Raw genomic sequence first — 72,089 nt, 5'->3', positions numbered from 1 at the left:
ACTGTCATAAGAAGTTCATAAGAACATAAGTTTCTAAAATCACCCCTTCCTCGATCTGGAATTTTTACTCTCACTGTATCTCCAACAGAACATGGGGGAAACTTTGAATTAAATAAAGCTTTCATCTTTTTGCTTGATTTTCTAAATTTCTTTTTGCGTCTAGTCTGTTTGACTGTATATTCCTTTGGTACAAGCTCTACACACTTGCTCTGATTTTCTGAAGTTTCTGTATTACTAGCGTTTTCTCGATAATTATTGTTGCCATTTTCCATATTGCCAACTTCAGTAATATCTTCTTGCAAATTGTCTGGTTCTGGGTCACTATCCATAGACTGGTTTATATTTATTTCTTGTTGAGGCTGTTTACCTAAACCAAATTCCCATACCACTTTCTCGAACTCTTCTTCGGTTCGTAGATTTTCAATAGCCTTTTTTGGAAAAGCTGATGTGGATAGGCCGACATTAATATCATGCCCAAACATGGCGGCATAAGAAGCTTGTTTTATCCCGTCATGGTATGCTCTATTTTTCATTAACTGAACAAATCTTAGACCTTCTGACCATCGCGTGCAGTTTTCATCGTCCATCCACGTCATAAGCATGTTCTGTATATCTTGATTTGCTCTTTCTACGCTGCCCTGTGACTGAGTGTGACGTGGTTTCCCATGGACTATTTTAAGGCCACTCCACATCGTACATAACTCTTCAATGACATGGTTGGCGAACTCCCGGCTGTTGTCCGATTGTAGTATAGATGGGGCGCCGAAAATACAAAATATATCTACCAGGCTCTTAGCTACTTCCTCAGCTCTTTTTGACGTTAATGGACGTATTTGAACAAACTTAGTTAAGTGGTCCTGATACACCATAATAAATTTGTATTCTCTATCCGGATGGGATTGCATGACAACGGCTGTTCAATTCCGAAAAAATTATTGGTTTAACCACAAGTCCTTTTTTGGCAGATTTCAGTTTCTTTTGGCACCCTTCACACAAGCGCAGATATAACTTAATAACATCTTGAGTTATATTCTTGTACTTTTTTTTACATTCGCTTTCCATACGGTGCTTACCGCCATGTCCTATAGCTAAATGTGCATCATGCAAAATGTCAAACATTTCGTCGTTTGTAACGTAATATTTAATGCTAGATTCACCTGACGATACACGAACAATAAGCTTTTCAACGCCTCTAACAGAACATATGTCAAACCTCTTTAACCGCCGATATTGTAGCGTAGTCTTAGTTTTAGAGTTTTTTGCCAACTTGACTGATTCTAACATTTCTTGGTATTGTTCATTATTAAAATAAAAACTATTTGCACTTTTCGTAGACACCAACTCGTTAAAAACTTCATAAAAATGCTGTGCTAAACGCGCACGTCCACTCTCTTCGGTTGCCATTTTAGAACTGAACTGAACGTGGTGAAAGATGATGCAATAATAATTCCTACTTCCAACTTTAACCACGCAAAAGCGGATAGAACGCGGTTTACCCGGGTAAAAACCGAAACATGTGTAATTTCAATATTATTTCGGACTTTACCCATGTTTTCTGGGTATTGTGCAGTTTATCCGGGTAAACCTAAGTTTAACCGTTATTCTAACTTTACCCGTAACATATACAAAAATAAAGAAAACTATGAAATTAAAAAGCAAAGCAGCGATGAACACGACATTCGGCGTAAAACTTTTTGCAACCCTGTACAACGATACGCCGACCGGCCTCGATTGTAGGTGCAGGGCTTTCTTAATTTTTACGACCAAACGACCAATAAGAAACTGCGCACGTGCCGATAGCCACTGTTTATGTCGTGTCTATCTTGGAAATAAATATACCTTAGATGAGGCTAAACATAATATTTTAATTATTCTTTAAATCAGATTTTGTTATTACTTTAATAAAAATAATAAATAAGATTATTAAAACACTAATAAAAAAAAATTAAAAGCAGTTAAAAAACTAAAGAAATTGAATATTTTATTATATTAATATTGTTGTAAGATTTCAGTTTCATTAATTCATACAATTTTTAGAACAACCTGGAATTTCAAATTTTAAAACAGCATTTTATTGAGTGCTCTATAATTATTGCACCAGGAGAATTATATTAAGTATGTAAACAAATTATATTAGTTTTAGGCTCGTGAATAGGTAGTCTAAATCTTTTCAGTGCAATGTATAATTTACACTTTAAATATTTTTTAAATTCATGCATGATTCCGTTTAATATTTACATAATTTACATGAGCTTACGTATATCTATCACGGTATATTTAGGATATTCTAACTTCTTTTGTTTATTTATTTTAATGCCTTTATTCTTAAAAATTTGAAAAAATATTCAAATTAAATAAAAAATACACATATTTATCTTATTTTTAGCCTTATAATGAACTAGATTCGAAAAAATAACATCCTAATTATTGAAAATATAAAAAAACTAATTAAATAATTACACAATCCTTATTAAAATTTTTTAATATTTGGTAAGGATATTTAATTTATTTGAATATTTTTTTTGCATCTACATTGCCGCATTTAGCGATCCGTTATAAAATTAACTTTTTCCAATTTAGGTTTTTTAGGTATGTATTTTAACTCTTAAAGTATCTTATTCTTAAAGCGGCTTTTTCACATTTAAAAGTCAGATATAAAGCCCAAATATTAAAAAAAGTTTTATTGTCTATCCTCAAATTGGATTCAGAAAAAGATTTTAAATTTCACCCACGCTTAAAGAAAGTCTATATACGCAATTTCTTGAGAAATTTCATATAAAACTTTTAATATTACAGAGCCCATCACAAACAGAAAAAAGAGAGCAAATTTGTACTGAATACCATTTCTCCCGTATATATTCGCATGCCAGTGTTAGTATAATTTATTATTTAGAATCAGCAAAGTTTGCATTTCATTTTATATATACGAATATACTTTTTGTGAATATAAATTAGCCATTTTATATTCGAGACATCTAACTTCGTTTTATATTCTTTCTGTTTTATGGCACGTATTTTTAAATTTTTAAGTTTTTCATAACCTACTTTTGGTCTACTATATTCAGTAAATTATATAACTACCTAAATATAAGAATTTAAGTAAATAGATTGATAAAAAGTATGTATCTATTATAAGACGAATGTATTTACAATGTCCCATTTGTCTTTTAAAGATTTTTGTGTCTAAAATTAAATCCGAAATAATCTTTAAAAAATTAATTTTGCAATATTCTATGCCTACACTAGAGATAAAGAGGAAGGGAGCAGAAAAACAGACTAGAAACTATTATTACCGTCTTCCTCGGGAAACTTGGAGATAGGAACGAATCAAGAAAAAGACAACTTGGAAACTCTAACCAGACAATGGGCAGTGTGAATATAAACTTAGCTTTTGCTTTTAGTATGAAGTATAAGCTTTAGCTTTTACTAGATAGATTTAGTTTTTGCTAATAGCATTTGCTGAAGTTGAAGTGAATAACTTTTTGCTTTTACTTACTAGCAAAAGCTAGATATTTTAAGCATTTACTTAAAGTTTTTATTTGGTAAATCATCCAATGGTGTTATGTCGTACCTTTTATCGCCTAAAATAAGTCCATAGTTCTGTTGACGTTTTCTTATCATACCAAAGATATTTGGTCTACTTAAAATACGACTGTCATGCACCGAGCCAGGCCATTGAGCATCTACGGATGTAAAAATTTCTTTTGCGTCACAAGTTGCTTACACATTATTTTATAATACATCATCCTTTCCTATTGATATACTTGTCACCATGTAGCGATGGCGTTATTATTGATACATGACTGCAATCAATTGCACCAAAAGCACAGGGAAATCTATACAACTGTACCCATTCGTTGATTGCCTGCTCAGTCGAGTTTTTTGTAGAATATTTCATCCAAATTCCTGCCTTTTCAACTATTTTTGGTAAAACGTGAGATATCGTTTTACATATTGTTGTTCTATAAACTCCTTCTTTTTTGATCCTTATTTAAAATCCGGGATCACTTAGAAATTACAAAAATATTTGCATTTTTTGTGGACTCAATGCACCACCTCTAGTCTCCACTTTTGGCTCCAACAAATGGTTAGCTATCCACTCAACATTTTCTTCACTAAATCTATACAGACCGTGGTATTCTTCGGCACGACTTTCTTTTCTTTCGGAATAAAATTTTACTGATCTTATATTCATAAATACAGCCATTTCTACCAAACTGTTTAACAATTACTATATTTTTAAGCCGGGGTCTAACAAGCTTGCAAAAATGTAAGCTTTGCCTTAATATTCTTAGTAATTGCTTACTTTTATTCACACCATTTTTAGACAATGCTAAAAACTTTAGCTTTTTCTCATTGAATTTTTAGTAAAAGCTACTACTTATTTTTATGCATTGCAAAGTAAGCATTTGCTAGGAAAATGTAAGTTTTAATTTTTATTGAATTCTTATTCACACTGCCCAATGAGAACTTGAACAGCAATTTCTGGAAGTTCGTTCCTAAGGCTGTTTTATTTCAGTTTACTGAAAAATGCTCAATGATTTCGACTGCAAAATTCCAATTACTTCAGATACATAATATTAAGAATCTTAGTCTTTTTATGAAGTAGTATTATTGACCCTTAGCTTTTAGCATTGTATCCCTATCCCCCTATATCAATTTAAGGTGGTTTCCTTCACATCTGTTGTGATATAGAAAACGTTCTTTTAATGTCTATTTCCTTCAAAGAGAGATCTACATTCTAGCTATTTTTGACCTCCTCCCATCAAGGCTGCTCATAATAGAGAAAGTATTTTGGCATTTCATATTGCAAAAATTGCACAGTAAAGTAGTAGATAATAAAAAAGTAGTATACGCTAGTTATGTTTCTTATCGCGTGAAGCACGTTTTAAAAAACATAACTGGCGCAGTCGGGTAGGATTGGAGCAGTTTGTGTGATCCAGTTTTCACGTCATCGGGACGCCGTGGTCACTGCAATCGTGAGTTTCAACTCTTCAGCTCCAAACGAACGTCGAAGCTGTAAATCAACCCTGAAGTGGTCTACCACGGGAAGAAGAACAGTCGAGACACCATTTGGCAATCAAGGCGCAGAGAAGAGGTGGCTGACACGGAGATTCACCTTGAGTAGGAAAAGGTTGACATCTCTCCGTCGAGGGGTAAGTGTCCAATCCTCTCAGATCCTTTCCCTTTCTCCGGTTGAGCAAGTGGAAAGTAGTTTTAAGTTTATATTTTATTTATTTAATTGTCTAAAATACAAAGTGTATGACAATTTATGATTTTTGAATTTGAAAAATCTATTTTTGATTTATTTAATTGTCTTGAATACAAAGTGTATGACAATTTATGATTTTTAATTTGAAAGATTTAATATTAAAATAATAATATTATCAGATTTTATATATCTAGTCTTTTATTAGTTTTAGTATAAGATACTTTTATTCCGTTAAAAGTATAAAAGATACTTTTATTCCGTTAAAAGTATAAAAGATACTTTTATTCCGTTAAAAGTATAAAATACTTTTATTCAGTTAAAAGTATAAATTAATAACTAGCACAAATCAGTTTTAATAGGCGCGAAACTTTAAAATTGATGAGTGAACCACACATTATAGACGTATTAGCGGCTAGGTTGGCTGAAACTTTAAATTTAGAAGCTATTCAAGAAGAGTCAACACCAATAACGAATAATTCTAGCACAATGCCGAACATCACTGTAAATTACAACCTTTTAAAAATGTATGTAGACACCATTCTACCATACAATGGTGATACAAATACTTTAAATAGCTTTATCAGTGCAGCTGATTTTCTTTTTGAAACTTACAGTAATGATAGTGATCCTATTTTAAAACATTATTTATTAAGGACCATAAGAATGAAGCTCATAGAACGTGCTCAAATTTTAGTAGGTAGTCGCATGGAATTAACAGATTGGTTATCCATTAAAAATGCACTAATTACTTGCTTTAGCGATAAAAGAAATCTAGAATGCTTAGAACAAGATCTTTTTGTGGCTTCGCCCATACGAAGTGAACATCCACTCGAATTTGCTAAAAGATTACAAGTTATAAGGAGTAACTTAGCTCAAAAAATTAATAACTTTGAATCCCGCGAAATGGATGCAGCTACAAAATTAATACATTTACGTCAATATGATACCATTTGCTTAAGAACATTCATTAGAGGTTTAGCAAACCCTTTGCAAAGTATTATAAGACTGAAAAACCCTGACTGTATTGAAACAGCCATGACCATGATCACCGAAGAAGAAAACTTTCAATATACACAGAATTTATATAAACCTTATTCACAACAATTCTTACAAATACAAAAACAACCACAACATAAACATAATCAAAATCAAAATAATCATTCAAATCAATTAACAAATTCGCATAAACAACAAAACCATTCTTATAATCAACAACAATATTATAGACAAAATAACCCTCAAAATAATCAAAATTTCCAACAAAATTCTTCTTCAACATTTCCTAGAGGCCCTGTACCTATTCAACCAAGATACATACCTCAAAGACCCTTTCCAACAAACGAACAAGTATTTGGAAAACCCAAGAACGTGTTTAAACCAACAGGCCAAGTTCCAAAAAATAAACCTGAGCCCATGTCAACTCGTACAAGTTATACGATACCCAGAGACCCTTCTAATAGAAACTTTAGATCTCAAGAAATCTTCCAAATAGATAACTCGAATCATGAAGACTTCCAAAATCATGAATATGATGATCCTCGATATGATCCATCAGATTATCAGTCAGATTACCCTCATGAAAATGCTACTTGTTTAGGTTATAATGACCCAATTGAAAATTGCGATTTAGAAGAAAATCAAATATCTTGTGAAAATGAAAATTTTCATACAACCCCGATTTTCGATCCTCAAAAATGACCTACGAAATAAACACTCAAACAACCAATAATAGTTTACCTTATATGGAAATAAAAAATCCCCCTATGAAATTACTAATTGATACTGGATGTTACCCTTCCATTTTAAGACCCTCAATTGCTGAAAAATATTTCCCAGACAGAATTTATCAATTTTCCTCAAAATTAAAAACAGGTGTAGGAGAAAAAGAAACTCTCTTCAAAGCAGATTTACCAGCATTTAACGAATTCAAAACAAATGAACCAATTTCATTTATTTTGTATGATTTTCACGAATTTTATGATGGAATTTTAGGATTAAAAGAATTAACTCGATTTCATCTTAATATCGATCTGACTAATAAACAACTCATTAATCCAACTCGAAACCTTATATTACCCTTTAAATATCGTGAACCTGAGTCAAGTTTCAAGATAACGGTAAATGCACACGAAATCCTTAGTGCAAAAATTCCTGTCACCACGCAAGAATTTGTCGATGTTGTCATTCCTGAAGGTACTCTTGATAATTTATACGTGCCCGAAACGATATGCACCGCAGAAAACGGTTTTGCCCGCGTAGACATTTACAATAATACCGATGAAAACATATCCGTTGACTTAGACAAACCTTTTAATTGTTATCTTTTCCCCGAAATTATAAAAGAAAATTACGACTTTTTACATATAAACGAGTTTATCAATCAAAAAGAAAAATCTTCGTTGTACCATAAGTTATGTTTCTTATCGCGTGAAGCACGTTTTAAAAAACAGTTTTTATTTGACAATAAGTACAAGCAGCAAGTATGGTACAACGAAGATTAAGGCATAAGGCCGTTACATGATCTTATATAGACTTAAAGTAGCAAATACAGTGAAATATAATACAAAGCAACGTTAACATAAAAGTAAGCAAATAAATATATAGAGTGGTCAATGTTGTGGCCATAACTCCTCCCTCCTAAGATTGAAACAACAGGGATGTCATGTTTGTTTCAACATTCTTGGTGGCGTCTTCTTTCTGTTCTGGTTCTTCTGGAACTGTTCTTTTCTTGAAGAATAATTCGTATACTGCAAAGGCTATGCAGCACAGGATCAGTATGACTCCAAGGGTTGTGGCAAAACTCCATGTGGCTGGATGGATTTGGTCATCTTCTTCTGGAAGGGTTTTGATAACTCTTGCCTGGTCTTGAAGTGCTTTTATTAAGATCGGATCGATAGAGTCGAGCTGGATTGTTTCCATGGGTAATTGGAATTCAATGTTGGTAAAGGATATTTCTGGTAACTGGAAGGGTACATAATCCAGGATTGTTTCTTCATTCCAAAATTGGGATCCGAGGATTTCGATTCCACATTTGTATGGTATCTGGACCAAACTGGGTCTAGTTACGAAGAAAATTCTTCTTGAATCACAGAGCATTTGGATTTTTACTTTTGAGGAAGTTGGGATTATCAATACAAACTCATTGGTATAGTTTGTATAATAGGGGTAGACACATTGACTTTGAGGAGCTTGCAAGGTGAGTTCTCAGCTTTCTGGATCAGAGCTGTTGAGCAATCAGCTTTTGGTGGTCCTAAATTGTTCTGGCAAACGTATTGATCTTGGACGACAGGACAGGCTTCTTCTTGATATTGGTGCGAGTATGGCCCAAGTATAAGGTAAGGTAATTCCGGAACAATAATTGAATTGTTTATAGGGATGGTGAACAAGTGGTAAATATTAAAATTTTCTTTTATAAATAAAGGAAAATGTATGGCAAATATAATCTTGTCTTTTGAGAAATTTACTTGTAATCCGGCAATTTGATAGTAATAATTTAAATCTATAAATTTTATAACTTTTTCTTCACCATAAAGAGTTATTAAATTAGAAATTATCTGTTCTAATTCGCTAGCTGAAATTACTGCACTATGAAGCGTATTGAGCTTTGCAAACATTATTGCGTCTTCTAGGTTGTCTAAAAATGTTATGAAACTTTGACAATTTATTATTAATTGATTTATGGTATTTTGAAGTTTTAATAAAATTGAGAGATCATTAATAGTTTTATTCATATGTTTTTCGAATAAAGCAACATGTTTGTTCAAAGAGTTTTGATTTTTGCTTAGAATAGTGATAGTGCTATTGTAATTATTAATTAAGTCTTTTGTTAATGATATTTGCAAGTTAAGCTCCTTTTTATAAGAGTTTTGAGAAAGTTTAAGCTCATTTATTGCTTGTTCATATCTTTCTCCATCGTCTGCATCTAAGGTACCAAAAAGCCATTTCGATGCTTTTCCTAATATGTTAATTAAGCCACGTTTAGTTCTATTGTGAGGTTTAATATTGTTAAGCTTAACTCTAACTTCGTTAATGAAATATTTAGCATGAGTAAGCAGGTCAATAGTGTTAATATGGTGCATAAGCAGAGAGTTAATTATGTTAGTTTCATTGCATGCAGCTTCTAAAATTCTAAAAGCGTTTTCTATGTTTTCTAATTCTAATTGTAGAGGTTTTAATTCTATATAATGTATAAAAGTATGTTTATTTTCTATAACTCTGGCATTTCCTAAGTGAAATGGGAGTAGTGGAGTTTCGATAGGATTTATTAAAAGGTTACGGTCATTCGCTATCGCTGCTGTCATCTGTAGGATGATGGCGAGGCTCGTCAGGAGGTTCATTTTTCCTGGGGAGAAGAAAGTCTTTTTTAGGAAAGGTTTTAGGCTTTTGAATTAAAGCTTTATGAATGACTTTCTGTTTTTGTGTTATTACTTTGTTACCTATATCTTGTTTTACATAGTCAATTCTTTTACGGGGTTTGTCCTTGGTTCTTAAGGCTGTTTTGTCCGTTATATATATTTTCTTTCCAGGGTTTAGTTCGGGTGGTATTTCACGATTTTTATTTTGCTTTTCATTTAATCTGGTTTTTGTATTGACTGACTGATTATAAATTTGTTCATGAATTATTTTTAATCTTTCTTTTCGATCGTTAACATATTTATTGATAATAATTTCGTCTGTCAAATCAAAGGGATCTAAAGCATTTAAGCGTCCGTTTATTATGTCAAAGGGTTTTTGTTTTGTTACGCTGTGTACAGAACAATTGTATCCCATAATGGCATAAAGCATAAGTTGTTTTGTTGTCGCGTTTGGGTGTTTTAACTTTAAGACTCGAATGGAATCAATAAGGGTCGAATGTAAACGTTCTACAGGGCTATTACTATTAGAGTTGCCCGGTGTGGTATAGTGGATTTTGATATTATGGAGTTTACAAAAATCTATCATAAGAGATGTTTTAAACTCAGTACCATTGTCACAAGTGATTAGTTGGGGTATTCCATGATGACTAATGAATATCGATAGATTATCTAAAACAGTTATTGCATTATTGGTAGGTTCTAGTGGGTATGCTTGTGCATATCGTGAAAATACATCGATTACTGTTAAGAATTTAATATTAGATATCTGAAAAGTATCTATGTGGATTGATTCTAAAGGTTCCTTTGGAGTTGGGGTTAATGAAAACTTTAATTTTAAGGGATGGCGATCGTATTTTGCCTGTTGACAAATGTCACAATTATTAATATATTCAGTTAGATCATTTTTCATGTTAGGCCAATAATACATTTTCTTTAGAGACATTAAGCATTCATTAATACCTTTATGACATGATTTTTCATGGTGGTTTTCTATTAAGCTTCTTTGATGTTGAGTATCGACTATATCATTTAAAAAGGTGTTAGATATTACTAATTTATAAGAATTGTGTCTGAATGTATTCGATAAAATAGTAGCTATTTTATTTTCTAAATTATTGATTTCAGTTTGTTTAATAAATAAACAATGTACAACTTTGGGGTTTATGTATTCTTTAAAGAAGTAAATTATTTCATTTTCATAGTTTTCAGTTAAGGTTAAATGATATCGATTTTTATTTCCAAAATGAGTAGTTTTAAAAGCATGATATTTCTTTTTAAAGCCGTGAGTTATTAAGATTTGATTTGTATAGGTGTTAAAACAATTTTCTGTAAAAGGTATATTTAGAATTGGGTCTTCTGTTGCAGAGTGTGTGGTTTCTCCACTTGTTAATGGACCAGGGGGTCTTATTTGGATATTTTGTAAAATTTTGATTTTACTTTCTTTTTCTGGAGGATTAGGTTGTGTTAAAGATGAATCAAATACTTCAGTTAGTTGGTCTAACTCTTCTAATGTAACATTTTCGTTAGAAAGGTATTGATCTATGTCGTTAGAAATATCTCCAGGGCTGCCAATTGTTGAATCATTCTCTATCATATGGATTTCTATTCTAGATAGGGCATCGGCGTTGGTATTTATGGATCCTTTTTTATACTGTATTTCGTAATCATACTCTTCAAGTTTTAATCTCCATCTTACTAATCTGGAATTTGGTTCTTTTAAACTGAATAAATACTGCAGGGGTTTATGATCAGTGATTATTGTAAATTTTCTACCAAACAAGTAGGGTCTAAAGTGTTTTGTAGCCCAAACAATGGCTAATAATTCTTTTTCAATAGTTGAATAATTTGTTTCTGCTGGGTTTAAAGTTCTTGAAGCATAGGCGATGGGTAAATCTTGTCCTACTTTACCTTGGCTTAAAACTGCTCCAATAGCTATGTTAGATGCATCGGTTGTTAAAATAAATGGTTTCTCAAAATTTGGATATTGCAGAATTGGATTGTTACACAAAAGATTTTTACAAGTTTCAAATGCTTCTATATAGTCAGGTGTTAGTTTAATTGTTACGCCTTTTTTTAAGCATTGTGTAAAAGGTTTCGTCAGCTTTGCAAATCCGTTAATAAATCGTCGATAATATCCTAATAGTCCGAGAAATGATTTTATTTCTTTAGCTGTTTTAGGAATCGGGAATTTTTGTATGGCTTCGATCTTTTTTGGATTTGGCTTTACTCCTTCTTTGGTAATAACATGTCCTAAGAACTCTACTTCAGTTCTAAGAAATTCCGATTTATCAAGTTGTATTTTTAACATGGCATTTCTTAGCCTTTCAAAAACTGTTCTCAAATTTTTTATGTGTTCTTCCAGATTTGCAGAAAATATTATTATATCGTCCATATATACTAGGCAGAATTTAAGGCCTCGTAGTATATAATCCATTATCCTTTGGAAAGTTGCGGGTGCGTTCTTCAATCCGAATGGCATTCTCACATACTCGTAGTGTCCATTCTCTACAGTGAATGCTGTCTTTTCTATCGAGTTAGGTGCCATTTCAATTTGATGAAATCCTGAAGAAAGATCTATTGTTGAAAAATATGAACATCTTCCTAAGTTGTCTAATATATCTGTTATATTAGGAATCGGATATCTATCGTCGATGGTTTTGGAATTTATTCCTCTATAGTCATTGACTATTCTCCATTTCTGTTTTCCACTAGCGTCTAGCTTTTTGCTAACTATCCATATTGGACTGCTCCAGGGACTTTGACTTGGTCTGATTATTCCATCATTGAGCATCTTGTTTATCTGTCTTTGGACTTCTTCTTTATGGATGAACGGGTAGCGATAAGATTTGGAGTGTACGGGAATTTCATCGGTTGTCCTTATTTCATGTTTAATCTTATTTGTAAAAGTTAATTTTTTATTTTCTTTATGAAAAATATCAGCGAATTCTCGAATTAATTTGAATAGTTCTCTTCTTTCTTCGTCATTTAGATGAGCGTGTCTTATTTGAGATTTTATGTCGAAATTCTTTTTATAAAAATTATTAGAAAAATGGGATTTTTTTTTTTGATTGATAAACTCGTTTATATGTAAAAAGTCGTAATTTTCTTTTATAATTTCGGGGAAAAGATAACAATTAAAAGGTTTGTCTAAGTCAACGGATATGTTTTCATCGGTATTATTGTAAATGTCTACGCGGGCAAAACCGTTTTCTGCGGTGCATATCGTTTCGGGCACGTATAAATTATCAAGAGTACCTTCAGGAATGACAACATCGACAAATTCTTGCGTGGTGACAGGAATTTTTGCACTAAGGATTTCGTGTGCATTTACCGTTATCTTGAAACTTGACTCAGGTTCACGATATTTAAAGGGTAATATAAGGTTTCGAGTTGGATTAATGAGTTGTTTATTAGTCAGATCGATATTAAGATGAAATCGAGTTAATTCTTTTAATCCTAAAATTCCATCATAAAATTCGTGAAAATCATACAAAATAAATGAAATTGGTTCATTTGTTTTGAATTCGTTAAATGCTGGTAAATCTGCTTTGAAGAGAGTTTCTTTTTCTCCTACACCTGTTTTTAATTTTGAGGAAAATTGATAAATTCTGTCTGGGAAATATTTTTCAGCAATTGAGGGTCTTAAAATGGAAGGGTAACATCCAGTATCAATTAGTAATTTCATAGGGGGATTTTTTATTTCTATATAAGGTAAACTATTATTGGTTGTTTGAGTGTTTATTTCGTAGGTCATTTTTGAGGATCGAAAATCGGGGTTGTATGAAAATTTTCATTTTCACAAGATATTTGATTTTCTTCTAAATCGCAATTTTCAATTGGGTCATTATAACCTAAACAAGTAGCATTTTCATGAGGGTAATCTGACTGATAATCTGATGGATCATATCGAGGATCATCATATTCATGATTTTGGAAGTCTTCATGATTCGAGTTATCTATTTGGAAGATTTCTTGAGATCTAAAGTTTCTATTAGAAGGGTCTCTGGGTATCGTATAACTTGTACGAGTTGACATGGGCTCAGGTTTATTTTTTGGAACTTGGCCTGTTGGTTTAAACACGTTCTTGGGTTTTCCAAATACTTGTTCGTTTGTTGGAAGGGGTCTTTGAGGTATGTATCTTGGTTGAATAGGTACAGGGCCTCTAGGAAATGTTGAAGAAGAATTTTGTTGGAAATTTTGATTATTTTGAGGGTTATTTTGTCTATAATATTGTTGTTGATTATAAGAATGGTTTTGTTGTTTATGCGAATTTGTTAATTGATTTGAATGATTATTTTGATTTTGATTATGTTTATGTTGTGGTTGTTTTTGTAATTGTAAGAATTGTTGTGAATAAGGTTTATATAAATTCTGTGTATATTGAAAGTTTTCTTCTTCGGTGATCATGTTCATGGCTGTTTCAATACAGTCAGGGTTTTTCAGTCTTATAATACTTTGCAAAGGGTTTGCTAAACCTCTAATGAATGTTCTTAAGCAAATGGTATCATATTGACGTAAATGTATTAATTTTGTAGCTGCATCCATTTCGCGGGATTCAAAGTTATTAATTTTTTGAGCTAAGTTACTCCTTATAACTTGTAATCTTTTAGCAAATTCGAGTGGATGTTCACTTCGTATGGGCGAAGCCACAAAAAGATCTTGTTCTAAGCATTCTAGATTTCTTTTATCGCTAAAGCAAGTAATTAGTGCATTTTTAATGGATAACCAATCTGTTAATTCCATGCGACTACCTACTAAAATTTGAGCACGTTCTATGAGCTTCATTCTTATGGTCCTTAATAAATAATGTTTTAAAATAGGATCACTATCATTACTGTAAGTTTCAAAAAGAAAATCAGCTGCACTGATAAAGCTATTTAAAGTATTTGTATCACCATTGTATGGTAGAATGGTGTCTACATACATTTTTAAAAGGTTGTAATTTACAGTGATGTTCGGCATTGTGCTAGAATTATTCGTTATTGGTGTTGACTCTTCTTGAATAGTTTCTAAATTTAAAGTTTCAGCCAACCTAGCCGCTAATACGTCTATAATGTGTGGTTCACTCATCAATTTTAAAGTTTCGCGCCTATTAAAACTGATTTGTGCTAGTTATTAATTTATACTTTTAACTGAATAAAAGTATTTTATACTTTTAACGGAATAAAAGTATCTTTTATACTTTTAACGGAATAAAAGTATCTTTTATACTTTTAACGGAATAAAAGTATCTTATACTAAAACTAATAAAAGACTAGATATATAAAATCTGATAATATTATTATTTTAATATTAAATCTTTCAAATTAAAAATCATAAATTGTCATACACTTTGTATTCAAGACAATTAAATAAATCAAAAATAGATTTTTCAAATTCAAAAATCATAAATTGTCATACACTTTGTATTTTAGACAATTAAATAAATAAAATATAAACTTAAAACTACTTTCCACTTGCTCAACCGGAGAAAGGGAAAGGATCTGAGAGGATTGGGCACTTACCCCTCGACGGAGAGATGTCAACCTTTTCCTACTCAAGGTGAATCTCCGTGTCAGCCACCTCTTCTCTGCGCCTTGATTGCCAAATGGTGTCTCGACTGTTCTTCTTCCCGTGGTAGACCACTTCAGGGTTGATTTACAGCTTCGACGTTCGTTTGGAGCTGAAGAGTTGAAACTCACGATTGCAGTGACCACGGCGTCCCGATGACGTGAAAACTGGATCACACAAACTGCTCCAATCCTACCCGACTGCGCCAGTTATGTTTCTTATCGCGTGAAGCACGTTTTAAAAAACAGTTTTTATTTGACAATAAGTACAAGCAGCAAGTATGGTACAACGAAGATTAAGGCATAAGGCCGTTACATGATCTTATATAGACTTAAAGTAGCAAATACAGTGAAATATAATACAAAGCAACGTTAACATAAAAGTAAGCAAATAGAAAATATATAGAGTGGTCAATGTTGTGGCCATAACTCATACTTGCTGCTTGTACTTATTGTCAAATAAAAACTGTTTTTTAAAACGTGCTTCACGCGATAAGAAACATAACTCGCTCTAAATATGGCTTCTTTGTCATGCGCAGTTTGACTGCAATAATTTTTTTTATAAAAAAAATCTAAAAATCATTACATCATTTAATTTCATCTTGATACTGGAAATGTTAATTCAATGTCAATATTGGACTTAATTGGGATTCTAGAAGAATGGAGAATTACTTTGACTTAAATTGTTTCCTTCTGTCATATACAGGGTGTTCGTAGTTAGCAATCATATTTTACGAATTTCAAAGCTCCATTTCTCGCTTTTTTTAAATGGAACACCCTGTATATTTTTGATATATATTTACTGAATTTTATAAAGTATTTGTAAAATTCAGTAGTTAGTTTATTCTGTATAAACTCAGTCCTTATTCCGTATAAATGTAAATTTACATATTTCAAGTTGTAAATTTACCATTTATGTACTGTAAAATTCATTATAAATTTAAAAATAAAAAACGACCCTAAGGACGTTTTTGCCAAAAATGACAAAATATATATTGCATTGTTTAATAATCCAATTCATAAAATTTTAAATTGTGTTATGTATTATTTACCTATTATTACATAGCTGATTTATTGGCTTTTGTATTTCTCTTAGAATATTGAAATGTTAGAATTAGTAAACAACAACTTTGTTTGAGTTTAACATATACACGAGGACAAAAAGGGTGTTTTGTTTACAAACATATTTATCGATTCTCTGTTATCAAGTTTACACGCTTTTTCACACCGCAGGCAAAAGCTAATGTCATTTTGCGAAATGTTAGTTGTGTCCATGGAATTAACAATGCAATCAAGCGGCGTTGCAATGTTGTTGCCTTTTTCTCTAATATACGTTATCTACGTTTATTAAACTTTGAACGTTCACTTATTTATAGAGTATCTTATTATATTTTATGAAAAAGAAATGCTTCATATTTAATTAAACAGGAATAGTATTATTATGCGCCTGTCAAAATAAGTGACAAATTTTTATGATATTTTAAAGTGTGTTTTTTTGCCATTTCTACATAAGCATTTGACATCATTGCATCAGAGATGTTGAAAGCAAACAAACTGCCCATAGTTCCACGGCAATGCTAACTCTAGCCTTTAAATTTTCTAAGGTATTTCTTCTTGAACCATTGTAAATTTTTATTTGAAAAAACCCTTATAGTCACAGACCAAATAGACTAAAATACCGTAGTTAAAATATTGCAGTTTTATACTTTACTGTATTATTATAAATTTTTTAATGAAATTTAAATTACATATACAGGATGCCCGAGAAGTCGGCGATCAAAAAGGTAATTTAGAATTAAAATAATCATATATGTGGTTATCTAATTGTTATGTTATGTCTAGAAAGTTATTTCATTTTTTAATATAATTGTATACTGCAACAAAAATCTTTACTTTTTTATAAATATGTATTAATAAACAAAGAATATAGAAAATCTAGTATAAACACTAACACATAATAGATATTAACATATATGTCGATAAATATAAAAGTATAACAGTTTGATCAATCAGAATTTCACAAGATATTTAATTAGATCTTACCTATTTTATTAAACAAGGGGCTCTATAGTCAAATAAAAGTATGTTATACTGTAACAATATAAATACCTTTATATTGTACAAATTTTGAAAAAAATGCTCCAAGAAAAATGTAAATTAAAGAAAACTTAACTTTTAATGTTTACAATGTTAAAAAAAAAAAAAAACAAAAAATCATATATAAATGTATAATAATTATATATTTTTTTAAAAATTTTATAAGGATCCAGTTTAAGAGAATAGTGACAATCAAAGCAAGCAAATACACAAAGTCTAGAAAATTCAAAATGACAGGATTTACAATAAAATAACCTAAATGAGCTAAGTTGGGCCTTAAGTCAGGCCCTCAAATAAGATGGAGAAAACTAGGCCCGAAAAATAGGTGAAATTTTAAACTAAACATAAGTAGAACTCTAAGCAAACTAATTAACTAATCCACTTAAACTACAAACTAAGAACAAAATAGGAGAATAATTAGGCTATTTACATTTTTTAACAATATATCCTGTTGGTATAGGTAGGATATAGGTGTAATCAAGCCTTTGGTTGTGCTAAAATGGCATAATGCTACCTTAGTATCCAGTAAATAATTTAACTTGGATAAAGCGTTTGGTGTTCCTTTTTACCTTATCTAGTGAATTGCCGTATCATCGAAGGTCAGAATAATACTTAATCTCAGTAATGTTTCGAAAATCCGGGAGTGTTATATTTTCCACCTCCCATCTAGATTTTACGTCTTTGGGCATTTGTATTATGATATGATCTGTTTTATAAATACTAATATACTGGGTGTCCCAAAAGGTGCTGCTGAATTTAAGGTCTTTAAGAGCTGTTTTTCCCCTAAAAATTTCATCGAGTTTGTTAATTACTTAAAAGGCATAAATATACCAGAAAACGCAAGCTGAATTTCTTTAGATGTCAAGAACTTTTTTTCCAGTACACCGCCATTCGATTAGTTCACTACTGACTGCATTGAAATAATGATATCATTACTAGCAAATTCTAGGATACCCAAGTTGACCTCTTTAGACTTAATTTGCCTATTACAAACAGGTTGTAGACCAAATTTTCTTCGAATTTTTTAGTGGAATATATAAACCAAAAGTAGGCTTAGCAATGGGAGCGCCTTTCTCCTTTTTTAAGTTAATAGCTTATAGAAGATATGTGGATAAGATTTTTGTATTGTTTGGTGAAACAATGAAGACTATTTTTCTAGATTCTTGGATTTTACGAGTACTCTTTATGACAGATTTTTATTTATCAAGGAAAGAGAGTAAAATAACAGTTTGTCTTTCTTGGACCTTTTGTTTAGGAGAATTAATAACAAAACCGAATTTGACCTTTTTGATAATTCGAGCTCGCCACATATACATAAGTTTGCTTCTTTTACCTCTTTGTTATGTAAGTTATTCACCCTTACACTATCAAAAGAATTATTTTATAAAGAAATTACTATAATTAAACAGCGTGCAGTTAACAACGGCTTTCCACTTTCAGTATAAATAAACTTTCCTTTAAATTAATAAACAATATATATATAAATAAACAAATATAAGTTTTCATTCCACGATTTACATTCAAATTCGATAAAATCCAATAAATTCAGATCATTAACTTTTTTTGGTTCAGTACCTCTTTAACTTGCTATCTTTTTAAAAAATAATCTTACAATAGCCTTTAAGCAAATCTGGGGACACTCCTGGAAATGTGGTGAGTGCTCAGCTGTGTATGTTGGTCAGTCCAGGAGAAGAGTTTCTACTAGAGTGAAAGAACATCCTAGTTTTTTTAGCAGCTATAGGAACACCTATGCTGTAGGAACAAAATCAGCGTTTGCTAATTGTCTCTTGTCAACTGGTCACAATTTTTTGGTGTCGGATGATGTAACGGTTCAACATAAATATGTGAAAGACAAAAAACTGGATCTTCTAGAAAAGCTGGCGATTACAAAGAAAAGAGTATTCCAACCTTAATTTGTGTTAACGATGTCTTTTCTTTCTTTCTTGTTTTGGTTGGGATGGGTTGGGTTGGATTGGGGTATGGGCTTTTGCTTTGAGTCGATAATTAGCCAGCTCATTCGAGAAAAGCCATCGGGTATCTACTCTGTTCCCCGAATCGAAAATTTCACAATAATAAGGATTTCACAATGGAAAATTTATCCACCATCATACATACGAGGAATTGAAAGGGACAAAGTACTACCACGTTTTGACTGGGTAAAGGATGACGCGGAAGTGAAAGACGTCTTTAATTTTGAACTTAATCTCATCTTCAATAAACTCCAATAAACTTTAATTTTTAAGGTTCATATTTAATTTATTATACATTTCGTATAATATGTATAGCAACCAAATGTTCTCTCACAGATCAGTTTAGCGATAAGGTTTGTGAGGTATGAATCTAAAAAATCCTGGATCTGATCCCCGTTAAATTTTAAAAACTTTTTTATTTTGTGTTTTTCGTGTTTGTATTTATTTTTATTTCTTATACAGGAATATGAAGGTAATGCATCAGATTTTAATAATACTTGGTGTTTAATTATTTATATCTTAGTTTTTTTTTCTGAATTGTTGTCTAACCACACCTGCATGTTTTAATCTTTATTTTAGGTCTGCTGATGCTGTAAGGCGAAACGCGTAATCTAACTAATAGACGCTACATTTGTGCTACTTTGACTTTGAGTTAATTTTCCTCGTTACATATTAATAAAGTCTCTTTGAGAATAATGGATGAATTTTCTGAAACTTAAGAAAGTTGTTTAGGACAATATAGTTAACAATATTTGTATAGAAGCCAAAAATAAGCTGTTTTGGTTTAGAGCAGTTTTTCCTCTTTTATCTGTAAATAATTTATTATAAATTTCAGTAATGCAGAATATTAAGAAAAAGATAGGAATTTGTAAATATTCTTTTACCTCTCAATGCTTGTTTATCAATAATGCATACCTGAACTAATTTTATTAGCCATTTTAGTCGAAATACCAGTTTAGTTGTTTCACATTAGATTTGTCTACAACAAAGTTTTATATTTAAGTCTGAAAATGGTTGATTTTACATTTGAAGAATATGCTAATATGCTTTTTATTTATAGCAAGACAAGATGCACTACTAGGAAAGCTAAGCGGCTCTATGCTGAGCGCTTCCCTAATTACCAAGATCCTTCTCAAACAACATTTTCTTTAGTCCACCATCGATTACGGGAAACAGTTTTAAGCCATCAGGAGGTAAAGGATATCCACGAACAGCACCTTTGAGAAAGGTTTTCGGTAGAAATTGTGAACAATCTAGCATTAGCATAAAATTAAGGCAAATAAAATTAAATTAGCATTAAATGAATGCTGCCTACCAAAAAGTGTGGCAGCACCAATTTCATCCTTAACACCTTAAAAAATCCAGGCACTGGGTCTATGAGACCAGCCACGAGTAGATTTTTGTGTATGTTCTTGCAGCGTATTGCAATTAACGGATTTATATTTGACCGTTCTATTTACCGATGAGAACTATTTTACCATGAATGCCACTCTAATAGTGGCAACGACTATCTATGGTGGATGCTGAAAATCCTCACGCAGCATCGGTGAGAGCTCACTAATAGTAATTTGTGATTAACATGTGGGCCGATATTATTGCCGACTTCTTAATTGCTCCGTACTTACTTCCACCTCGGCTAAGTTAATGGTAACATCTACTTACATTTAATACAAGTCATACTTCCTTAGCTATTGGATGATGCTTACGTTCCCCTAGGTCTATGAGCTAGAATGTGGTTCCAATATGACTGTGCACACATTTTTCTCGAATTGCACAGGATCAGCTAAACCATTTCCTGAGAGATAGATTGGGAGAGAAAAAACTATCCGTTGAGCAGCGCGTCCAGACTTAACCCCATTGGAGTTTTTTCTATGAGGTTTCATGAAATCGTTGGTGAATAAAACTCCTGTAAACACCCAAAAACAATAACTAGGAAGAGTGATGCCCGGCTGTCGTCATATAGAGCAAGTGGCGTCCCTTTTTCAACGAGTACGCGACTTTATGAGGCAAAGAATCAAGGTATGTAACCGTGTTGGAGGTCGTCATTTTAAAACATTATTATAACTTTTACATTATTGTTATATTATAAGTAAAGTTCCAAGATATTGACGTTTTTTAGATTTAAAAGCTAAAAACTTTTCATAAAAGAAAAGCGACTCTGGAGACAAAAGGGCTCATTTTTGACTAGGGGTAAATATTGCTCACTATAATATCCGAAGCTTAGCACCACCATTTTGGAATACTCGGTATAGGTATTAATATATAATAAATATTATCATAAAAATAGCTAAAAATGTATTTTAAAAGTTTTTGTTTTATCGTTTATGATTATAGATTAACACATTTGAGGCTATGAGAATCAAAGTGGTCTAAGCCCGAAATACTTCAAATGAGAAAAACTATGAAGTTTTTGATATTTTCATATTTATTTAATAATAATATAAGTAAAACAGGGTATAATAGTTTTATTTAGCGTTTCGTAAAATATGAAACATAATATTTGTCACGTGTCAATTTTAATTTAATTATTTTGGTTGTTATTTTTTTAATTCTTGATAACAGATATTACGTATTCGGTTATTTAACTTCAATATTTCATTGGCTTATATTTTTTACAGTGTTGGTGTTAGTTGACGGTAACCTAATTTACTTTGTATTTTATTTAATTTATCGCAGTTTCCGTTGGTTTAGCAACAGGTTATCTCGAGTCGTTGTGAATGTAGCTTTATTTTGACATTTTTGTGAGTAACATATAACAGACATCTTTGACAGTATTTGGCATTGGTATTTTTTCGACCGCGTGGCAGGACTTACTTTTCTTCTGGTTTGCTCGGTGGTTGAATGCCTCGACGTTTTCGTAACCTGATTTTGAGGATTTTGGGGGCTTATCAGATTTCCACAGGGCTTTTATTTTGTTGCTTCTGAGTACCTTTATAGCCCGGTGGAAAACCGCCTTACGGGATTTTTTGGGCAACTATACCAGAGGTAAGTGTCCGTTTGTCAGCCTTTTTTTTGCAATACGTGCAGTTTTTTATTGTCACAGTCGTCCCTGATAGAAGGTGTAAGAAGCCCTTTGAGAAGGTTCCACTAATGCCACTTCTGCCAAACACCGATGCAGACTACTAGAAAAAACCCTGTAACCAACAGGTTGTCCTTTTTTAATTACTTTTTTTTACTCAATTAATATGGCACATGGTCACATTTTTATTCCAATCTTTTCATATTTTCATACTGGGGTTCGCACCAAATATTTTCATGTAAATTATATAAAATGGGATTTTATATTATAAGTATTGTAACTATCATTAAGGCGATTAAGGAGTGATTGATTGCATTTTTTTTTCCTGACTTAAGTTTTTTTTACCATTAAATGTATGTTTGATTCTACCGACCTCAGTGACCTAAGGTTAACTCTTTTTTTTTAAATTATTATTAAATTGTGTCATTAATAATTAGGCATATATAATTATTAGGTATTTTAGGTTATTTTATGTAAGTCTCCTAATAATATAATGTGTCAGAATTATATTTATAATAATTTTCATGAACGGTGCGATATTTTTGTTGACAGTTTAAGGTCCATTATAGAAAGTATAAAGTAAATAGGTGCTGCTGGGTTTTCCTAATATGTATATAGTCTGTTTAGCTACATAGAATGGTATGGTTTTTAGTTTCAATTTTTATACATACATGTTTTGTTTTTTTTCAGCTTTGCATATGCTGCAGTACCAACTTTAACATGTTTTAACATATTTTTATTGTTTTTTTTTTCTTTTTTAAAATCAAATTCTTTTAAGTAATAAACCTGTTGGAAATAAACGGCTTTTTTTTGTTGAAGAGTGAGTCCATCCACAAAACTCTGGCTCATTTTGCCGAGAGCCAGTGGCGCTCTTTACTTACCATATATTCCTCCTAGGCTGAGGCATAAATTTGTCACCACTGGGGCAACGTTCTTACCAACAAGCACCTGGTCACCTACGTACAAGGCGATTTGCAGTCGAGTTATAAAAGGAGGTAGATGCTTCAGGGACCTCGTCCAAGACTAAGTGTTGGCTAAGTTCAGGATCTTTCTTGATGGTATTTTTCAGATAGTCTAATGAAGCTAAGATATCAACCAGAAATTCGGTCTTCTCGGTTAGTATTTTTAGCAGATAGCCAAGACTCAGGAATTCTTTGTACAGGCTCAAGCAAATGTTCAAGTCTAAATTGGGTTGCTAAAGATTTCCTTACCTTGTATAGTGGGAATAACCTTATTTACCCCATCAACGAAAAACCGAATGTGAACCTTCTCATTATCAAACTTAAACGGGTAAGAAGGAATAGAAAGAGTGCCACTTTTTTTCAATTTTAAAAGGAGATGCAAGATAGCTTTTAATTGATATACAGTTTTAGTTTTATTAATCTTTACACAACGGAAAAAACATTCACCAATAAGCATCTCCTTACGAAGGTGCAAAATATCCTTTGATACCAAGAAAATCTGATAATCTTAAAAAAAAATCAAGCCACTATGTTGATATTTAAAAAAATTAAAATCAGGTAAGTCAAAATTATTAAGATAAATTTAATACATAATGAATTATCAAGCAACAGATAAAAGATAAAATCAAGTATTTAACGTGAATATAGTATCTAACCAAATTCTGAGTTTAGCGGGTATCGCAGTACAAAATTTATAGTTTAAAAGGTTAGTTTTTTTTAGCTTACCAAAAAAGTATCAAAATTACCTTAATCAATTTTACATCAAATAACATCTAAATAAAGTTCTAAAAGAGAAAAAAAATAGCAAAATTGACTCTACAACTTCGATGCCTTTTAAAGAAAAATTTAAAAAAAATACGATTTTAAAAACCAGGCCCAACGTTGGGCGCCAAGAAGTTTTCCACATTATTAAAAAAAAAAAAAAATTAAAATATAAATAAAAGGGTGCTTGTTAGCAAGTAATTTGCCCCAGTTATGACAAATTTGTGCCCTTTGCCGAGAAGGGGAATACGGTGGGTGAGAAGAGCCACTGGCTCAAGGCGGAATGAGACAGAGTTCCCTGGATAGTCCTAGAACTCACTGACCAACAATAACACAATTTAATAATAATGTTATTTATTATATAGTTTAACTAATGTTACAATTTATTTAAAAAAAAAACTAATACTAGTTACTACAGTTACCACAGTTGGCTGCAGGGTCTTACAGCAACTTGTAGGTGTGGTTGGACGTTTGATAAAATACAAGGGAAAAATAGTTAGAGATTCTATCACAGTACATTATAAAAAAAACCTAAAACCAGTAAGAAAAAAAATACAATCAATCACCCCTTAGTTCCCTTAATGATAGTTACAAATATGAAAAGATATAAAGAAAAATGTGACCATGTGCCATGTTAATTAAGTACAAAAAAGTAATTAGAAAAGAACAAACGGTCTTTACCTGTAACCGTTTTTTCATAGCAGTCTGCACCGGTGTTTGGCAGTTGTGGCTATAGTGGAACCTTCTCAAGGGGCTCCTGACACCTACTCTGGTATAGTTGCCTTATAAATCCGGCAAGGCGGTTATCCATAGAGTATAAAGGTACACAGAAGTAACCGAATAAAAGCCCTGCGGAAATGTAGTGAGCCTCCATCAGCCCAAAATCGAGTTAACAAAAAGTCGAGGCACTTAATCACCGGTGAGAATAGGATGAGGTAACCAGAAGAAGTCTGAAGAAGTCCTGTCACGCGGTCGAAGAAATGCCAATGTCAAACACTGTCAAAGATACCTGTCATGTCTGTCTCACAGAAATATCAAAATAAAGCTGCGTTCACAATAACGTGAGATAAACTGTTGCTAAACCAACGGAATATAACACTGCGATAAATGAAATAGAATTCAAAGAAAATTAAGTGACAGTCAACCAACACTTACACTGTAAGAAATATAAACCAATGAAATAATGAAGTTAAATGACCCAAGACTTAATATCTATTATCAAGAATTAAAATAATTAACAACCAAAATAATTAAATCAAAATTAAAACTTGACTCAATTTTCTCAAAAAAATGTGTTAGGCTACTTTTTTTATTTTTAGAAGGTCTATGTGAGTAAGGCCGCGATAACAAATTAGTATTTTGTTAAAGAGACTTGGTTTAACTGATTTTAGAAATGAAAATTAGGTAGCGTTACTAAACCAAGAGCTTTCATTAAGAATTTGCTGGAAATGTACCTAGATTGTACATGAAATTTACACATTAATTAAAATAAATGGACTAATATTTTTATTCCTGCATATCATCTCCATCGCTACATATTTACATTACTGCCAATCTTCTGTTGGTAATATTGCTTTCTAATTGTTAGAAACAAAGTTTTTTGATTTCATATGGATATTAATAAATGCTTTTTTAGCGGTTAAAACTATACGGCACCAATCTTTATGAATGTAAATTTCTTTGTAGTATTTTTTTTTTCAATGAGCCCAAAGTCTTGGTCCAGACATGATACTTGTGACCACTAACAAGAAATGTATAGTCAATTTCTCCTGCAATAAAAGAAGGAAAAGAAACCGTAGAAGAACATAAAAGGCAAAATTTAATACTCCGTTTTTGACCACCGCACTGATCGGAATACAGTATCACTCCTTTTGCTATCATATAGTTTTTGATAAAGTACATTATGCACGATATAAATTGCTAAAGATCTGTTGATGCTGTAATCTTGTGCCACATAAACATGCATGCTTGTAAACGCTAAGATGTAAACATCCGGAACTTGTATACTTCACAATACTTACACAACTAAAGTTTATAGTAGCAGATACCTGTTAATAAAACAGATGTTCGAAGGGTCGTCATTAGGTCGAATGCTATTTCCATGATATCATTCTGTTGATGTTTACGCATATCTGGATCACATTTCATACCATTTTTCTCATTATCAGCTTTTGCCTGAAGTTCACGTTTTAGATTAGGCTGACGCAATCATTTGTTGCCTTGAGCTAGATTTCAAACTTATGACATCTATTATAAGAATTAGACACGGAAGCAAGAAATTGTAGATTATACCTCTTGTGAAAAATAGTTCTAAAATATGATAAGAACTAGGAGACTGAGTGTTTTCTGTGTATAATTTATATTGTTTTGATAAGCTCAAACTAGATGCTAGATATGTTGGCTCAAAATTCTTTTTCCTTGATTTGTGTGATTGATATGATGAATGCAATTAATAAATTGTTTAACTCCTTTTTTTTCTGCAAAGCTTGGTTTGAGGGGATATCTTTTTCCTCTCCTATCTTTCGGTAAATTACCTCCAAGAGCTTTATTTTTAAGCGCTTAAGTAATACGACTGTCAGAAATTAAAATTACATTTTTGAAGAAAACATTTCATACTTTAACTTTAATTCATTTTACTAGTAGTAAATAGTATTAACGAGTTTTTTGTCATTTAGAAGGTGAATATTAAAAAGTCCAAGCAATCTGTATTAGCAAAAGCTAGCAGTTTGAATCAGGTGCAACTTCGGTAATAAATAAGGTTGAAAATTTTATAAATAAGATTTCGTCTCATAACGTGTTAAATCATAACAAAACCAATATTTCATTAAACATTGTCTTCAAATTCCTCCCCTTTTTTTTATTATTTTAAAAATATTAACCCTAAATATTAACCAAGCTAAAAAAATAAGAAAATTGTTCAAGAAGTTTATATTATTTATGTTTTAAAAAATATCAGTGTTCTTAACTACGCTTTTTTAGTTCATTTAAAAGGTGTTTAATATTTCCGCCTTCTTTTAAGCAAAAAAATATTAATTTAATTTATGATATGGCATTAAGGTAAAATAAAGCTTTAAGTAGGAGGTATTTTTCAAACATAATTTACATAGTTATATTAAAAACGACTCCTTCTTTCTTTCAGTATTAGCGATAAAAAAATACCTATAAGTTATATCATATTAAACTTATAATAATATTTTATTTAAATGTCAGTCAAGTAATAAAAAAAGGGGGACCAACATCGTCAAAATTTGTGGGTGCAGGATCCAGAAGGTAATATTTCATGAACAACAATTTCGCCCTTCGCAAGTAAAAAATAAATCAAAAATTGATACAAAAATGAAAATCTAATCCCGGAAAGGCAGTTTTGTTCCCACCTTTCGAAATTTATCATCCAAGTGTGGGTCCGTTAGATAGAATTTTGCCGGGGACATCGGGCCATTTATCACGACCCCTATCTAGACTTCATCTATCAATATTACAATAATATAAGTCATTTTCCTTAGAACAAAAGATGACAGGTCGGTTTGGATCAAACACAGATAAATTATTTTCAATCGCTCGCTATTAAATGAACGACCCGATTCTTTTGTATTAGTGTGAGGAGACAATTTTTTGAAGCGGACTCTGCGGTTATAAGAACTTTAGGTTTTATTAGTTTTTTATATTAAAATCTCAAGAGAAGTGTTATTAGTTTTCACTTCCTTTTAACTGTTGAATTAATAATAAAGAAAAAAATATATGAGGCAAATTAATGTTCTTACTATAATTTATTGCTAATATACAGGACGATAATTCGTCCCTATAAAGTTAAATAGGCGTATCTCAAAATACTTAGTTCTGAGGCTAGTGAATTAAAAAAAATAATAATAAGATTTAAAATTGTGGTAAATATTAAAGATGCCTATTTATATTTATATACTTCCTATATAAAGTAGAATATGTGCTTACAGAATTTTTATTATAAGTTACAGACCTTTAACCTTTATATGATAGGGTAAAATCATCCCTTAAAAGAGATATGCCGATTGGACGTATGCTAAAATTCTGTATCTTAATGAAAATACATACTTACGCCCTATAAAGAATACAAATAATATGCTTTAAACAACTTAAACTTTATTTATAATAAAAGGAAAAAATAAATAAAATGAAACTAATAAATAGAATACTCTTTTTTAGATATAACCAATTACATAAACTCTTAAGAACAAAAACTAAATTCAAGTTTTCATTCATTTCATTCATGAAAATCGTATTAGCTTGACAGTTAAAATTAAGTGAAGTTATATTTCGCGAAAAAGAAATGAATCAATTACATAAAAAACTTTAACTAAATTTATTTTGCACTACACAACTTAAACTATATTCTTAAAAAAAAAGAAAAGTAAGTGAATTCGTACTTTAGAAAACGGTGGTTTTTAGAAGCTACTAAATCTTTAAAATAGACCTAAACCAAAGAAAACGTTAGGTATAGTAAGAAGTTGCTAATGTGGTTAATTTTTAAATAAATCAGTATGTTCTTTGAGTTTTATTATTGACGTGGAGCTACTACATAAGGCCATCCAATCTTTATATTTTTCAGATCATATTTTTGGGCCAATAGGATGATTTAACATAAGTGGTAAAGTCGAAATTTTAAAGTAATATATCTTTTATGTTTTACCTACCTATTATTGATTTATAATGCCTTAGAAACGGAATATGTTATGGTAGCAATAATACCTGCTATGACACCTAGGGCATTATAAGCGGGCATTATGATAATGACTGGAAATGTTATTGCTTATCCAATTTTATTTCTCTTATAATATAGCTATTTATGTATCAAGGGCATTGTAAGGACGATAATGCCTGGAAGGTGGAAATAGTATCCCGAGGGCTAGGTAGGAGAACAAATAATAAAATTTCTTGAGAAGGCTCCTGATGATATCTACTTGGTACACAAAGTCATATTGGTAATGGGTGTTTTTGGAGGTTTAAGAGGAGATGAGGTGGTCAAAATGACCATTGATGATATTGAAGATAGAGGAACGGTCTTGGTTATAAAGGTACCAGAAACTAAAACTTCAACTTCAAAAAGTTTTACTATCATTGAAGAAGATTTAGGCGCTTATTTTCACCTTCCGGGCATTATCGTCCTTACAATGCCCTTGATACATAAATAGCTATATTCTTATTGCATGTGGCTTTTTTTAAAATAAATATTTTTGGTGCTATCTTTTTTTACCATTACTTACTATACTCAAATTGTTGGGTTTTATTTAATGAAACTGGCGGCATTTTGAAAATAATAATACTTTTATAACCTTATTCATAACAAGATTGAATATGTCATCCTTTTGGCTAGATTAAATTTTCGAGTACCAAGCATAAACTCTAGGCATTTTAGATTATTTTATGTAAATCCCGCTAAGAATAATATTTTGTTTAAAACGCCTATTAACCCATTTACGCCTACCGTCCTTTTAAAAGGATTTCAAAAAGAAACCTGTATTTTTCTGATTCAGCTGACGGTTTGAAGATGTCGCCAGTGTCACATTATATTTAGTTAACATCTTAAACAAGATCAATCGCGATCGTTAGGATTTTGTTAATTTTTGGATCGATAGTGACGAATAAAACACGCTGTGTTTCTAGTGATTTTGCAATGAGTGACTCAAGGTAAGATATGTTAAAACTCGTTTATTTTTTCGTTCTTGTTTTGATTGTTTTTAACAAATAACATAACATACTGACCTTTTTATATATTTGTGGTTATGTTTCACACTTCTTGATCAATCCAGGAGCGTTCAATTAAACGAGTCCTTTTAAAAGGACGGTAGGATTATATACTACTATGTGGTTTTTTATAGGTATAGGAAAAAGCCACTAACCATGGCAGAAATCTTAGAGGAATTGGAGAATGACTCTACGTCGAACATTCCTACAATAGGCATTACAATTTTTCTACCCGAAAATGCCAACAAAAACTGCGATACTGATGAAGATTCTGGGGCTGAAGACGATGTAGTACCAAATAATTTACCCGGAGTGCAACTAAGGGCCCCGGCGGTAATAAAATTTGACGTAGAAGATGAAGACGACTGGGACAATGATGACGATCTACCACTGTCCACTTTTGTTGAAAGGCGACCTAAACACATAAAGACGTTTGACTAAACTCTCAATAAAGATTTAGAGTTTACGTTTATGCAATGGCAATCAGTTCAAACTGTACAAAGCAATCGTTCCCCTGGAAATATTTTCAAGCTGTTCTTTGATAAGAACTTAGTAGAAGAAATTGTCAATTTTACCAATATTTATGCACAGCAAAAAAATCGCCCCGGTAACGTTACTGCAGATGAGATGTACTGCTTCATAGGGGTGTTACTTGTCAGTGGATATACATCTGTTCCAAGGCGACATATGTATTGGCAAAATTGCAACGATACCCAGAATAAACTTATATTAGCCGCTATTTCCAGAGATAGATTTCAATTCATAATGAGTAATCTTCATTGCAGTGATAATACTTTTCTTGATAAAAAAGACAAGTACTCTCAACTGCGTCCTCTTTTCAAGAGCCTATAAAAAATTTTTTGATTATGCCCCAGTTGAAGAGAATCACAGCCTTGATGAGGCCATGATATCGTATTTTGGGAGACATAGCTGTAAGCAATTTATTTGAGGCAAGCCTATAAGGTGGGGGTATAAATTTTGGGTAGATACCCTACACTTTGGATATATTGTTTATTTTGATCCCTACCAAGGTGCGTCGACAACAATTCCGGACAAATATAAACATCTAGGTTTGGGAGCGTCAGTTGTTCTCAGATGCAGATTTTTTACAGAAAATGCCTTACCAGCCGTTTCACATATTTTTTGACAATTTTTTCACATCTTTGTCACTTCTAAAGGAGCTAAAATTGAGGAACATCAAGGCAACTGGTACTATACGTGAAAACCGGATCCCACAATCTCCATTTAGCAATGCGGCAGTTCTGAAGAGAAAGACACAAGGTAGCTAGGACCTAGGGACACAGCTCCTCGAAACGTACAGGAAAACAACTAAGAGAGGACCTTCGAAATTTTCCAAAAACTGCATTCCAATTCTCACGTTACGATAGACTAGATTATTTAGTTACATATCACGAGAGTCAGCGGAAATGTGCTGTGTGCCACAAAAAAGCAAATTTTCTGTGCCAAAAATGTAAAGTTGGTCTTCACCCAAAAAACTGTTTTGTGGACTATCATACAAATTAGTTTTTAAGTTTAAGTTTTAGGTATTTTGCTATGCATTTTGTAAGATATATAAACATATTTTTAAGTAGATAGGTGATGCAGAGTCTTTTTAGTTTGTATATAGATAGTCGATTTAATTACATAGAATGTTAAGCATTTTTATTTTCCATTTTTCTACATATTTCGTTATTTTCTTTTTTCTTTCCTGCTTTGCATGTGCTGAAGTACAAACTTCAACATATTTTTATTGTTTCTTTTTTTTATTCTTTCCTGTAATTGGGTTACAACCTTTTAGAAATAAATGCTTTTTTCTTATTGAAAAGATCATTTGAAACTTGTTTAAAATTAATAAAATCATCGGACGTTAGCATATGGCCAATGTATGCATTATTCCTTCTAACAATTTTTGTAATTGGCGGGACCAACTGGGATGGTAAAAATAAATCGTTCGATCTTTTAAAAGCATTATTAATTGCACTATGAGCAGAATCACTTGCATTTTGACCATGAAATGGTTCAAAAAAGGAAATAGAAATAGTGTCATCATTTTTTAGACAAACTTACCACAAACAAAAATATTGATATTCCTATTGAATTTTTATTTTAAACACTACAGCCGCCTGAAAATAAGTTTATATTTGTAATACCGTTATCATCCATAAAATTTTGGTATTTAAATAAGCAAGTGGCAATTTCATTGGAACCTCGCTTATTTAAACCTTTATGCCACAAAAAACAATGGCACTCTTTAGTCTTAATGTTGTATATAGTCAAGTTATACCATGCTAATCTACGTCGATAAAATAAATTACTCTCATTAGTGATTGGTAAAAAAATCACTTGCTGAAGGTCGAACACAGCGCAATTTTCTAAAGGATAAGGATCACTTTTTTTGGGTTGTTACTTTTTGCAAACTTTTTCTTTTTCAAGTACATGCTACTAGTAGGTTTCTTCTAGTTCTATCTTTTTGGCAGGATCACCTTTTTGATATGTGAAACACAATCCGCACTGATCCTTTTTTGGATGATGGAAAGATAGGCGGAGTCCACGAAGAACATTAAGGTCGAGTGTATAACGAACTTGCTCAATATTGTCAATATATAAATCACGCATGGTTCAGTAAAGTAATAATTGTCATCGGGTGTAACTTAACATTATTTAATTTACTATAAGTCTAAGGACGCAATTTCAATATTTCGTTTACTTCAATATACGTCGACGTAAGTCGACTTTTGCCTGTTCGTCAAATCTTCAAATTTATTATTAGGAGTTACGCCTAGACCTATTTTGTTTATGTCAAAATCAAGAGATACGCCAGTATGTCATAATAAAATATTTAAAAAAAAAATAGTATGTTGGGCAGGCTTATCTCAAAATTCATATTTTTTGAGATATGCCTCTTCGACTTAATAGGGACGAATTACAGCAAAGATAATTTGAACATCATTCCTTTTTTTATTTTGTAAACGATATAGACCTATTTTAAATACGACCCAGAGAGAATAATATAATACAAAGAGGTAAAATATATTGGAATATTATAATTAATACAGGCAGACAGCGCACAATAGACCAGACATAATATTTACCCTTTGACCTATTTAACCTGGTCTAGTAGAATAATTCTTAACCCTTCCATTGAACAATTAAAGACCACCCTATTTGCTAATACTCCTAGCATAAACAAAAAAACAAGACCGACATAATCTCTCTTCTTCTTTTACTCTCGAGACGGTATGGTGACATCATGTCTCATTTGCTCAGATCGTAGTTCTATATCTTTCTTTATCTTGATCTGCATGAGACGCTTTCGACAGACCATGACTAATTATTACTTTTTCCCCCCACAATAAGTTTTTCCAGGCCATTCGTTTTTCTTGTAAAGTGTCCAAAATACCGTAAGTATGATTGGTTTATGCTGGTCTAAGAAGCATATATGCCAATAAGAATGTTCAAGGACAGGGAATAGATACATTTCTCAGTCACTTAAAAATCACCGATCTGTCTAACATTGGGAGGACTGCATTCTATTATCATAGTTTTCGTCTTCGGTAAAACTATGTTGTCTGCTGATTCTATCCAACTTTTTTTTAATTTCTGTTAGTTCCTCTTCCAAACGAGTTAGTATTAAGCTGTCATTTGCATCTTTGAGGCTATTAATTCTTTTTCATCTTATGTTTAATCTCCTTTGCCATACATATGAGAATGTACGAAGAACATACGACTACGTACATAATGAGAACTTTTTTCATTATGTACTCTCCGTATCAGTGGCGGCTCGTAGCTCGTGAGAAAAGCAGTGCACAAGTTTACCAAGCGTGAAAAAATTTTTTTTGTGAAAAGTATAAAAATATTAAAAATGTCTATGAGAAAGAACGATAAGAAAGAAAAACCACTGCTTTACTAACGAAACGATCAATAACTGGTTTATTATTGTACAATGCTATTGAGAAACACCTTTTCAGCTCATAATATCCCAACGCACTTGATCTTAACCAAGAATCAGCGTAAGATCGCCTATCGATCTTTGTTTAACTTGTGACTACATTTATTACTGCAAATTAATACCATTATTTTCGCGTGTAGACCTGAGTTCGTTAGACCTGAATATTTGGATGTCATATTAAATAAAAAAAATTACATTTAAAAACAAATCTTTGCATAAATTAAATAAAAAGGCTATGTGATGATATAATACTAGTGTAAACTGTGGCTACTACTTTACAGAATATTTTCCAATGTACCGCCCTATATTGTAACTTTACAGCAACTAAATTACATTGTACCGACCTGTGTTATTACCCCAAATATAAAATAACTTGTGCGTCCATGGAATTTCAAATTCGTTCAACTAAGCTAACTAAAAACTAATATTTAAAAAAAAAAAGTATATTAATTTATCAAAATACATAAATCTTAAAAACAAATTCCATACAACTACATAAATATATTAATAACAACTTATACACAATTAAACAGTCTTGTTTTTCTGTTCATGCTAAGAGTATTAGTAATTAGCGTGGTCTAAAATTTTTGAATGGAAGGGTTAAGAACTATTCTACTAGACCAGGTTAAATAGGTCAGGATTAATTTTCTTTTTTCTTTTTTAGGGTAAATATTATGTCTGGTCTATTGTGCGCGACTGTTCTGTCTGTATAAATGATAATATTTCAATATATTTTACCTCTCTATACTCAATTATATTCGAGGGGTATTTAAAATAGGTCTGTATCGTTTACCAAATAAAAAAAGGAATGATGTTTAAATTATCTTTGAGTAATTCGTCCCTATTACATCGAAGGAGCATATCTCAAAAAATACGAATTTTGAGATAAGCCTGCTAAATATACTATTTTTTTAATATTTTATTATGACATACTGGCGCACCTCTTGGTTTTCACATAAACAAAATAGGTCTGGGCATAACTCCTAATAATAAATTTGAAGATTTGACGAACAGGCGAAAGTCGACTTATGCCCCTTCGTCGTATATTGAAGTAAACGAAATATTAAAGTTTGAAATACGATGAACAGGCATATTTCGATTTACGTCCCTTAGACTTATAGTAAATTAAATAATGTCTATCAAAACTTTGGCAAAATAATGGAACATTCTCTAAAAAAATTACAAATGTAACAAGAAAAAATTATGGTCAATTATTGGTTACTTCAAAGTCCCTGTCGGCATCACTGTTATCGACTAATTAATTGGCTTCTGAATCGTCATACAATTTGCACTTAAAACAGGTCTTTGCTGTCTTTATTATAGGGTCCGCAAATCCATGCATAATATTTCTTTGTAGTCTTTCAACATTATTCTTGCAGATACCACATTGGGAATTGCTCTTTATTTCCCTCTTGCTCTTTTTAGTACGGAGTTGCTATATGCATGGCAAAATGATAGATAAAGAGGTTCTCGGTTCTTTTCAGAAATATTAGAGTCTATAATAGTGCAAGACGAATTACTTCCAGGTTCAACGTTTTGCCCTTCTACGTTTTTTCTTAACCTAAGTTCCACGGTGCTCTTTCAGTAAATCAACCAAGTTGTTGAGACTAAGACTCTTTCCGGTACTTTCACTGGTATTGTGCTCAAAATTTCAGGATTTGCAGGATGGAAACCAGTTGCTCCAAATCCTGATTTAAGATTCTCTGCTAAATTTTAACTGACCCTTTCCATATTCTGTCGAGTAATTTCGGCAATTGTTCTTTTGGAATAGAGCCTTAAAAACAAAACACCTTTCTAAATTAGCTGAGAATCTCTTTTCATTTTCTTGTAGTTGGTAGGGACGGAGTTATGGAGATATTAATAAAAAATATAAATTTAATAAAATATAAATTTTTGTATACAGGATGGAACAAAAATTAAAGATATGACGTCATCGGTCATTTTTTAAATGAAATGCTATATTTTTTATTGCATTTATGAGATATAGGCGAAATTCCAAGCAAGTGTTGTATAACACACCTTATTTCAATACTCAACTGTTTCCGAAATATTCATATTTAAATAACAAGAAAACAAATAAGTGGCTATTGATGAGGCTAGGGTACGGGTATCAAGTGCGCACGCAAAAAGAAGTAAGTGAACTGTTTAATGCCAAATACCCAAACCATCCTGTTTCTCAGTCAACAGTTAGTAGAATAGAGCACAATTTTATAACTTCAGGTCATGTTAGAGATTTGCCAAGATCAGGTCGTCCAAAAATTTTTGAAGAAACAAAATTAAACGTTCTGCTCTCCGTCGAAGAAAATCCAAACAATGCAGCTTCACAAATTTTAGTTGATAATAATATAGCGGGAACGTCAGTAAGACGCATCTTAAAAGCAAATGAATACCACCCTTATAAATTTAGACTAATACACGAATTAAATGAGGATGATCCTGATCGAAGAAACCAATTTTGTGAGCAAATGATGAACATTTGCAAAAATAACCGTCAGTTTGTGTTACGAGTTTTGTTTTCGGATGAAGCAACTTTTTATTTAAACGGTGTCGTAAGTCGGCAAAATTGTCGGTACTGGTCAGTGTCAAATCCACACTGGGCAACTGAGGCTCACACTTGTACCGTAAGTCTATTAATGTTTGGGCTGGTATCGTAAAAAGTAAAGTAATAGGGTCATACTTTTTCGAAGAAAACTTAACAGGACAACGCTATTTGAATTTTCTTCAAGAAGATCTTATCTCTGCTTTGGCTGCCCTATAGCCAGAGGAACAAGACCAGACAGTGTTCCCAGGAAAATCGATAGGACGAAGAGGGCCAATAGAGTGGTCGGCCAGATCACCAGACCTAAATTCCTGCGACTATTTTCTATGGGGGTACCTGAAGAGTAAAGTTTATATTGAGAAGCCAAACAACGTAGAAGATTTGAAAAATAGAAGTAGATATGAAATTAGACGTATATTAGAAATAATTGATAGTGCTTTACATGAGTTTGTAAACCGTCTTGCTTTCTGCTAAAAAGTAAATGGAGATCAGTTTGAACACTTGATACAATAATAAGAGTTTTCACAGTTTATAACATTTTATACTCCATTTTATCTTAATTTGCAAATAGACTTGCTTTCTGATACTTACTTGCTTTCCTGTTGGTTAAATGTAAATATTTCTGAAACAGTTGAATTTTGAGATAAGGTGTATTGTACAAAACTTGCTTGGAATTTGGCCTATATTTCATACATGCACTAAAAATTTAGCATTCCACTTAAAAAAATTACCAATGACGTCATTTTTTTTTGTTTTACCCTATATACAAAAATTTATGTGAATAATGCGCAACTTTAAATAAAAATCGACGGGTCCGAGCGTTTTCTCAAAAAATCATGTCTCTAATTTTTATCGAATTTATGCGGAACTTTAGGCGGTCACTGTATATATTTTTTGTCCCGGATCCTCATATACTCGACGTACTGTACATCGGATCGAATTGCTGGTCAAAAGTCTTTATTGGCATTTCCATAAACCATTAAGCTGAGGGTTGGGTTGGGTTGGGGATAGACTGAGGGTTGCAGGGATAGCTCCTGAATTTTTTTCACTCTTTTCGTGTTCCTTGGCACCACCACCTTCCTGGAGCCAGGATCATCAGTCACATTTGTTTCGTCAAAGTTATAAAAATTTGAGATTTCGATTTTTCTAATTGCTAAAGTAATATTATTAAAAAAATTTAAAATTTTATCACGATGCACTGATGCCTTGGATCTCTTTATTTTTGAAGCCATTCCGACGCTTAAGTGGTTCTTTTTTATAATTGATTATAAGAAATCAGGTTCTGGGAAGTTATTTGTTAATATTTAAATATGTTTTCTATGCTTATTTAAGAATTATTTTATTACATCACGATTATCAACCTTTCTGAGAGAAAATCCCCAATTTGCTCCAACATCCAATGTCTTTGAACTGAGAGGCTCTTCTTAATAACTTGAGACCTTTGGATGATTATCTGATTTTGAGGGTGTACCTAGAAGTATTCGACCTAATGTAGTCCGTTCTACTTTAATTAAAAGTTGTAACGTCTAATTTTCTCGACATACCTGCATTTAGTGCGTCTACCTCTTGGCGCAAAGTGTTCTCTGAGTAACGCCAGTAAGTTCTGGCTCCCGTTTTTTTTTCTAATTGCGAACCTTTTTTACCTTATATTTATCTGTAACAACAAAAAGCTGGTCATAAAAAAACAGAAAAGACATAACCTAAATTAAAAAAAAACCATAAAAATTTACGTCGTGGACAACTAGCCCCAATTTACGGTTGAATGAATAAACAATAAGTTTAATTTTGTACCAATAACCAGTCGTACAGAAACTACAAATCTCTAGATATTTAAGTAGTGAATTATAAATTAGCAAATATTTTAGAAGCAAATTTAAGTCAGGTAATAACATAATGATTTTATACGTTAAAGTTATTAAACAATTGTTATTACTTTTATACAAACTAGTAACCATTAGCATACAAACTAGGTTTATAAAACACAAATTTACAAACTAGGGTATGTTAAATTAATTTAAAACGATCATTAAATGATGGATGTTAATTATTAATATAAAATGGGATATAAATATTTATTTATAAAATAGCAAAATTAGTATATTTCGATTATTGTATTAATTATATTATAATACTTATTATGGATATACACCTAAGAAGTCTTGCATAAGTAGTTGATAATCATTACATAGTTGTATATCATTACAGTAGTTGATAATTTTTACATACAATTTATTGGTTTATGTAAGAATTAATTGTTTGATTATACCTTTTGCTTTTTTATAATAGGCAATATTTGATAAGTATGCAAACTCAAAATTGGGTGAGGTGACTAAAGTGCTAAGATTATTATTAAAAGTAATATTATAGTATCATTTTAATGACCTGCAATATATATATTTTCACTTTCTTTTTTTATAACGTCAATATAATTTTTAAATAAAGAGATATAATTTTTAACTTTCTTTAATTTAACTATTACTTATTTATAGATAAATTAGTAATAGTTGAATTTATAAAATAACAGCTATATACTAATTGAAATAAATTTTATTTGAAAAATACTGTTCCTTTATATCAAAATGTTTAATTTAAAAATAATTTTAATTGCATTTAGAATAGTTAATTATAAATATCAAGAAAATATGTAAAACTTTCATTAATTTAACAAAAAGCTACTCTATATGGGATATTTATGGTTGTTTATTGACTAACATACAGGGTATCCTATTCGCTATGTGTGACTATTGCTATTTTCAAAACTATAAGTTAAATTAGCAAAAAGTTGCCAATTTTGATGCTTATTCTAAGTCCTTTTACAGCCTTTCAAAATGTTTATTAGTTCCTAAGTTAAAAGGTGATTTATAAGAAACGCCAAATTTTATTTTAATTATTATTTCCAAAACTATTGATTTTAGAAACTTACTTTTAATTACAAAGGTTTATAATTTTTTGTGCTTTACAAAAGTTAACCTTTAATTTTCTTTTATGACGTTTGGTATCTTGGCAATTGGTATCAACTTCTGTTTATTAAATACGGACCTACCACCATACGGACCACAATTTATTTTAAAGGCATTTTTTATTTCCTTTAAAATGATATACTTTATTCATATGTTTCCAAATGTTTGAACCTAATAATAATCATCATCAGGAATTTTTCCTTAGTGCGGATTTGCCTTTTTTATAATAAAATTTTAAATATTTCTTCTTTTCTTCGTGATTTCAAATTTAAATATGTAAAGTACAAGATGTATTAAGTAGTGGTTGTTTGTGTTAAACCCATTGAACCATAATCTTAATATGTTAAAAAATGTAGTTTTAAATTATGGTACTTATTGATATTATCCGTTCAATTTAGTTGGCTGTGACAGTAGTTGAGGTCTGCGTTAATAATGTAATAAGAAACTTTGAATGTTGCCAACAAAACCTGTACATCGACATCGGCGTTGTACAAGGTTTCTAAATAATTTGAAGCCACATCGTTCAATTGGTAATAACGGCTCTAATAAATTGGCCCGCAAGATCCCCTGATATAACACCCATGGATTTTTCCATATGCGGTTTTATTAACCTTCCGGTACTAACGAGGACTTATGTGACATAAATACTAACCTCGGACTCCCACTCCGCATATCTTTTTTTCAATGAAAAATTATCAAAAATCGTGTATAACTATATTAGTCTTGGTGGAAATATATAAACACATCAAATATAAATATATTTACACATTTTGAAGGTAAATTATTGAAATCCAAAAGCCCAGAAAATCTTTAATAAAAAATAATAATTTTTAAATTACAGAATCGAAACATATTATTATCAAAAACAAAAACAGAACTTCTAACAAACTTTCAACATAAACAAAAGATGATTACTTTTAAAAAACCAAAAATAAAACTTTTAACCTAAACTCTGACTAAAATAATATCGTCAAGTAATTCCAAACAAATCGGTTTGTTACAGTATGCACAGCTAAATCTCACTGGTCTATTTTTCTTTCTATCACAATAAAAGCAGCGACGTTTTATGTTTGCGGTTTCTGGTTTGGGTAACTCTTCCTGCAGTGGTAAATGTAAAATTTCTCTAAGGCGAAGTCTAATGGTACGTGGTATCCGAATATTAGTAGCTCTTCGTCTTATGTGTCCGTCTAGTAACTGCATACCAAGATTCTCTAGAAATATTCTTCGAGGTGTATCATCCATATATTCTGAATTGCTCTTGAAAATAACGAAGGAGTTAATTCCAGCTATATTAATTTGCATAAAAAATATAACCATTGGCCAGCGACGAGTAGCTCTGGCGCTCATAGGCCGCACAGATCTTGTCCACTGTATCAACCCCACCTTTAGTTTGATTGTAATCAACTATTATTTGTGGTCTTCTAGTTTCTTGGTCTATTTTGTCTTCATTATGGTGCATAGTTGACAACATAGGCACATTTTTATTTTTATTGGGAATATACGATACTATGGTTGCTTTGTCTTGAAATGCAAACATGCTTGTCTGGTTGGGTCGTTTAGCAAGTTGGTCAAATTCCAGTGGAAGTTCTCTTTTATTCTTTTTAAAAGTACCAGGAATCGTGAGTTTATGATTTGATGAAAGGGCGTTAGCAACAGCCATGCTGGTAAAGAAATTGTCCATGGTAATGTTTCTGCTGCTTCCTGAGATGGGGTGACAAAGACGGGAAAGGAGGGAAACATTATCAGTTTGAACTTTATAAGCTCCAATCGGTTGTTGCCCAACATAAATTTCCATGTTCGCAATGTAAAACAATTTTGCGTCCACTAAAGAATACATTTTAATACCATATCGGTTAGGTTTATTGGGCATATATACTCGAAACCTGCATCTCCCTCGGAATGTCAGCAACATTTCATCCACTGTTGTGAGCTCGGAAACACAAAAATATTTAGATAAATTAGAATTGAATGAATCAAAGATCTCCCGGATCGGTGCTAATTTGTCATATTTTTGTCTCTCTATTCTAGTATTTTTATTATCAAAACGAATATACTGCAACAAAAATCTGAATCTTTCCCGAGACATTGTCAAACGAAATATTTCCATGGAGGTTCTATTTGTTCTAAATAAGACGGAGGCATTTACCCGACTATTTTTTGACATCGAACATATATAAAGCAATCCTATAAGCGCTTTCAACTCAATAATGTCTGTGGGCCTTGCAGATCGGTTGTTTGGATTTAAATTGGACATTACAATGTAGATATTTGTATTATCAACAATGACTTGCAACATTTTATTTGTGAAAAATAGACTCCAGATCTCTGCGGCAAATTTTAACCCTTTTGCATTTCCCTTTACCCCAGGGAGAAACTTGATAATATTTAGGGCGCTTGTCCGTGCCTGAGAATTTCCTGGGTGCTTTCTCCACTTGGTTTGGCCATCTTTTCCAATGTAATATGCAGCTTTTTTGTGCACCACTTCTTCCATTATTTCATCTGGAAGATCCAAAATGTTTTTTGGGTCATCAATATCTTGCTCATCATCCGTGTTATGATCTTGTTATGAGTCTCTTCATCATCATCCTGTAAACTCGAGTCGTCATCAAATGGCTTTTCATCAGTCGCAACCTCGTCAAAGAGTTGGCCAAGATATTGTTGTTCCCTTTCGTAATTCATATTAACCACTGTAATCGAATATTTAGGTTTATTAATTTGCAAAAAGCAAAAATTAACTAAAAATTGTTACCTTAAAAAATTAGCATAAACACTAACGTACGGAGTGAGATTCCGCATAAGAGCCTAACTCCAACACGAAGCACCCTACTCTGTTTACCACTTAACACTAAATTGGAGCCCCCAATCGCAACAGGTACTGAGCGGTACAGCCGCCTACTCGGAATTCTTCGGAAAATGCCGGCCAATTTTCGGCCATGCGGACCCGCAGTCCGCACGTTAGTACCAGAAGGTTAAGGACCAGGTTTATCAAACTACCTAAGTTTGGAAATAAGAGAAGCGTGTAATAAAATTTATCCGCAAATATTAAGGAAACATTCAAAGAAAAATTGTAACCGATGCGCAAAAATGCTTACAAAATTATGGTGGTTATTTCGAACGTTTAGATTAGTAACAATTTTTCATAATTTTACTTATTTAGTTATTTTATTATTTACTTATTTAATTATTTACATATTATTTAATAGCCTTTATTTATTTTAAATAATTTCTGGATTTATTCTTGTTCATTATTATATTCTTTATCAAGAATAAATTTATTATAAAGTTAGTTAGATCACTGTTGTAATATTTATTTTTTTTTTTAATATTACACTACTTCTTTTAATATTGATGTTTAACATTTAGTAGCAATAATGTTAATTAGCAGATGATTATTAAATAAATAAATTGATGACAGCTAAACAAATTTTACTAGTACATTCTTTAAAAGTTATTTAAAAAACCAAGTAATTTTGTGTCTAAAATGAAATTATTATTAATAATACTAATTTTACATCATCTTAGCGTTTATAAATATTTTTAAATAACAATCAAAAAGATGAATAATTTTTCCTATATTAATAAGTAATTAATTTACAATTTAAAAAAATCAGGCACGCATTAAGAAAATTCCTGACGACGGTTATTAATACGACGAAACGTATGTATGAAATACATCATTTTAAAGGGAATAAAAAATGCTTTTAAAATAAGTTATAAAAAATGCAGGTCCGTATTTTAAAAAAGAAGTCGATAGCCGTTGTCAAGATACCAAACATCAAAGAAAAGAATTAAAGGTGAACTTTTGTAAAAATAAGTTTTTAAAATCATAGTTTTAGAAATAATATTTATTTATAAATCACCCCTTAGTTCAGGAACTAATAAATATTTTGAAACGCTATAAAAAGATTTAGAATAAGCATCAAAATTAGCAACTTTTTCCTAATTTATTCGCCCTCGTATCTCCTATTATTTCGGAAAAAGCAATAGTCACATATGGCAAATAGGACACCCTGTATATGATCTTAAACTAAAATAATGAATAATATTGAATTTTAATATTTTTAAATTTAATTTTGAAATATTTCAACAAATGTCAAATTCGCTATATGTATTTACGCAAAATTTTATATCGAAATATTTTCGGGTATTCTTAAAAAAGGCACGCCAAATGCGGATATAAATATAATATGTAAAAAAAAATAAAATATCGCCATTGTTGCTTTTTAGATTTATATTTAATGGCAAGTGCTACCTTTTTCAGAAGTCGTGAGATATGTAGCTATTTTAAACACGATCACGCAGGAGCTGAATACAAAATGGAGCATTACCATAATTTGACGCGGTATGACATACGATCAAATTTTTGTAGCGTTCGCGATACAGAAATGGTTCTAAAGGTATTGTTACTGATATTAATATTTCGTTTGTGTGCGTTATTTATTCATAAAATATAGCGTACGTTTACGTTGGAATCTTTTCAAAGAGCATCACATATTAAGCTTAATAGTTTTTAGTTATACTTAGTTTTAGGAAAAATATATATCGACGTTGTAAAGGTAGTATAATTTCTTTCATTTTTTTTTTAAGAAATCAGTTTTCTTTACGATAAAGTGTTTTTACAAAATCTTTATGTTTTTATTAAATTACTTTTTACGCTTTTTTTTTGCAAGAAGGAAAAAAGGTCTTTGGTTCAAAGGTGTTTGATCAAAGTTCAAAGGTGCCTGATAATCAAATTTCTCTACTCGAAGTTTCAATCTGCTGAATCGTATTTTCGGTTATGTTTATTTAAGGAAAAGTTGGTTGTTAGCGACACGAATTTTATTCAGGAGAAATACTGTGGTAAAATAAATATTCTGAGGTTTGTTAATTTTATAAGACTTTTCTTCTGAGATTTACGTAAGTTTATTAAATTAAAGCAAAAATTAAGAAATAAATATACAGGGTTAGGAAAAATGACCCAAACGATCTGTTACTTAAAATATACAGAGGTTATAAAAACCGTTGTGTAAAAAAGATAGAGCTTTTAAAAATCTACATATCGATGTTAAATTTAAATAAACAGTGTCGCCGACAAGATTATACAGAATAGTTATATAGTTATATTATTTTTAATAGAATATCCTGCATATTTTTACTTATTTTGATTGTCGACAAAATTGTAAACATTTTTGATTAATGCAGTGCTAAACCTAAATTTACTAGTTTTCTAGAAATCGGCGTTTTAAATATAAAAGGATAACAATGCGATTTTCGAACAGTCATATTTACCTTAGCAACAAATAAAGCATGGCCATGTTTACTAATAAATAATCAATAGTTTGGCATTGGAAATTTTGACATAAATAAGAAAATAGCACAGCATTTTGTACTTACTGAAATAGAAAGAATTGATATTTTAATTTTAAGGTTTGACGATAAACGGAGATTACATCAGGATGATTCTTTACTTGGAACCTTTAATGTGGCACTCAATAAAACTCTATTTTTACTCTTTTTCCGAAAATGCTAAATCCGGGTCCAGACTATGTAACAAAATATCTTAATGACAAAGTTGTACAACAAATTTATTGTACAACTTTATTGTGTAACTTATTTTAATATAGCACAAGCATCCAGACTATATAACAAAATACAAAACAAAAAAGTGCGCATAATTTTCGCGCATTTAAGCTGGTAGTTGGTAGTATGTAAAAAGTCGTCAAACGTAATAAGTTTTTGGAGCATACAATTTGCAAATATATGGCATTATACTGTGAAAAAGTATAGGAGTATGTGTATCAGTTGAAGACACACACGAAATATTTTCTTTACAATAGATATTTACAGAGATCGCAGGAGTATAAAAAAACTTAACTAAAATTACAAGGCGGTTTACATTCAATATTATTACTGAGTTGAATCCGTAATTTGTATGATAGATAGATTAAGTCGTAGATAAGTAGGATTTTTTGAAGGTGCAGAAATTATGTAAGAAACTTTAAAGTTAAAATTGTTAAATAGATGTTATATAGACATTTTTAAGAACCATTTAAGATTTTAAAAGTGAAAGAAAAATTTTGCATTTTTCTTCAAGATTACAACAGTTTATTTAAATATCAAATTTTTTCCAACCATTTCATAAATCTACTCTAAACAAAATATATATTTATAATGAGAGTATTGTATACAAGGTGACCCAAAAGTAGATGTCCAAACAAAAGGAGGCGATAAAGGAAGTAATTTGTAACCAAAGCAACCGCATATAAAATATACAGACATGAAAAATTTTCTATTTTCTTGATCAGAGCTTTCAATAAATGGACCTAGTCTGACTATAAGAGCCATTTGTTTCATTTATATATTTTTGTTTTGTATTTTCAAAATTGTTATAATTAACTGGAACAATAAAATGATTTATTATTATTATTATTATTTTATATTAGTATCTAATTGTTAATGGTTTAAAAGTTATAACCATTGTTGTGTTCCTTATAAAAATAATGTCATGCATTATATACATTTATAGAAAGAATATCACGTATTTGCTTGATATTATCACGTATTGCCTTGAAGAGTTTACCTTTTCATAAATAATAATTGCACACATAGTTGCTGCTGTCACTACTTACAAAGGAAATAACATAATTTGTTATGATAATTCAATTCAATGTGTTTACAGATAGATTTTACATACAAATTTTTGCGTTTGAATTGATGCTGCTACAAAGTACATGTACGACCAGAAATGAACAGCTATCAGAAAAAGTTATCTCATGTAATACAGATTCTCATACGGTCAAATATTTAGTGATATGAAAAATCAACATAGTTTTTCAAATAATTTTTAAAATCAATATACCATTGATTCATCGCATGTGTAGTTAGTTGCTTCGTATTTTATCAACAACTTAGACTTGTCTTTGTACTTTTTGTCAGATTTCTCATACTTTAGGTTGTTTCTCTTTTTAAAGTTTGTGGTTTTTTCATTTCTCTGCTACTATTACACGTAAAGCTTCACAAAAGGTTTATACTTCCTGCGAGTATGCAGAAACGCACTATGTTTATGAGTTTTATGATGAAAAGGCTTATGCTGCTGCCCGAGAATATAATTCTTGCTCTAAATCGCTGTGCTGATCTTAGAGCGATCATAATTAATGTGGTCAGTCTCTCAGTCAATCAGTCTTACTTGAAAGGCAAAATTCCTGGTCAGCTACGGAAAGTAGGAAGGCCTAGGAATGATAACGATGATATTGTAACAGGGAATCCAACAACAAGTGCTCGTCATATATCAAGAAGTCCGAGACTTCCCAAGTGCACAGATCATCGAATTTGTCATTGCCATTATCATTTGCAACGTATTCAGGCACTTCTGGCCTCTGACTATGAAAAAAGGATTAGGTTTTATCGGAAACTGTTGCATCGTATTCAAGAAGTCCCTCCAGTTTTTTTTTTTAAATTTTGTGGAATGACGAAAGCATATTTAATATACACAATTTACATTATTGAAACTAGGTTAATCTTAAAATAGTTGTAAATGATCGTTTTTAGCATCAGTTTTCAGTCATCTATAAGTGGGGATCATTGAAGGTAGATTCATTGGATTATTAGAGCCAAAAAAGACTTATTGCCGAAGATTACGTATCGTACGTAATGTATCGTACATAAGACGTATCGGTAGCAATACGCCAAGACAGGTGGCTGCAATACGATGGAGTTCCTTCTCACTCTGCCCTCGTAAAGCAACATCTCTATTCAATGGCCGCCGCGCCCACCTGACCTGAACCCCATAGAATTTTCGGTGCATAAAACATAATTTCATCCGCCGTTGCCGAATGTTTATTAGGATGGCAGATGGTTTATATTTTAAACATTTACTGTTATGTTTAGCAGCAATAAAATCCATTTTTTACTTTAATTAGAATTAGTTGTGGAGTAAGTGAGTTTTATCCAAAAACGATTGGCTTAATAAAAATGTCAATCAAACAAGACTTGTATTATTTTTCTGAAAGTATTTCATCATATGAGAATCTTTATTAAGTAAGTAGCTTTTCCTGATAGTTGTTAAGTTTTTGTAGTAAATTTGTGTATGCCAGCGTCACTTGAAACGCAAATAATTTGTGTGATAAAATTAAACATGTTGCGAAATAATTATTTATTGTATTACTAAAAGGAACTATTATGCATCCAAATAAATTATGATATCGCTCCTATAAATTTTGTACATGATGCATGAAGAATTTTTGATTTTTATAAAAATCACAATCGGATAATATTATATACAGTTGTTTAAATTAATGTAAATGACCTCCTTTATCACTTTCTTTCGTTTGGACGTCCACGTTTCATGTATTGTAAAGTAATGAAGTTAAAGCATTTAGAATCTATTTTCTATTATAAAACCTGTTTGTTATTGACATGTGTAATTTTGTCACAATTTTTATTTGTATTATGATTATGATACTTAGTTATGAAGTTTAAGATCCTAAATCTTAAAAATATAATTATCCAATTTTTAATTCAATTTATTTTTTTTTATCTGTAAGAGATGATATATCCTCATTTTAATACCAAGACAAACGACAGTAAATTTAAAAATTTATCGTTTTAATATAAGGATAGCTTAAGCTTCTTAGCAGCCGCAAAATCTTTTTATTTAAAGACACCAATTAATTTACAGCAGGGACCATAAAAAGTCAGAATGATTTATCCCCCCTTAAAGGATTCTTCTTTAGGTATAAAATTACGTTCGCCACTGACTAGTATAAAATATGCTTGTTGTGAAGAAAATCGAAATCATAAAAAAATTAATAGTTACTTTATAAGAGTTGTCTACTAATTTTAATACATGACATTATAAAACATACATTCCTCGTATGACATTCTAGTTTTTCCTACTATCATACTAATTAGCATAGTTCTAGGTTTCCTCTCTCGATAGTAGATTTTTAAGAATATTATTGGTATATAGTATCCCAGTCCAGCAAAATTAAGATTTTAAAGTTTGGAATTTAAATCAATGATATCGAGGAAGAGCTCAAGATCCTTTTAGTTTGACGTTATTTATTTTTGATAGTTATTATATATGTTCAATTCAATATTGTAAAGATTTTTTTAAATATATTTTGTTAAAATTATACAATAAGATTAGTGATAAAGGCAAAAATCTTATATTATATAAGAGTTAAAATTATGATAGGCTTGTTTTATTGTACTCTTTGATCACCTATATTGTTAACCTTCGTCTTCCCGGGTGCATGCATTTCTTTTCTTGCATATTTGCCCAAAAAAAGCTTATTTTTTGTGAAGAATTTTATTTTCTGTTAATAAAAGCTTTGTAAATATTTACTGCCTTTTAAACCACATTTTTTTCTCGGTTTTTAAATAAATAAATAATATCTTTATTTAGCTACATTCAATAAAAACATAAATGAAAAATAAACTAAAAGTGTAAGTTGGCTATAACTGTAACAGGACACTCCGGTTTGTTTTTTCAAAAATAAAGTTGTTTGAATAGCCTGGGGTACATTTATACCCCACGTGGGAATGCACGCCTACTGGCTTGGCGGTGCTTTGTACTTCGATGCGCGCGCTGCTTCTAAAAATAGACCATTAGTTGATTAGAGTGATCGTTGCAGTGTGCGCAGACTTATCTACTGTTTTATTTATTTCAAAGCCATTGAAGTGTTTTGTTTTAGCAGATAGTTTTGCGAGTTTTGTGGTATTTTGCTTTTTTAAAATTTAATCAAAAATGTCAAAAGGCCTTAGTGATGCCGAATTTGAACGGCTATTATATGCAGATTCCGATGATGAAATAGGGGAATCTAACGTAATTTTGTCTGACGATGAGAAAAGTGACGGGGAATCGGAAATAAATGACGAGGAGTCGGATAATAAGACAATGGAATGAAAAATATCCACATAAATTGCAACGAACTTGGCAGCTTACCGATTCTACTGAAATCAAGGCGTACCTAGGAATCCTGCTGATCCAAGGAGCGCTTCAAGTAACCAAGGAGCCCCAAAAAATATTATGGTGTACAGATAAGAAATATGTCAGGCCTATTATTTCGGCAAGTATGTCACGTAATCGATTTCAGTTGCTTACAGCATTTATTCAATTTGACGACTAATCTACTAGACCTCAGCATAAGATAAACGATAAATTGGCGCCAATTAGAGAAGTTTTTGATTTGTTTGTTCAGAATTGTATCATGGCCTATTCACCTAGGTCACATGTTACTATAGATGAGCAACTTGTTTCCTTCAGAGGGAGATGTCCTTTTTGAGTTTACATAAAAAGTAAGCCCGATAAATATGGTCTTAAAATTTAAGCAATGGCGGATAGTAAAAATTCGTACAGTATAAATTTACAGGTTTATCTTGGTAAAATAAATAACAAACCAGAAAAAAATCAGGGTGAGAGAGTCGTTCTGGATCTTATTGAACCCCTTGGCACTGGATATGGAGTAACCACTAATAATTTTTTTACAAGTCTACCACTGGCAGATAAGCTTGCTGAAAAAAAACTTACCCTGTGTGGAACCCTCAGAAAAAATAAGTAATATATTCCAAACGAGTTGCAACCCAAATTATTTAGGCCTAAATTTTCTAGTACGCTTGCATTCACAAAAGAACATACTATTATGTCTTATACACCTAGCAAAAGCAAAGCAGTTATTTTATTGTCTACGGAACATCATGATGATACTGTTGCAGATGAAAAATATAAGAATAAACCTCATATTATACTTCATTATAATGATACAAAGGGTGCTGTAGGCACTACTGATAAAATGGTAAAGCAATACTCTGCTCGCAGAATTTGCAATCGATGGCCAATGGCAATTTTTGGCCAATTATTAGATATTGCGGCACTAAACTCTTTTATTTTATGGGACATCAAGTATCCAAAAATCAGAAAATCTAAGGACGACCGACGATATTTTTTGCTTCAGTTAGGAGAATCTTTGGTAAAAGAATATATTGTACGAAGATATAATAACTCAGGACGCTTGAGCAAGACGCTAAGGCAGTATATGCGCGATGTTGTTCCAGACTTGGCGTCTCCTCCTGTTGAAAACCAAAATGAAAGACTTGAAAGTGGACGTTGTTATCTTTGTGATCGAAATAGAGAACGCAAATCTAGACAACTTTGCAAGGAGTGTCAAAATTTCGTATGGGCGGAACACCATGTAAAAGAAGTGAATTGTGTTAAGTGCAAAGAAAATTAACTATGTTTTTTTATAATTTGATTAGTTACAAGTTTATTTTATGTATTTGTATAATTAAAAACGATATAATAATGTCTACACTTTGTATTTAGTAATTAATGTCGTGCTGGTTAACTGACTCTATTTTCATGACTTGAATATAATAAAACATACTTTTGAAAATAAATTAATAGGAATATTACATTCAAGTAATTAAACTTAAATTTTTAATAAAGTGTAAAAATATGCTCCAAATTAATATTTATTTGATTAATTTAAATATTAACTTTTCCTATGCAAATTAAATATGTTCCGTTATTACTAGCTATTTAAGATAAACTGAAATGGGGCGGCTTAACCCTTTTATGTCCGATATCGTAGCGTTATAATATCCAGCAGCAAAGTAACAAGAAATCACTTGGGACAAAATTTCCGCTCTTGTAATAGAGATACGTTTCTTGGGGGATCAGGGCCACCCTTTAGTACAACTACCTATCTAATTTTGTAAACTATTTCCATTCTTGGGGGAACAATATTATTTCCTACTGGTTTCCTTTGTTTTGTTTCTCCTAACAGCCCGACAAGGTCTGTCTATTCTCTATATATTTGTTATTTAACAAAGGAACAATTTTTGCGAAAGAATTTGTTGTTATAAAAAAAATATTGATACAGATGATCAAATTTGCAAAAAAAAATTTAATGCACAAAAGTATTACAGAAACTGTTATCATAGATAATATTCAAAAACATAAAAATTAATCAAAATAAAATTAGTCGATAGAGTAATATTACAAAGATATACCTACAAACATATATACAGTGAGGGTGTGTTCGAAAAAAGAATGCTGGGACACGTTAATTTTTATTTTCTGTCACGATTTTTATGATGTTAAATTCATGTATCAATGAATTGAGAATGCCCTGTTCTACCTCTTTTTTTAGCAAAGTAATTCATGTATTATTAAAATCAACTGAACAAGTAGCTAAGCATTAATCTTCATTTAACATTATAAATGCTTTTTCCTTTAGTTTACGTAATTTTGAAATTGGTTCCTTTGCTAAAATTCCAATTCATTTATTCTATGGTTATTATCGAATGCATGTAGTGTAATTTTGGATTTTTGAGAATCGTAATTTTTTATGTAAGATTTATGTTCATTAATTCTTTTTGGTAATGGTCTACAGGTTTCACCTATGTAAAATTTACGACAGGTACAAGGAATTTAATATGTTACATTTTTATTAAATTCCTTTTGGTTGGACTGAAAATGAGCTACGACTATCAACTTACTTTTTTTAAATAGAAACATTCAAGTGCAATTAAACCAGGTACTATCTGATTTTGAAGCAATTCTAAATATTTTTCAGAGGTAGGGTCTACCTTCAATAAAATGGGGACCCACAATTGACGTGCCCACAATTTCTGCCCATACGTTTAACTTTTTGGGAAATTGTGTGCGACTTTCCATACTCCAGTGTGGAGTTTCTGGTGCCCAAAAACGAAAATTTTGCCTATTTACAGAACCATTTAAAAAAAACTTGCCCCATCGGAAAAAACAATCTTACCTAAAAATTGTGGGTTTTCATTATATTTATTCATCATTATTTTGCAAAACTTTATTCTGCGGATGTGATTATTTTCAATAAGCTCCTAAATTAAATTAATTTTATATGGATGCCATTTATTCCTATGCAAATATTTTAGAACATGATTTACTAACTGACTCATCTGCAGCAACTTGTCGAGTTGATTTATGTGGATTTTCTTGTAAATCGAGCATAATAGTCAATCTGTCTGTTTTCTGGAAGCGTGGGACGGTCCAGGTCATATTTGTCTCCAACATGATTAAAATCTCGAAACATTTTTTTCAATTTTGCTTACTACCGAACGTGTAATAGGCCTCTCCGAGTACCTATTGTTAAACAGATCGTAAACTTCGGCCTGTGATCGAGTCTTGTCGCCATATTCTACCATCATTTCGTCGTTGCTTATTTTCGGTTCACCCTGTATATATGAATTCATCATCAAAAGAATCGACGTGTCCGAGCATTTTTTTCGAATACACCTCTGAATGGTGCCAACCTGCGCGTCCTCACTGTATTTTTAAGTATGCAGGGTGGTTGTAAAATAAAGAATAAATTCAATATCTCGTAATTTTTTTTTTATCGCTCAAATTGTTAGATTTTATTTTTGTTCGGGGCATATTTTGCGAAAAAAAAATAATACAGGGTTTCTCAAAAAAGCTTTCCTGTAATGAATTTATTTTTTCAAATTGCAACCCAATTTTTTATTGCATTTTTGGATTGCCCTTATAATTTAAATCTAAACATTTCTTATGTAGTATGTGCTATACATAAGTCCAAGCGTTTTGGAGTTATTCTCATTCAAAATTTGAAAATTCAATATTTCGGCACAGCTTTATAATAGGTTTTGGATTTATGACGCGGGAAACAAAAAAATAATTAATCTCAATATCAATAGTTAATATCGTTGATACTCCTGTATGTATTTTAGAACCGTTTTACTAGTTTTTCAGTCTATTTTTGTCTTTTAACAGAAGTTAAACTAATATGCGGCTTATTGAGACACAGCGCATAGAGATCTTGATGATAATTGGCTACGGTTATCGAGCTAAACGCTTAAAGGAAGTTTGTGAATTATTTAATCAAAAACCCTAATTGTCCGCCAATATTGGAATCGACAGTTAACAATTTTAAGTAGAAGTTTAGTCTATTTGGTCATGTAAAAGATGTTCCTAGATGTGGTCGTCCTCTAGTTAACTAGAAAATAAGCAGTGAAAAGTTTTATTGGCGGTTCAAGGAAATTAGCATGTAACATCTTGGTAGGTAGCATCTTGGCGAAAAGTAAGGATATGGATATTGGAAAAATAAGTATTCTTAAAATACTATAAATAAATATGAGTTTTGGGAGGGAACTTTGAGAGGCGCCTTGAATTTTGTAAGCTTTTGTTTTTTAAATATGTGTTTAGAGAATGCAAATTAAGTCAAAAATACACTTTTTCCAATGAAGCCACTTTCTGCGGACTTTTTTAATGGTAGCCTTAATACACAGAACTACCAATACTGGTCCGATGTAAAATTCATACTGGATGAGGGAAGAACATACATAATTCAATCAAAAAAAGCGTGTAGGCTGACGTTGATGGTGACATTAATGTCGGCTCTTTCGTCTTTGAAGAAAGTTAAACAGGTGAGAGATACTTGTGTTTTCTAGAAGAAGAACTTGTGCCAGCTCTGGCTACCCTTTTTGCCGAGAACGTTCGGATTTGCCACACCTTAACATCTGGTGCCAACAAGATGACGCTCTTCCCCACTTTGCTATGGAAGTTCGAACTTATTTTCCCAACACTTTCCCAAATAGGTGGATTGGAAGGAGCGGTGTTATTGAGTGGTCACCAGGATCACCCGATCTAACACCACTTTTTAGACTTTTTTTATGCGGATACTCTAAAGGAGAGTTATTTAAAAGCCAACCGGCAAATCTGGATGATTCAGAATAACGCATTCGTCAAGAAAACGTCAAATAATGCCCGAAATGATTCGAAATATGTAGCAGGAATAGAGTAGAGCGATTAGGCTATTGTCAGTTAACTAACGGAGGAATTTTCATCCATTTGCTGAAATGAAATAATTTTTAAGTTTATGAAGCTTTGTTTTTGATACAATAAAACGTTTTAGTAATTATTTTGTTTCCTTTTCTTTATGATTTTTTTTAGTTTTCAAATTTTGAATGAGAATAACTCTAAAACGCTTAGACTTGCCTTATGAAAAATGTTTAAAATTGTTTTTATTAGAAGGGCAATTCAAAATATAATAAAAAAGTTCGATAGCAATTTGAAAAAACATTTTTAGTAAAGCTTTTTTGAGTTATGGTTTTTAAAAAAAATATTCAATTTATTACTTACTTTACGACCAACCTCTATAGACAAACAATATATAGACAAAAGTCAAGAAATATCCGACAAATTACAAGATTACTCTAACCGTTTTAGCTGCTGCAATACAGCTGAGAAGACATAATTTTGTCTACTGTATATATATCCTTTAAAAAGTCTTTAAAAAAACCTTATAAAAAATCTTTCTAGAAAATAAATTATTCCTACTCTTCGGCGGCTAAATATAGAGTTCAAATGAATTGACACAACAAGACGGTTGATCATAATGCAAACATGGTTGGCAACACTGTACAACCTACCTTCACTGATCACATTATTAGCATAAAGGATACGATTAAATCTAACTTATTATATCTACAGTTAAACTTCTAAATTTCCCTACTTATATTCATATGATTTTCTTTGGAAATATACCGGATGTCTTAGGAAAGTGGTTCGCCCATATAACTTTTTTAATTTTTAAGTAAAAAAAAATAAATTTGGTACGTCGATGCACCTAAATTGGGATTAGCTGACGTATTGAGTTGTTTTCTGTCACTTCTGGTCTAACCGGAAATGTTCCTACTTTCTTATTTTATATGTGACCTCCCAATTTTTGACACCTAACCTTTAAATTAATTAGTTTTTTATATTTCAATCTAGAGTGCCATAAATAATTTAAAATCGTTAATTTTATATTAAGTAGTCCTAGAAAAATATAATTGACTCTCTTTTGGTTTTCACAGCTTTCCTAGATGCGTCTAAAGTTTGCAAAATCGTATTTTCGGCCATAACTCATTTTTTTCAAATGGACCCAGGGTGGCTCATTACCATAATCAAAAAGTGTATTTTTAACAAATAATTTAATATAAGATAATCGATAGTGGGGACTTTCAAAAAACCAGCATTATTGAAATTTTATTATTTATCTCTTAATTGATTGATTGCGGCGCCGCCGTCGCATCACTGTAAAATTGACTGTAGTCTATACGTAACTTACCCAATGAAATAACAAGTAAACTATTTAATAGTTGACATGTTAAATGATTTAATAAGGCACAAAATGTCCACCCATTTGTTGCTGGCAAAATTGTATAAAAACTATAAACCATAAAAACTACTAAACTAGATAAGAACAATAAACTACAATAACCGAACAATAAATAACCATACATTAAACGCAATTAGGACAATAATAATTTTAATTTGTTATACAATAACGATAATTTACAATAAGGTTTTTTAATTGGGAAAAACTAGATAGGTATGCGGCGCTAAACTGTCTTTTTGAAAATTCAGACTTATTGGAATTACCAAATATCAAAATTATTTAAAAAAATACCATAAAAAAAATACACTTTTTAATTATGGTAATGAGCCCCAGGCTGGCTCCATTTGAAAAAAATGAGTTATAGCCGAAAATACGATTTTGCAAACTTGAGACGCATCTAGGAAAGCTGTGAGAAACAAAAAACAGTCAATTATATTTTTCTAGTGCTACTTGATGTAAAATTAACAATTTTAAATTGTTCATGGTAGTCCAGATTGAAATATAAAAAATTAAATAATTTTAAGGTTAGTTGTCAAAAGTTGACATATGGGGTATCATTTTTCTTATAATGTAATTCTCTATCAAAATATATAAAAAAAAATTGGGGGATCCTTTTTAAAATAAGAAAGTTCTGGTCATTTCCGGTTAAACCAAGAGTGACAGAAAACAACTGAATACGTCAGCTAATCCCAATTTGGGTGCTACACCCTCGTACCAAATTTCATTTTTTTAACTTAAAAATTAAAAAAGTTATAGAGGCAAACCATTTTCCTAAGACACCCGGTATATAGGAAAAAATTACAGTCTCAGTCATGAATGTGCCTTTTATTTAAATTAACCTCGTACCAAGGTATGTAGAAACTAAATATTATTCTGGCGGAAATATTGTGAAGACTTCTACGAAGAGCTCTACAACAGGAAAGTAAGGTTTAAGTAATCAATATCTATTAAATATACTGTAACAAAATTTAGGAATACCTACACTTTTATTGACAATGTTAAAAACTCAAACCTGACTCGCGTTGACTGACGTTTAATTATTTTTAGGATAAAAAATAACTAAACAACAACACTAAATAAGATGTCATGAAACGCGGTCCCTTTTAAAGACCGATAGAAAAGTTTAGACCTATTTAGAATTTTCTACACTGACAGTCAAAGCAAGTAAGTATACAAATTCTAGAAAACCGAAAATTCAGGAATTTACAATAATATAACCTAAATTGGGCTTAAATGGCAACATCGCCATGGATACCTTCTAGAACTTTTGGAAAACAGATATAGAGGCGGTTAATAAAAAAATACGGTATAATTTAAGTGAAGCATAGCTTTTGGATATTACAGACAAATTTGTTAATACTACTGCATGACCTGAGAATCCTGAGACAGTCAACTAAATGTAAATCAAATTATAACACAACATAGTCTGTAGTACTGGTACTAGTTCTAGTTACTCTGTATGGTAAGTTTGTATGTATGACAATACTAGATGTCACCATCCACTGTATAGGTGTTCCATGAGGGGCATATCGAAGAAAAGTAACAACACCTCGAAGAAAATGATTATTTGTTTCTTCAACATTACTGGTCACGTGGCGTTAGTGGCATAATGATAAAGTAAGATGGTTGATTCTAAAAGTTACACCAAAATTTGTTTATCAGAGGTGATCGAAGAAATTTAAAAAAAAACAGAAGAAGAGGTCTGACAATGCAGCGACCTCTTAGATATCGGCTCAAACAAAGGAATTTTTAACAAAGCAAAACACCGAGTTAAGTGGTCATTCTCAAAAAGGCACTGAAAAGATTCTTGAACAGTACACACACACAAAATCAATGTTAAAATCTTCACATACAATTAATTTGCTTTTTATAAATATGTAGTTAAGAAAGGTGGGTAAGCTTTGATAGAATATTAATAAGAAATCTGAGTGTATCTGAGTGTAATAAATGCAAGTAATATAAAAGTCACAATCCTTTTTATTCATGATGCAAAAATTTTAGGTCTTAAATTTCAATTTCAAATTTGATATTTTTTTGAATAAAAGCAGTTAAACTTGGTTACATAAAACACTATAGGGAAGTTCACATTAAAATTTAATAACTAAAATGTTACAATATTTATTTATCAAATTTAATATACTACATTGACTATATTATTTTTAAGTATTTAATGCTGTGAGACATTTAAAATCGACTATTTTGGTTGTGCACAATTTTATAATTTATTACTGTCTGTATTAGGCTCAGCAAATTTTTATTTCTTCTTCTTTCTATTTGTGGATTTTAGTTTAGGGGTTGATTTATTCCGTGTTAAATTTTTTTATAAAGTTGAATCGTTAAACTTGACTTAATGATAAATGCCGCATATAGTTGATCATTCGCTATATTGCCGATTGTTTCCGTACAACACAACATTGTTATTGTACCTGCAATCATTAGGAAATTACTTTGGCAGAGATCACTTGTAATCTTATAAGACTCAAAATCAAAAAATATATAATGATAGAAGATAATAATAACACGTTTTATTTACTTTAATATTATTAGTATAGCGAGAGTCTTGGTCATCTGTTAAACACTTTAAAATATGCCAGTGATAAAACCGTTATATATAGAAAAAAAAAAACAAAATTGCTCTTTTAGTAAATATAAACTCTCAAGCTGAAAAGCAGCCTCTTATACTGATCTCAAAATAATATTTCTCTTAAATTCTTATTTAGTAACTACCGCAATATTTTTTTCTGTAACATTAAATGGTGTTTTTTGGGCATCAAAACGTTATTATGCTTGAAAACAATAGATGGCATTCACTTTTTTTGTCGGAAGCGTCTCAGCCCAGATGAATACAAAAGCGAAACGAAAAATGTCAAGAAACAAAAGGGTGAAAAAAGGTCGGTTGGCTATTAAATTGATAAAGTACGAATTCGGTGCGGGAATGGATAAAAACACGGCGGCCTAAATCAGGGAAAAAGTCGACCGTTTCGATAAGCATTTTAGCTGTTGTTAAGCTGAGGGATGTCTATAGACGTTTATATATTTTTTTGCTTGAAAGCTCCGAACATATTGTAAATTAATGGATAAAAAACTGAATCATTAAGTTTATAAGACGAGGGGATTACCGATTATTAATTTAGAAAATTTTATGCTTATAAACATTCTAAAAATAAAAATCACAAGATAGTTTTACCAATAACCAAAACTCTTTGTTTTATTCCCGACAAGTGTTTCGCTTACGATGTTATAATATTTATGAGAAGATTAAAACTAAACTATAAACTTATCCACATTGCTTTTGTCGAACACGACAAACACATTATCACCAAACTCAATCTTAATCAAACTCGTGGAAAGTATTGGAGTGTATTTTTTATGAATTTTAAGTGAAAATGAAATTTTTGTTTCTTTTGACGTATCTTCTTTTTTTTCAAAGAATATCTAACCCGGCGTTTTGTGTTAAATGCAAAAAATACATTCTAATACAATATTTGGTTAAGATATGTTGATGACGTGTTTGCGTGTTTGAAAAAACAAATTTCATATTGTTAAATTTTTATCCATTGTTTCCATGTAATAGCAATTTTATGTTGAAAATAATTGTTAGAGTCACTAGTGACATAATTGATACATACTTAAATTATTTGTTTCTCTTCTATCTCTAAATTTGAAATTCTACCCTAAAATTACCCTAAAATACCCTATTCTAAAACATTCGTATCCATGTTTTTTATCCAATAAATTCACCTTTAAACAAGATATAAATAACCAACTTCCATTCTTAGATATTCTAGTCTTCAAAAATAATAATAGGGTAGAATTTCAGATTTATAGAAGAGAAACAAAGAATTTAAGTATGTATCTAATAGTCACTAGTGACTCTAACAATTATTTTCAACATAAAATTACTAGCATGCATTTCTTAGTACATCGTTTAGTCTTATTTCCTCGTAGTTCCTAATTAGTAATAGAATTATTAAAGAAAAAGTAGCAATTAAAACATTTGCTAGGGATCATAATCATGACAATTGGATTATTATATTAATAAGCTGATTAGAAGATATAAGTTTGAAGTTAATTTTAAAATTCTACCATATTTCAAAAAGATTAAAATAAACAAATTTTTGTTGCAATGCTACATGAAAGTCTAAGACCTCTGAGATTAGTTAAAGCGATTGTAAAAAAAAGAAAATCAAAGATCAATTATTATCAAATTTAAAGAACTAGCTCATGTCAAATATCAAGTTTGGATAAACGTATTTTAAATACTGACCACTTTGTTCAAAAATTAGACGTATACGAACTAAATTATTTTTTAAGTATAAATAGACAAAAACCATTCCTGATTGGGAGATGTATAAAAAGATGCGCAATATTTTTACACAGGCTAGACGTAACGAAAAACAGGCTTATATAGAATTTGTGTCACGGTCTCAAAACCAGAAAAATATTTAACATAATTTTGACCAAATGAATGTTTATAACAATAAAATATATAATTTAAATTCACTGTTTTCAAATTCACCCAATTTAAACGATATAAAGCATATTAATAAACATTTTATAGATATCGTAGGTCAGATTGCCCTTTGATTAGTAATGTTTCCTTGGAATATCATAAAAGCAAACAAAAAATTGATAATTATTTTAGGCTAAAGGTACACCTTCCTTGACTCATACATTTATTTTTTATATTTTAAAATCGAAGTTTCCATCACAATGGAAAAATGTAATTCTTAAAGTACTTCCCAAGATCACACAGCCTAAATCTGTTTCGGATTTAAAACCCATTAGCCTTTTGTCCACAATGAGTAAAATGTTAGAAAAGTTTATTTACCAGCAAGTAATAGAATTCTTGGATCAAAATAATCTATCAATCTGGCATTCGAAAGTTCCACGATAATATTAATGTACAGCCCTAATTAAGTTTTTGCATAACATAGTAAAAGCGAACGATACTTACAAAAATAGAGTTCTAATGCTTCTAGATTTTAGTAAGGCATTTGATACAATTGACTATCGCATGTTCTGTGCAAGGCTCTCCTATTCATTTTCAGATGCTATTACGAGTTTTTTTTACAGCTGCTCGGACAAACAATCTCAAGCGGCTAAAATTGATAATAACTTATCAGTTATCACCTTTTTTTTTGCCGCTAAGCCATGGAGTTCCGCACGGCTCTATTATATATATCCCTTTCTAATATAGTTGAAAAACTTGCAAAAAGCAGAATTTTGTCCTTTTTACATCATAATGGCATTTTGTCTACAAATCAGTTTGGATTTCAAGCCGGTAAAGGGACTCATGATGCTGTTTTTAGCTTTTTGAACAGAGTCTATGTGCCTTGAATTCTGGACAGTCATCGGCGGCAGTGTTTTGTGATCTATCCAAAGCATTTCACTGTGTGGATCATGGAATACTATTATCTAAGCTCGATAAATATGGTTTTAGGGGCATAGCGTTGCGATGGCTTGAGTCCTATCTATCAAATCGTACTCAGAAGGTTACAGTGTCAGGGCGTTTCTCTGCTTCTAGATCCCTAAAATGCGGCGTTCCCCAGGGTTCAGTGTTGGGGCCACTGTTATTTTTACCGTATGTGGATGACTTGAGTTCATTGAAACTGCAGGGCAAGGTGGTTCAGTTTGCTGATGATACCACCATACTATGGAGCCATAAAAATTCTGATTATATTAGGACTTGTATCCTTGAAGACCTTTAGATTTTATCAGGGTGGTGTGCTTCCAACAGGCTCGTGTTTAATGTAAGAAAGACGTCTATTATGGGATTTAAGTGCGATGTTCAGGGACTGATGTTTGACAAAAATTCCCTCTTGCAGAATAAAGAGTGCTGCAAGTTCCTAGGAATTACCATTGATGGTCGCCTTCGGTTTGAAGATCATATTTTACATTTAGCTGGGAAATTATCTTCTGGATGTTTTGCAGTAAGAATGGCAAAACAAGAGCTGGGAGGGGTGGTTGCACGTTTAGTGTACTTTTCACTTATTGAATCTCATATTCGGTATGGCTTGCCTTTTTGGGGTTTAACCAATAAGGGGCTACTTAACATTGTCCGCGCTTTTATTGGCTAAGGCATATTATAACCTGGAGGACTTTTTTAATGATAGGTTTTAACCTTGGACATGTTGGAAAGTTTTTTTTCCCTTTTTTCTTCTTTAGTTTTGTCAACAAGTTTACCTTTATTTAGGAATTAATTGTTTTATTTAGTTATCTTTAATTCAAGTATGTTCAAAAAGTTTTGTCTTCTTGTGTTTAATTTTGTTCATTGTTTTGTCGATTTTTGAAATTGTATTTTGTTTTGTTTTTTTTTAGCTTGTAGGATGCTTGTACACAAGATTATTCTTACGTAATATAGCACATTTTCTTTCTTTCTTTCTTTCAAAGCACTTGTTGGATAATTCTTCTCCTAAATATCTGCTTGAAAAACTGAGCACGCGTAGTAGTTTTCATGACAAAGACTGTCGGTTTAATAGCTTATTAAATATTACTTAGCATAGAACATAACTTTTCCAACATTCATTATCCTATTTGTTACCCTGTTGTTGGCCAACACCAATATTTTTATTAAACTGACTAGCCTTTTTGTTCGAGATATTTGTATAATTTTTCGCTTGTTTAATTTGGTTAACGTATTTATTTAGTTAGTTATATAGTTTAATTATTTGAAGATTTAATTTTGTTTTTGCTAGTTTTTAAGTAGTTGCTGTAAGTTATATTTACTTAATGTAATGTACTTGCTTATATGCTCGGTTAATAACAACTATGCTGAACGTTGCTGAGCTTAAAATTAAGACTTTTGTTATACTAAAATTTAGCAATATTCAAAATACAAAAAATATTCTTAATAGGGATAAAAGTCCAATTACTTATAATCAATTGTTAAGTTTTGTTATAATTAAAACTTTATTCAACCATACTTGTGTATTCTTGTTATAAATACATTCCAGAAATAAGTGAGTTCCATCATATATTGAATAATTTATAAATAAAAGGTAACCAAAAAGACAGCCTCAAATATCTTTACTTTTATCTCTTATGGCATGATGTTTCATCACGAATTTGAGACTTCTTCAGGTAGCAAGGATACAAACAAACTTGCTTTTTCTTTTTTTAAATAAATTTTTCCATAAATTAAGAAAAAATTAAAGCAGTGGATTTTATGCCAGTTTAAAATTTTTGCTCTAAATTTATATTGAAAATCTTATAAACTTTGACCATTAAACTTCTAAGACTTTAACAATTTATTGTACGATTATATCAACTAAAATTTTTATATAAATTTTAAAGAACGCGGAGAGGTAAGTATATAGATTTGTCAGGATACTCCATGCAACACTTGCTTGTCCAAGCTCTTATCTTTTAATTTTAAACTTTATTTAACTGCATTTTATTAAGTAATCAAATTAAATAATATTTAGTTACAGTAAACTGAACCGTTAAGTTTAACCGTGTAAGTTTAAGCTAAAGCTCACTAACATATCCACGTACCCTATTTACCACTGACCTTCCACGAGTGATACAGACCATGACTTATCTCTAAAATAGGCCGCCATCCAAACAAAATAGTCCTGCCTTATCTTTACGAAATTCCATTGACGACATATTATTTTTCTCGGTTCGGTAATTCCATCGAATCGAATATTGATGTATTGTGAAATTTTCCTATTATCAAAGCCAGACTAAGCTGAGCCCAGATATCAGTAGCGTATTTCATATAGTCAAGCAACGAAATTGATTTTTACTATTTGCTTGATGGAAAAACGTAACAGGCATATAATATTTTGCAAATATGCATAGTATAGAATTGAGGTATAAAAATGAATTTCGAAACTGTTGTTAAAAAACTAGTAATAGAAATTTTTTGATTCGTAATTTTTTTTGTGAATTTAAAATTTGTATTAAAAGATAATTGGTTTTATTAAATATGTTTTCTTTTTATAATATAAATATTACCTAATAGCTAGCCCATATATTAAAAGACCAAACCTGGCCTTAAAGCCTCCGAATTGATTTTGATCCATTGCTAACTGTTTTATGATTTTTTATTACAGAAAACTTGTAGGTTTACTGTGGCATAAATAAATTACCATTATATGTCAATATTTAAATAACCTGGATATATTATCTTTTAAACAAATGGTCTGAGCGCTTGAGGCGTGATGTAATTGTATGCAGGTCAAAAATAGGATTATGTATTGTACAAAGATACTAAGAGTTTATAGAGTGCACATTTAAAAACATAGATTTTCAAGCCCAATAAACAAAAGAAATATAAAAGCGAATATTTAAAACAAGCGTGGAACAGTTTCTCACAATGCAAATCTGACAAATGTTTATTTGTTAAATTGCCTTGATTTTATGCCAAATTATGTCATTAAAAAATATATTAATAATTGAACTGTGCTAAACAAATAAAATACAATCGCGTAAGATTATAATAAGCCAAATTTTAAACTGTCTATTTTAGGTTTAATTTACGAATAAATTTTTGAATTTACGGTGTATCCAGGATAATTTTATAGATAATAATTTTGCTCGACTAAATAGCATAATTGGCACTGTAAACTATACTATAGTATTCCTATAAATTGTAGTCTAGAAAATATAACATAAGATGATGTTGCTTGCTAAATATTCAAAATAATCATCCATTACTCTCAAAGAGACTTAAGTATATGACCAAAGGAGGGAAAAAAGTAAACTCAAAGTCCAAGTCTCATAAATTAGCATCTATTAAAAGTTACGCGTTTCGCCGCATTAGGACATCATCAGACCTAAATAAAATTATCAAAATTAAATGATACGGAACATAACGCTAATTAAGAGAAAATACATACCTATCGAAATACAAAGACCACACACTGACTAACACTAACATAAATAAAAAAAATACAAAATAAAATATTGACGATGGTGTAAACTTATTTTATTTTATATTTTTTTTAGTTATGTTAGTGTTAGTCAGTGTGTAGTTTTTGTATTGCGATAGGTATGTCTTTTCTGTTATTTAACGTTATGCTCCGTATCATTTAATTTTGATAGTTTTATTTAGGTCTCATGATGCCCTAATGCGGCAAAACGCGTAACCTTTAACAGACACTGACTTATGAGACTTTGGGTTTACTGTTTTCCCTCCTTTGGTTTTGCTAAATATATTTCTCTATTGTAAATAATATGATATAATTAGCTACTCTAAACTAAATGTTTATATTATTATATTATATTAGTACATGATAGCTTTTTAGACTTAAAAAATATTTATGATGTTTCTAGTTTTGCGACAATTATACCGATCATATTTCCTAAAAACTCAAAACTTATCCAAAATGATGGTTTAAACAGTTGGTGGACCCATAGCAATTTTCTAGTTATTCCAAAACCTAATAATATTCTAAATAAAATAACGAGAAAAATGTAACTCACACACTATTTACACAAACCTACTTTTGCGCAGATTATTCTTTTTTGCCTGTCGCTCTATTACATGTAGACCGATCTAAACGTGATGACGCTAGGCCTTACAATTGATTATAATAATAATATATTATAATATATATTGCATTGATTCAAGCAGTCAGGCCTTTTCATTAAGAAGTACTATTACAAAGTCTAAAGAGTCCACATATTCAAGTTAACATAGAACCTACCTAACAGAATAAATTTACCTTATTTTAATTTCTGCTATAATAATTAACAGTGGTAAAATTACAATAATTAATGCTTATTTTTTAGTTAAATTAAAATTTATTTTTAATGCTATTTTTTTATTAATAGCACAAGAAATAATTTGAATTCAAACATGGTTAAATATATTATTAACTGATCAATTTAATTCGGAACTAAATATATCTTATAATATACTGTGTATGCAGAAAATGGAAAAATGCAAAATATGGATACTTGATTTTTCATATTATTAATCAGGTAGCTAAATATTAAACTATATTTCCATATCTATGATGCGTATCCATTTAGGTTATGCACATTTTTTGAGTTGCTATTAGTTATATTATTCTTATTATTGATGCCTAAACTAATTTTAATGATTGGCATATCATTCATTTTTATAATTAGAGAATGCTACTTACTGTCAAAAAGACTGTTATCTTTTATGAGTTTTTGCTTTTTTAATATAAGATAATACCCTAAGTTTATTAATATAAACCTGTGCATTTGATATATTTTTTGTTAAAATATATTCAATAGCAAATTATACTTATTTTAATAAATAAAATAAAAGAGACATTTTAAATGATGATACAAAAACGAGTTTTACAATGGAGTTAGGACCATTTCTTATAAAAAATTATATTATAGTTGACTAAAGACTTATAATGCTTCGGATTAAAATATCACTATGGATTTTGTCTTAAAAAATAATTCATGTTTTCTTATAATTTTTCAATTAGATTAAAAAAAGATATAAAACTTTGCTGTGAAGTCCATTAGTGTTATTATTTTGGGAAAAAAATATTTTATTAAGAACTACTAATATTGCTATAGATTATTATAGCTTTAGATTATCTCAGCTAAAAACAAAGTATTTCCAAACGTTATTATCCTTTTAAACATTCTTATATGTAACACAATAATTAAAATAATTAAAACTAGATATTAAAAATATAAAATTTCTGAGCTAAAATTATTTTTCAAAGTAAAATGACGATGAAAAATTTTCGTTTATTTTACTCTTTGACTTTAAAGCCTTAAAAAAATTACATGCTGAAAATTTGTGCTTTTTTTTAAATCTCCTAAAATATTGTGATTTTTTATATTTTCAAATGTAATTTTAAATAGCGGTATCAAATTATGCGACTTTGCGTCAAATTAACAGACTTTTAATTATTTATAAATTCGGAGATCCCAATGGTTGCTCTTATGTTTAAAATATTCTGTAGATAGTTAAGTTAAAAGTTCTCTTTTAACCCAATACTGGCGTGAATTCCTTTTTTATGCAAAAAATTAAATTCAAGAAAAAGAAACACTAAGTTACTAACCCTTCAGAGCTAGGAAGAGAATAGCTAGATTGGCAAATTATGGTGATCCCTAGCTACAGCCAGATGAGGTGGATTGTTGGTTAGATAAGAGGACGCTACGTAATTAAAATACCATAATGCCAGCAGAAAAAGTATGTCTATCTTATTCACGAACAATTAATTCCTAAGTTGCATGAAACTATTCTACGGGTCAGTAAGTCTCAATGTCAATTTATATAAGAAAAAAAATCCATTGCAATAAAAAAATAACGAATCCCTTGATTTCCATATGCAAACCTTGTTAAAATAGTCACATAATATAGCTCTATATGTTATATGAGGTGAAAGGATGACAGAAGCCTTGTTGAAAATTCCATACTGTATATTTTTGATTTTGGTAACAATCGGAGAAGATAGAAGTGCAATGAAATTATAAAGGTTTTAAGTAGAATATTTTACTACTTACAGTATGAACTGTTACAATATTAAACTAGGTAAAAAGAATTATTAATAAAACAATAAGAATTAAATATAGGTATGAAATTAAGCTTTGTTTAAATGATTACAACAATATAAATAGTAAAATGGCAGTAAAATTTACGATGTTTAAAACAGCTATATAAAATATAAATAGTGTCAATGATAGCGTAATTCACTGTTAGCGTATATGTCATAAGCTGCCAATGTCACATTTAGAAAAAACATTTAATAAATGACACCAGAATATATAAAATAAAAGTGAATAAAAAATTGTAATAAAAGTGAAGTGTTAAAAATAGTTACGATTCTAGTAGATCCATATTATTAACCTCGCCAGTACAGTAAGAGCCACTCTACATAACTTCTTTTGAGCGTGTAATAAACTTTCAACCAATTTGAAGTAGAACTTGTCAGTTTTGTACGCATTGAAATGTTACAGTCCGAATTTGTACCGCGCAGGTGATGTAGTGATCGATGGATTAAACCACGTTGACATCATACAGAAACGCAAAAGTCTCTAGGTTAGTGGTCAGGAGAGATAGGCTTATAGACAGGTATATAACAGAGTAGATTCTAATAGAATCGCCACTACATAGAAATAAGCATGCCTACAAAAAAGGAAAGTCGAGGAAAACGGTACTTCACTCTGTTATGAGTGAAGCTGAAAAAGCCATAGAGAAAAAGGAAATAGCACTTGCTCTTTCCCTTGACGTGAAAGGAGCATTTGATAAGGCAAAAACAGATACTATCTGCCAAGCCCTCCTGACCGGGGGCACTCCGGCTTATCTTGTCAGGTGGGTCAAAACGGCGCTGGAAGACCAAAAGATCAGTGCTACACTGGGAGACTGTCGTGTCAAGGCGGCGGCTGCCCGCAAAGCAGTTGCCTTTCGCCACACCTTTGGTGCCTGGTGATGGACAGTCTCCTCAGGAAGCTAGAACTTGAAGGATTCTATGTACAGGCATACGCGGACGACGGACTAGTGATGGTCACGGGTAAATTCGTGAACACAGTCTGTGAGCGAATGCAAGTCGCCTGCAGGATAGTGGAACAGTGTTGTCGGGAGACAGGATAAAAAGACCGAACTCATTCTTTTTACTAAGAGGCGGAATTGGACAGGATTTAACCTCCCATTATGTATCAGACTTGCCTAACTTTGAGGCAGAAGGTCAAATAGTTGGGAGTCATTTTAGACAGCAAGCTTTAAAACTTATGTAGAGTAGGCAGTAAATAAGGCAACGGCCCTAATATGGCAATTACGGCGAACAATAGGTACAAGGTGGGATCTAAAATCCCACGTTCTCCAGTAGCTTTATACCTTAGTCATACGACCGAGGATCTTGTACGGATCCATGGTATGTTAAACAGCCGTATTGAAGATCACCAACGCCCAAAAGCTGACCAAACTGCAAAGATTGGTCCGCTTGGGAATAACTGGAGCTATGAGAACAACACCTTTGGTACCACTAAATATTCTTCTTGGGCTACCGGACCTCCCAGTCTGGATTAAGAGGGAGGCCATGGCGGCATATAAGAGGTTGAAGGATAGCGGAGGGTGGCGCAATGTTACCTTAGGACAAGGCCATATGACGATTGCTCTCAGGATGTGTAGGAACATACCAATTCTGACATCCAGATGCACTACAGAAAGTGGCAAATTATAGTAAAAAAAGGGGTTTCAAGTCGAAATCCCGACAAGGAAAGAATGGTCGGCGAATGGATTATGGATAAAAAGCATCAATTCAGCCGGAGCTGGAGTGTACAGGATGGAAACGAACACAGGGGAATCGTTCCCGCTAGGGAAACACACCACAGTTTTCCAAGCGGAGGTGTTTGCTATACTCGAAGTAGCAAACAAACGAGAGGAATTGGAAGGTAACGGGGGGATTTGCATCTACTGCGATGGTCAAGCTGACAAAACTTGGTGGGAATCCTGACCGGGTACAACAGTCTAAACAGGCATCTACACCTTCTTGGTATAAGAGCAATCCCACTCTGTCCGAATTGCGGTACAGGGGAGGAAACTTCATACCACATACTAGGTATCTGTGATAGGTGGAGTCGCCTGAGAAGGAAAATTTTCAGAGCAACGACACTCTAACGGGAAGATCTTAAAAATCTGGACTAGGATAATATGCAAGCCTTTATGAAAAGGACGGGCCGACTCAGTGAAGACTGCGCATTGGGAGTGGAGGCGTAGGAGTGGGTGATTCTGGGGTTGGCGAATAGGGACTGTTTAGGCCTACTTTCCGAGCTTTAGCTCCCCCATCCTTACTACTACTACTACTAGTGGTCAAGGGGTTGAACCAAGTTGAAATGGTACAGCCACAGCAAAGCAGAACTCAGGTTAGTGGTCAGTGGATTAAATACCCTGAAGTATATAAAGTTATAGCAAAATAGGCCTCATCACAAGGCAAGGAAAATCATTAAAAGGTAAGGAGAAAAGGAATCCTAAAATACAACCGTCAATAGTATTCCAGAACCATGTCTATATAATCCAATTAAATTATATATATATAAGAAACGATTATAAACTTACCTCCACAGAGGGTTTTTTATTTAGCTAAGCTATTATAATTGCCACTGACAAATCACTTTGTATTGCAAAATAATTCCAGCAATAGCAAAACTTTCTCAGGTACAGCAAAGCAACAGCAACTCTCTTTTTTCCGATAGCGGCCGATCGATCTACAGAGAGTGAAAAAATATCCCATGAGGTCTAGGCTCTTGGCTTTTAAGCCATAAAACGAAAAAAAAAACTAGAAAAGATGAATAAGACTAACACTCTTGAGTTCAGTGAGCTGATAATAAGGCTGGTGAGTGGAATGAGCAGTGGGCACATACTTTGAATCGTCAAATGAGTATAAATTTTCCCTCAAGAATACATCAAAGCAAATGTGAAATACCATTAGTAGCAGAGTCAGTGAGATTCCCTTTTACTGGGAGACACAGCAACAACGAACCTAACTTACTTGGCAAAAAAAAAATACAGCAGCAAAGAAAGAAACTACTTATCACTTTTCATCACCACTAACTAAACTGAACTTAAATGGCCCATCCAAAACTATTATTTATAGAGGCGACAAAACTACCGGAAATCTAGTTTTATCACTCTTTCTCATCAGAACAAAACAATACTAAAAAAATTACTAATTTACCCTTTCCACAAGAATGACGAGCAGTGACAATAGCTCCAGCGCAACCTTGTTGATGGCAAAAATACCTCATATAGGTGGAAAATGTCGTACCTGTTCAATACGAAGAAGAGGACGTAACACAAACTCAAAAGACCTCACAAATCCGGCATCAAAGCCTTATCGAAAAAGATGGTTACAAGTTTTCAGAGACGCCACGATGCTACTAGGAATTGTGTATTTATTTAAACGAACCCCAAAAATATGTACACCAAAAGATAGCTAAGTCCTCGCACATTTCACTAAACGAATTTCTGATGACATCCCAAATGTAGGATTTTAGCATATGCCTTGACAACGCTGCAAGACTACAGAGTCCTCTTGTCCCAGTTAACAAAACCCAGTAAAGTGATCCAATCCCACCATAGTTGATGAAGTTGAGTTGATGGGACACTCAAGCGAACAGAGTAACAAGCGCCGAATGTCAAAACATAACATTAAAAATGAAATTAAACCATTGGCCAATAAAAAGAAATTCGATCTCCTTAAAATCAATACTTACAAAACAGGGCAAAAGAAAAATGCCAAGGGGTGAGTAAACAGTCACAATAAAATTATATAAGGCACCATTACACTGCAAATGGTTTGATCACCAACACTAGGATTTTTTCTTCGTTTGAATAAATTCTGTATAGGGGTCTTGACAATAAACTTTCTCTTTTAAAAAGCAGGCAGGATATCGCGATTAGTGAATAATAGATAACCAGTGAGAAAATACCAAGCACCAGCACAACCGAGTGGTCTTAAACTGAAACCACACAGCACCGAAACCAAATAGATCGAACATATCACAGAGTGTAAGGCCAGATAGAGGGGGTCTGTAGGGGACAAGTCCGAAAAAATGCATAGTCTCGGTATAAAGTTTTACATTGCCACTATATTAGCCTATCAAACAAAATTAATTAATAACCACTGTATTTACTATAGTAAATAAATATTAATTACTATAACAAAAGTTTTTTTGTGGCATCTAAAAAAAGTCAAACAAATTTTATCATATTAACTTTGACACAAAACAAATAATACAACATAATAAGTTTTAAATTAAATAACTTACAAAATTCTATTTATTGGCATTTTTTAAATTCTATGGAACCTATATGTAAGTGCATTTCCATATAATTTTACCTACCTTGGAAAACTTTTATTAACATCAAGGTGACTATAAAGCTTTTGAATGAGCTTTAACTTTACTCTTGCTTCACTGCCCTTGCAGTTTAGAATTTACTGGTTTTTAACCCTTAGATCAATAAACCAATTCAAGTTTACCTTAATTTAATGGCAGTTCCCGTAAGTACAAATTAAGGCCAACAAATATCTTACCTCGTTCCCTCGACATTTAAATGAAGATGGAGTTCGCCGCAGCCCGAGGGAAATAGGAGTTATGTTTTAGGAAAATTAAAAGACTGTTTTTAAAAGAAGTGATATTTTATGTCTTTGGGGACGCTAAAGGAAGTAGTAAACGTGCTTGAGTTCTAGTGGTTTACTCCAGGGCATTAAGCCATTATTGGAAAAATATGTGAAGTCATGATCTTAGATGGTAATGAAAATAGGGCGGTTTTCTTAAGGGTTTTATACAAAGAATTATGGCAATTTACGATCGTATTATTATACCAAACCGAGAAGCAGCGTAAGTAAAAAGCAGCAAAAAAAAATCAATAGGACGGTTTAGGAGCTGCGTAATAAATCAGATCGGAATATGTATCTTCTGGTATAAAGCGAACCGGGAGACTTAGAACTTGTTTATATAGATTTCAATTCAGATAACTTCAGTTTAACTCGAATTAGATTTACGACTAGTTGTATAAAAGTAACTTTATGACCAATCTTCGCTAGATTTTAAATGCATTTTATAGCACAAGTTTGAACAAAATATAGAACTTTTCCAGCAAAAAGTTCGGGGAGGATTTATGATCCAATTAAATTCGTTTTAAAAAACTGGCCGGATTTTACAAGCATTGTATTAATGTTAAATGAAATAGTTTCATAAAAGAAAGGTTTGACAAAAAATGGAATTTATATAGAGAAGAAAGTGAAATAATTTCACTTCTAACGTCAACTCACGAGACAATTTCGTTGTCTAAAATTCGGAAAAATTAGTAGTATTTGGTAAAGACAAAACACAAAACTATGTCTCTATTAATGCTGTTTTTGGATTAAGGCTTTAACATTATACAACTAATTTTTGAAAATAGTAATTAACT

At 31.4% G+C, this 72,089-nt stretch overlaps 1 protein-coding gene and 2 long non-coding RNA genes across 3 annotated transcripts in view; all 3 read right to left on the bottom strand.

Annotated features, from left to right (window-relative positions):
• LOC126740689 (SCAN domain-containing protein 3-like) overlaps positions 1 to 905 on the bottom strand; it is a 1,203-nt gene extending 298 nt beyond the window's left edge. Inside the window, exon 1 of the mRNA XM_050446816.1 lies at positions 1 to 905. This exon is cut by the window's left edge and continues 298 nt beyond it. Within this exon, the coding sequence (XP_050302773.1) occupies positions 1 to 905 (905 nt within the window).
• Positions 906 to 24,263: 23,358 nt separating this feature from the next.
• Positions 24,264 to 24,890, bottom strand: LOC126740189 (uncharacterized). Its single transcript, XR_007661812.1, has 2 exons — positions 24,608 to 24,890; positions 24,264 to 24,457 (listed from the first exon to the last, which is right to left on the bottom strand). It is a non-coding gene; the product is annotated as an uncharacterized LOC126740189 (long non-coding RNA).
• Positions 24,891 to 37,369: 12,479 nt separating this feature from the next.
• On the bottom strand, positions 37,370 to 67,127 carry LOC126740187 (uncharacterized). Its single transcript, XR_007661810.1, has 3 exons — positions 66,997 to 67,127; positions 37,677 to 37,786; positions 37,370 to 37,603 (listed from the first exon to the last, which is right to left on the bottom strand). It is a non-coding gene; the product is annotated as an uncharacterized LOC126740187 (long non-coding RNA).
• Positions 67,128 to 72,089: the final 4,962 nt, after the last annotated feature.

This window comes from Anthonomus grandis, chromosome 9 (assembly GCF_022605725.1).
Source record: "Anthonomus grandis grandis chromosome 9, icAntGran1.3, whole genome shotgun sequence".
Taxonomy (NCBI): Eukaryota; Metazoa; Arthropoda; class Insecta; order Coleoptera; family Curculionidae; genus Anthonomus; species Anthonomus grandis.
Note: the sequence above shows the minus strand (reverse complement) of the source record. Positions and strands in the feature narration are given on the sequence as shown.